Below are 72089 nucleotides of genomic sequence, written 5' to 3'. Positions count from 1 at the left end.
CCCAGAGAATGGGTCAAAAGTATAATGTAGGTTGTGCGCTTACCACAAGTACACACAATATGAGCATTGTATGTAATTAACAGCAACCGGGCATCATGGTCTGGTCAACAGCCTGGGCACCATCTGGTCATATATGGACATCTGGGTCACAGGTACACCGCTGTCCAGGCCCCCTCTGGCTTTCAAATCCAAAACGCCACCTTGCATAAGCTCATTACAAAACGAGCCGGGAAGCAAGAAAGCGCTAATAGTGAAGTACGTTTATTTAAGAACACAAGACATAAACAAAGCAACCAGAACTCACATCGACATAATATAAATACAGGCCCACATAAATAGGCTCCCTGGTGGTCAGTGGTTCACTCAACATGCAACGCATACAAATCAAAGTCCAATGTACAGAACCCTGGTGGCTAGTGGTATCACAAGTACAAAGCCATAGAGTATAGTGAGTAGTAATGCAAATATACTCATCCAGGTCTGGTGAGGTAGTTCCCTGGTGGCTAGTGGGTCCCTAGTAGCAAAAGGCGTCAATAGGGTGGATCCCCTAACATGTTTCGAGCTAAAGCTCGTTTTCAAAAAAAAAAGGTCCTGCTGTCTATCCTCTGTAAAGGGGTATACCTTCTTCCCCCTTTTACAGTCGAGACTGGGCACGCCGATGGGACAGCAGTGCAGAGTTCCAACTCTTCATTTCCAAACTCTAAGAAGCGATCTACCTCTTTGCAGATCCCTCTCCTAGATCGATCACAGTGTTAGGAGGGATCAGCCTCTAAAAGACGTACTTGTGAACAGTATAGAAGCTCCATAAGCCCTTCAAATCAAAGAATCAGAATATGTTGAGAAGAGGTCAGAAGTGTAATGTGGAACAGCTTTTTAATGTACAATAAAGACTATACAGAAAAAAGGTCAGGAGTGCAACGTACAACATACACTACACAGAGAATGGGTCAAAAGTATAATGTACAGTGTAACACAGACTATAGAAAGATAAGAGAGGAGTTGAATGCACAGCATAGACAATGCAGAGAAGGGGCCAGGAGTAACGTATACTGTTTAGAGTAAACAGTTAGTGTTTGTCGGTCTTAAGTTTTTTACTTTGATTGTGAATAAGCAATGAAAAATATGTCAGCCAGAAACATGTTGAGCGTGGGGCGTCTAATGTTCTTGTCAGTTTTGTGTCCTTTTTACATGTGTTGTGCTCTGGCCAGAGTGGATTACTGGGAGAGGGAAGGGGGGGAGGGGGAGTTTTGGGAGGGGGGATGGTAAGAAAAGGAAGTTTATATATATGGTCAAATAAATCATATAAATTACTGTTTTGATAATTATAATAATACAAATGTTGAAATGACATGTATAAGACTTGAAAATAAATAAATATTTATAAAAAAAAAAAAAAAGAAGCTCCATAAGCCCTTCATATCAAAGAATCAAAATATGCTGAGAAGAGGTCAGAAGTGTAATGTGAAACATAGCTTTTTAATGTACAATAAAGACTATACAGAAAAAAGGTCAGGAGTACAACATACAACATACACTACCCAGAGAATGGGTCAAAAGTATAATGTACAGTGTAACACAGACTATAGAAAGATAAGAGAGGAGTTTATTGCAAAGACAATAGACAGTGCAGAGAAGGGGCCAGGAGTAACATATACTGTTTAGAGTAAACAGTTAGTGTTTGTCGGTCTTAAGTTTTTTACTTTGATTGTGAATAAGCAATGAAAAATATGTCAGCCAGAAACATGTTGAGCGTGGGGCGTCTAATGTTCTTGTCAGTTTTGTGTCCTTTTTACATGTGTTGTGCTCTGGCCAGAGTGGATTACTTTTCTGGAACATTATATTTGGTCTCAGTTTACTCTGTGGTAAAAGCGGATGCCCGGTTGGTGTCTATCTATCTATCTATCTATCTATCTATCTATCTATCTATCTATCTATCTATCTATTTGTCTGTCTACTTTTCTATGCATCAAAGATAAAAGGGCTGATTGGATGTAAAGCTGATATTCAGGGCAAAAAGGTCCTGCTGTCTATCCTCCGTAAAAGGGTATACCTTCTTCCCACTTTTACAGTCGAGACTGGGCACGCCGACGGGACAGCAGTGCAGAGTTCCAACTCTTCGTTTCCGAACTCTAAGATGCGATTTACCTCTTTACACAGTGATCGACCTAGGAGAGGGATCTGCAAAGAGGGATCAGCCTCTAAGAGACGTACTTGCGAACAGTATAGAAGCTCCATAAAGAAGGGGGTGGAGGGGAGAGATGTTTTTTTTTTTTTTTTTTTTTTCTCTCTGCCCCTCCGTTTCCCTAATTTGCCTCCTGTTTCATCCTTCAGTCCTCTAGCTTTGCTCTAATTCTTCCCCTTTTTGTTAAGAAGTACAAGTAGAAAGGGGTCAATAGGGAGATCTGGATGGAGGGGAGGCTAGCCATGGGAGGAGTGTAGCACTAAGGACCAAATCAAAGGTGGATGTTAGTTCCACAAATGATGAATAGGCAAAGTGAAGGCCTAAAAAGAGGGGGGAGGGGGGGGAGGGATGGTGGTGAGGTTGGGGGGAGGGGATGGAGGGGAGGGAGAGGGGAGGGATTGTGGGAAGAGGGGGGGGGAGGGATAAGGGGAGAGAAAAGGTTAGCGGGATAAATACGCTCTACAGGTATAAGAAAGAGGAAAGTAAGGAGGAAAAGGAGTCAGGAGGAAAAGAGTAAGATGGAAGAAATCCAATATATAACCTATAATGTAAAAGGGCTAAATTGTCCAGGAAAGAGATTTAGGTTATTTAAAGAACTACAACATAGAAAATCCTCAGTGATATTCTTGCAAGAAACACACTTAGAGATAGAGTCGAAGGTTAGACTGAGAACCAGATACTTTCCGACATGGTTTTATGCGGATTCACCAATTAAAAGAGCAAAAGGAGTTGCTATAGGCTTTGCTAAAAATATAAGGTTTGTGGTTGAGGAGAGATTGACGGACGCGGAGGGAAGGTTCCTATTTTTGAGAGGTAAATTACAGGGAATTTTGAGTGCACAATAGCAAATATATATAGTCCAAATAAGAAGCCAGTGACAATTGTGAGAGAAGTGTTGAAGAGATTGATGGACTTTAAAAAAGGGTGTATGTTAGTGGCGGGTGATTTTAACCTCTGTATAGACCTGAAGATGGATACCACTTCCTGTGTGAGGAGAGAGGAAAGCAAGTCCTTGAGAAGGTTAAAAAAAAGGATGCATGAGTGTCAACTGGTGGACATCTGGAGAATTAGGAATATGAAAGAGAGAGATTATACTTTCTTTTCGCAAGTACATGAGACTTATTCTAGACTAGATTACATATTAGTAGAACACCAAATGATAGAATGGGTGGGAGAAGTAAAAATAGGAGAAAGCACCCTATCGGATTATGCCCCAGTAGAAATGAGGTTAAGATGGGGTAGAGAAGAGAGAGAAGGATATGTGTGGCGGATGAATGAGGCACTCCTCATGGATGAAGAGATTAATCGAAGAATTGAGAGGGAAATTGAGTGGTTTTTTGAAGAGAACGAGACAGAGGATGTATCGGTAGCAACGGTGTGGGAAGCTCATAAAGCTTACATCAGAGGTCTGCTCATTGCAATGGGGGCAAAAAAGAATAAAGAAAGGAAAGAAAAGATAAATAGATTATTAAATGAAATAAATGATCTTGAACAGGTGCATAAAAGGGAAAGATCTAAGGAGATAATGCAGGGGTTAATAAAGAAGAAAGAAGAATTAGAGAATGTAATGGAGGAAGAAAAAAGAAGAGTCTTTAATAAAATAACATGTGAAAGGTATAGATGGGGAGATAGGCCGGGAAAGTATTTAATGAGAACTTTAAGAAAGAAGAAAAATAGAAATTATATTGAGAAAATAAGAAACCCCAAGGGTGAATTTCTACACTCAACTAAGGATATTGCCAGAATATTTAAAGAGTATTACAATGAGTTGTATAATATTATACCCCAGGATAAGTTTAAGAAAATGGAAATAGTAAATAGGGGGAAAAGAAAGATATACCTAGAGGAAGCAGGTCTACCGCAATTAAGAGAAATACAACTGAACTCTTTAGAGGAAGAAATAACTTCAGAGGAAATAAAAATAGCGTTAAAAAGCATGGCGGGAGGGAAAAGTCCGGGTCCAGACGGATACACAGTTAAATACTATAAAAAATATATAGAGCTTTTAATACCCAAGATGAAGAGTTATATGAACGCCTTGGGGAATGGGATGGAGATGAGGGGAGAATCGTTACAGGCTAATATAGTACTGATTCAGAAGGAAGATAAAGATCCCTCGCAATGTGCGAGTTATCGACCAATAGCGCTATTGAATGTAGACACTAAAATATTTGCAAAGGTGTTGGCAAATAGATTAAAAGAACTGATGCCGGAGTGGATACATAGAGATCAAGTGGGGTTTGTTCCAGGAAGAGAGGGTAGAGACAACGCTCTGAGATCACTGCTGCTTACACAAGAGGGCAAAAAAGGGAAAACCCCAACGATATTGATGTCGATAGATGCCGAGAAGGCATTCGACAGAGTAAGTTGGGGTTTTATGATGGACACCCTGGAAGCATTAGGAATGGGAGATAGAATAAGAGGGTGGATTGGAGAGTTAGATAGAGGGCCTACCGCCACCATAATGGTAAATGGAGGAAGATCAGAGTATTTTAAGATGTCAAATGGTACAAGACAGGGATGTCCATTGTCCCCACTGTTATATGTATTATCACTGGAGCCCTTGCTGTCTAGGATTAGGAAAATATAGATATAAAAGGAATACAGATAGGAGATAGAGAAAATAAGGTAGCGGCGTATGCGGACGATTTGATGTTCTATGTAGGAAATCCCAGAACATCACTTCCAAATTTAATGAAAGCACTGAGTGAGTATGGAGAACTGTCGAATCTGAAAATAAACCCGACAAAGACTGAAATTTTAAATATCAACCTTAAAAATGAAGAAAAGGAAAAACTAAAAGAGGAATTCCCTTTCCTTTGGAGAGATAAAGATTTAAAATATCTAGGAATAAAATTATCAGCCTCAACTACGAACTTATATAAAGCCAATTATATAGCACTATTAAATGAGATAAAGGCGGAGCTGAGAAGGGTGGGAAATGGAAACCCATCGTGGATGGCACGCATAAACCTGATAAAGATGATAATTGTCCCTAAAGTATTATACAAATTTCAAATGATCCTAATTAAGCTCCCAGAGACATATTTTAAAGAACTTAGGAAAATGATGATAAAATATATATGGAGAAATAAAAAACCTAGAATAGGCTATGAGATATTGACTAGAAGTAAAGAGAAAGGAGGATTGGGAGTACCAGATTTCAGGAGATATTATAGAGCGGGGATTATTGCGAGAATTTTTGACTGGATCCATAATCCGGAGAAAAGTTGGGTTAAAATTGAGAAAGCACTGAGTGGAATAAGTTTAAGTAAAAGTATTTGGGTACCAGCACAATATAGGGAATTAGAGGAGAGCACTAGTAAGTATACTTTGAATGTTCTAAAAGAATGGGATTTATTACACAGACAAAAAGGGTGGGTTTTTAATTCACAATTAATACCACTTAGGAACACAAAATATTTGACCCAGGTATGGATAGTATAGCAGGGAAATGGATTATAAAACAAGAGGCGCAATTGAGAGATATATTGGTAGGGGAGGAAATTGGGTCATATAAGGATATGGAAGACAGAAAGGGAGAAGTTTTTAATAAGATGGATAGATTAAAATATTACCAACTGAAGTATTTTTTTGAGAGTCTCCCTAAGCCCATAAGAACTAGAAAGGATTGGAACCCATTTGAGAGATTATTTGAGACACGGGGAAATGGTAGACACGGAATGGCAAAAATACACAAGATATTATTGGAGATTGACACTGACACAAAATTAATGCACATAGAGAAATGGGAAAGAGATATAGGAAGGAAAATAGAGGAGGAGGAGAAGAGGAAAATGTTCACATTAATTCATGAAAATATTAGTATGAGGGAAGTAGAAGTAAATTATAAGTGTTTGAATAGATGGCACATTACCCCTAATGTAGAGCACAAGATGAATACGGAGATGTCATGGATGTGTTGGAGAGGATGTGGTGAGGTTGGCACGTGGTATCACATGTGGTGGGAGTGTTCAGAAATACAGGTGTTTTGGCGGAAGATAGTTTATGTAATAGGGAAAATGACTAAAATCAATATAGGATTGGATCCAGAACTATGTCTCCTCCATATCTCGAAGCTCTCTACGAAAGTATACAAGAGTCTCGGGATATGGCAATACTTGACCGCAGCAAAGAGTCTGATCCCCAGGTTCTGGAAGAAAAGAGAGGTGCCAACTGAGGAGGATTGGATAAGTAGAGTAAATCAGCTATCCGGGACAGAAAGATTGTATTATACATATGAGGACAAGTTGGAGTTGTATAATAAAAAATGGAAAGTCTGGGAAGAATATAAAGTAAAGATGAAATATATGAGGAGATAATATTCCTGGAAGTGGAATTAGAATAGGGTTTAGGAAGAATAGAAAGATATGGAGTTAATGAGAGAAAAAGGAAAGTGGAGCGTGGGTGGGAGAGGGAAGGGGGGGAGGGGAGGGGGAGTTTTGGGAGGGGGGATGGTAAGCAAAGGAAGTTTATATATATGGTCAAATAAATCATATAAATTACTGTTTTGATAATTAGAATAATACAAATGTTGAAATGACATGTATAAGACTTGAAAATAAATAAATATTTATAAAAAAAAAAAAAAGAAGCTCCATAAGCCCTTCATATCAAAGAATCAGAATATGCTGAGAAGAGGTCAGAAGTGTAATGTGAAACATAGCTTTTTAATGTACAATAAAGACTATACAGAAAAAAGGTCAGGAGTACAACATACACTACCCAGAGAATGGGTCAAAAGTATAATGTAGGTTGTGCGCTTACCACAAGTACACACAATATGAGCATTGTATGTAATTAACAGCAACCGGGCATCATGGTCTGGTCAACAGCCTGGGCACCATCTGGTCATATATGGACATCTGGGTCACAGGTACACCGCTGTCCAGGCCCCCTCTGGCTTTCAAATCCAAAACGCCACCTTGCATAAGCTCATTACAAAACGAGCCGGAAAGCAAGAAAGCGCTAATAGTGAAGTACGTTTATTTAAGAACACAAGACATAAACAAAGCAACCAGAACTCACATCGACATAATATAAATACAGGCCCACATAAATAGGCTCCCTGGTGGTCAGTGGTTCACTCAACATGCAACGCATACAAATCAAAGTCCAATGTACAGAACCCTGGTGGCTAGTGGTATCACAAGTACAAAGCCATAGAGTATAGTGAGTAGTAATGCAAATATACTCATCCAGGTCTGGTGAGGTAGTTCCCTGGTGGCTAGTGGGTCCCTAGTAGCAAAAGGCGTCAATAGGGTGGATCCCCTAACATGTTTCGAGCTAAAGCTCGTTTTCAAAAAAAAAAGGTCCTGCTGTCTATCCTCTGTAAAGGGGTATACCTTCTTCCCCCTTTTACAGTCGAGACTGGGCACGCCGACGGGACAGCAGTGCAGAGTTCCAACTCTTCATTTCCAAACTCTAAGAAGCGATCTACCTCTTTGCAGATCCCTCTCCTAGGTCGATCACAGTGTTAGGAGGGATCAGCCTCTAAAAGACGTACTTGTGAACAGTATAGAAGCTCCATAAGCCCTTCAAATCAAAGAATCAGAATATGTTGAGAAGAGGTCAGAAGTGTAATGTGAAACAGCTTTTTAATGTACAATAAAGACTATACAGAAAAAAGGTCAGGAGTGCAACGTACAACATACACTACACAGAGAATGGGTCAAAAGTATAATGTACAGTGTAACACAGACTATAGAAAGATAAGAGAGGAGTTGAATGCACAGCATAGACAATGCAGAGAAGGGGCCAGGAGTAACGTATACTGTTTAGAATACACAGTTAGTGTTTGTCGGTCTTACGTTTTTTAGTTTGATTGTGAATAAGCAATGAAAAATATGTCAGCCAGAAACATGTTGAGCGTGTGGCGTCTAATGTTCTTCTCAGTATTGTGTGTTTTTTACATGTGTTGTGCTCTGGCCAGAGTGAATTACTTTTCTGGCACATTATTTGGTCTGAGTTTACTCTGTGGTAAAAGCGGATGCCCGGTGGGGGTCTATTTATCTATCTATTTGTCTGTCTATTTTTCTATGGATCAAAGATAAAAGGGCTGATTGGCTGTAAAACTGATACTCCAGGCAAAAAGGTCCTGCTGTCTATCCTCTGTAAAAGGGTATACCTTCTTCCCACTTTTACAGTCGAGACTGGGCACGCCGACAGGACAGCAGTGCAGAGTTCCAACTCTTCGTTTCCGAACTCTAAGATGCGATTTACCTCTTTACACAGTGATCGACCTAGGAGAGAGATCTGCAAAGAGGGATCAGCCTCTAAGAGACGTACTTGCGAACAGTATAGAAGCTCTATAAGCCCTTCATATCAAAGAATCAGAATATGCTGAGAAGAGGTCAGAAGTCTAATGTGAAAGATAGCTTTTTAATGTACAATAAAGACTATACAGAAAAAGGGTCAGGAGTACAACGTACAACATACACTACCCAGAGAATGGGTCAAAAGTATAATGTACAGTGTAACACAGACTATAGAAAGATAAGAGAGGAGTTTAATGCACAGCATAGACAATGCAGAGAAGGGGCCAGGAGTAATATATACTGTTTAGAGTACACAGTGATTGTCGGTCTTACGTTTATTACTTTGATTGTGAATAAGCAATGAAAAATATGTAAGCCAAAAACATGTTGAGCGTGTGGCGTCTAATGTTCTTGTCAGTATTGTGTCCTTTTTACATGTGTTATGCTCTGGCCAGAGTGGATTACTTTTCCTGCACATTATTTGGTCTGAGTTTACTCTGTGGTAAAAGCGGATGCCCAGTGGGGGTTTATCTATCTATATATTTGTCTGTCTATTATACTATGGATCAAAGATAAAATGACTGCTTGGCTATAAAGCTGATACTCCGAACAAAATGGTCCTGCTGTCTATCCTCCGTAAAGGGGTATACCTTCTTCCCCCTTTTACAGTCGAGACTGGACACACCGACGAGACAGCAGTGCAGAGTTCGAACTCTTTGTTTCCGAACCCTAAGAAGCGATCTACCTCTTTGCAGATCCCTCTCCTAGGTCGATCACAGTGTAAAGAGGGATCAGCCTCAAAAAGACGTACTTGCGAACAGTATAGAAGCTCCATAAGCCCTTCATATCAAAGAATCAGAATATGTTGAGAAGAGGTCAGAAGTGTAATGTGAAACAGCTTTTTAATGTACAATAAAGACTATACAGAAAAAAGGTCAGGAGTGCAACGTACAACATACACTACACAGAGAATGGGTCAAAAGCATAATGTACAGTGTAACACAGACTATAGAAAGATAAGAGAGGAGTTTAATGCACAGCATAAACAGTGCAGAGAAGGGGCCAGGAGTAACATATACTGTTTAGAGTACACAGTGAGGTAAACCAGATTCACTCATGGCAACCGATACAGAAATCTATGTATTACTCCCAAGTGCAAATGGGAAGCCTGCAGTCCAAATGTGTTCATATATCCAAAGGCTCTGTTCTCACTTGTCCATTGTGGGTACACATGCACAATTGCACACTGTGCAGCCCTTTATCAGGTGCACAGCATTACTAATAATTTTTAATGGCACCTCCATACGCCATGCTAATGTGTGTACATTCATGTGTGCCAAAACATATGGTACTTTATTACATTTTAATGTGGTGCGATTTTTAATAGAGGCCAGGGAATTATTTTGTACATTTCTTGTGCATAGCGCAGTCCATTGAAATTAATGGGCTGCCCAAACATGACACGCAGACTGCGGCCGGCCAGTTCTGGGAGGGCGTCATATGACGTCCTCTCAGAACGTGCCCTCCCGCACGCCCCCAGGGGCGCGCACCCGGCGATCTACAATCTCAAACTAGATTCACTCGTGGCAACCGATACAGAATGGGCTGCCCAAATATGACGCACAGAAACACACAGAAAGTTTTTGTTTAACCACTCGCCGACTGCAGATAGCCAATTGATGGCTTCACTGCGGCCGGCCAGTTCTGGGAGGGCGTCCTATGGACACAGCTGATCACGTGATGTGGTAAAAGGTCAATCATAGTGGCCTTTTACCAGATTAGCCCTGTTCAATGACAGAGCAGATCACTGGTAAATGCAGTTGTGTGAGGAAAATACTGCCGATAACTGGCAATTGTCAGAGGATGAATCAGCACTGATAATCAGTGCCCTGATGATCAGTGTCCATCAGTGCCACCCACCCGTGCCTAGCAGTGCCACCCACCTGTGCCTAGCAGTGCCACCCACCTGTGCCCATCAGTGCTGCCAGTCAGTGCTGCTCATTAGTGCCGCCTATCTGTGCCCATCATTGTTGCATAACAGTGCCGCCTCATCAGTGCCGCATATCAGTGCTGCTTATCAGTGCCCATCAGTGCTGCCTATCAGTGCCACCTATCAGTGCTGCCTATCAGTGCAGCCTCATCAACGCACATTAGTGAAGGAGAACAATTACCTGTTTGCAAAATTGTATAATAGAAACAAAGAAACATTTTTTTTCCCAAAATTTTTACTCTTTTTTTGTTTATAGCACAAAAAATAAAACACCCAGTGGTGATTAAATACCACCAAAAGAAAGCTCTATTTGTGTGAAAAAAATGATACAAATTTCATATGGGTACAATGTTGCATGACTGCGCAGTTGTCATTCAAAGTGCGACAGCGCTGAAAGCTGAAAATTGGCCTGGGCAGGAAGGGGGTATAATTGCCCGGTAGGCAAGGGGTTAAAATCTATGTATTATACTTATGATGGAGTGGAATCACCACTCTCTTCCAGGGTTACAGAGCCATTAGGATCTTCAGTATCCAGCATATTCAGTAGGCCCCATTCACACCTAAGCGTTTTGAAAAAGCACAGAAAATCCCAAGTATGTACATGCATTTACAAAATGCGCATAACATGCATGTGACGCTTGTGGTGCCATTCACTGGTAATGGCACCTCAAACGCAGTAAGCAGACATGTTTCTGCATGTGGAAAAGTGCACAAAAATCGTGTCAAAACGCACAAAGTTCAATGCTGAAAAAGCTACATGCACTACTTTGGCGCGTGTGTTGTGCGTAGGGAAGCCCATTGAAATGAATGGGCTGCCCTATGCGTGTAGTACACAAATACACACAAAAAAGTGCTCTTTTTACCTGCGTCCACAAAATGCAGTTTATAGATACAGGATAAAAAAAATTACAAAGGAAAAAAATCTTTTACAATTATGGTGGTGGCCTTTGGGGTGTAGTATGTGTCATTATTTGTCTGTACTACAGTCCCAGCTGCCCACACCATACATGGCAGGAAGGGGGCACTTTACCAGGATAAAGAGATGTGGACTGCTCAGCTCCGCCCACTCACATGCTGGCTTAGCTGCTAATGACAGTTTTGAAACTGCACCCAAAATCGCCATTCATACATGTATTATCAGCCCAGAAGCCATTGGCTGCCCCTCTGGGCTGTTCTGTGGCTACTACTGCTCTGAATTACATCCCCAGCTGCCCACACTGCACCTAGAAGGGAATAGGTCCCTTCACCGTAACAAACATTGCCGCCGGAGTCCTCAGCTCCGCCCCATTTAGCTACTTAGCAAGTAATGACAGCTTTAAAACAGGAAACAAAATCAGCATTGGTACATAAATAATCAGCCCAAAAGCCATGAGATGTCCCTCTGGGGTGTGCCCACACTGTACATAGAAAGGAATGAGTTCTTTTACCATAACAAAGATGGCCGCCGAAGTCCTCAGTTCAAATCACACAGATGCTGGGTTAGCAACTAATGACAGCTTTGAAACTTGAATAAAAATCGGCATTCAAACATGTACAAACATTACAAAATGCATGAACTGCCCCTCCAGAGTGTACTGTGGCGATTACTACTCTGAATGACATTCACGGCTGCCCACACTGTATATAGAGGAGAATAGGTCACTGTACCTTAACAAAGATGGTCATCGTAGTACTCGTCTCCGCCTCTCCTTGGCTCCTCCTCTCATATGGCCCAGTCTGTGGTGTCTTCATAACTGACGGAGGTGGAGCTTCAGCCCAGCAGTCCACTCCTCTCGATGAGAAGGCAGCAAATGAATAGTTGCTAGGGACTCCAGAGTACTTAGCAACCGAGGTTTGCTCCGCCCCCTGCTGTGCCTGACTCCTCCCACTTCCCCTCTCCCTGATTGGCTGACTTCTGGAACTTGTCAGGTGTAATGGGGGTTGTGATAGGAGCTGTATTGAGCTATGGGGAGGGGGACTGTGATCTATGGGGGACCTCAGAGGGGATCTAGCTCTGTATACACAAGCATTGCTATAGAAATGTCTGTCATCTCATGTACAGGTGATCATGACATCACACTCTGCGTTCTATGGACACTTTACTACTTTGTTGTCAGAGGTTTTATATAAAGTGACCCTTCCCCCTCCCCCCACACTTTGTATCATTGCACTCCTCCCCCTCCGCTGTCACAGATGGACATTTTATTTCATTATTCTATTTATTATTCTACTTTTTTTGGCATTTTTTCTTAAATTTGTTTATTGCTGTAATATCTTTTTTTCTTGTCCCCTCACATTTACAGGTGATCATGACATCACACTCTGCTTTCTATGGACACTTTGCTACTTTTGTTTGTCAGTTTTCTTTTAAAGTGACCCTCTCCCCCCCCCCCGCGCACTTTGTATCATTGCACTCCTCCCCCTCACTGTCACAGATGGACATTTCTTTGTATTTCTTTTATGGATTATTCGCCTTTTTTGTATTTCTTTATTAATTTTTGTAATACCATTTTCCTTGTCCCCTCCCACCACTGGCAGGACTCTCCGACATCCTCCTGGAATACTGATGTCATGCATCCCAGGAAGCCTCGGGGTCCTGTACAACGCATGCGCTGCTGTGCATCATCAGGGCTCTGGCAGTCTCTTCCTGATTCTTGCAGCTGTAGCCATGATGCTGCACTTTGTCCAATGCGTGCCATCAGGGGGACGGCTACAAGAACCCGGGAGAGACAGCGGCCCCTTGATGATGTACCAAAACACCTGACTGTTTCGTGAGCGCAGCAAAATTGTAACTTTTTATGTGTATTTATGAAACGTTGTGGTGCCATTCATTGTTAATGACATCACAAACACAGCAAGCACACGCGTGTTGTTCCACTTGGCAGACGTGTCAAAACGCACAAAGCTTCATGCTACTTTGGCACGTGTGTCATGTGTAGGGCCGCCTACTGAAATGAATGCGATTTTGCATGCGTTCATGGAATGTACTTTATAGCTTACAAAAAATGATAAAGGAAGTCATTCTTTTACCAGAACAAAGAGCTCTGAGCGCTCGGCTCCACCCCGCAACATTGTGCTGGGCTGGCAGATTATCACAGCTTTGTACCAAAACTGCTATTCATGGATGTATGGATGTGTATGGATGATGGCAACAGCCATCAGGGGTCCCTCTGGGGTGTATTGCAGCTATTACTGATCTGCACCACATTCCCTGCTGCCAACACCAGACATTGGAGTGAAAGGGTCACTTTACCATAAAAGAGATGGCCGCTGGAGTGCTCAGCTCCACCTCCCATCCTTGGCTCCACCTCCCATCCTTGGCTCCACCTCCCATCCTTGGCTTCACCTCTCATCCTTGGCTTCACCTCTCATCCTTGGCTCCACCTCTCATCCTTGGCTCCACCTCTCACTCAGTCTCTGTAATCCTTCAAACTTACTGAAAGCTCTTCAGAAAATGGCAGACCTGGACTGTCAGCCCACCAATCTGCAGCGCTGGATCCCCACTGAGCAGCGGTCAATGATTGCTAGGAACGCCAGCGTACTTAGCAACTTCTTAACAACCAATGGTGTCTTGTATATGCCTTGTCCCCTGCAGCACACTTCCTCCCAGTTCCCGTCTCCTGTCTGCCCTTCTTCAGGGACATATTGGTCAGGCACTGGGCACTGTGATGGGCTCTACTGATCTATGGGGCTACTTTGATCCATGAGGGAACTCTGATCTATGGGGGGTATTCTGATGATGCAAATGATCTGTGGGGGTACTCTGATGTATGTGGGCACTCTGATCTATGGGGATACTCTGACTGGGGTACCTGATTTGTGGGGGTACTCTGATCTGTAGATGCACTCTATGCGGTTCTCTGATTGGAGCACCTGATCTATGGGGGTACTCTGATGAGGGCAACTGATCTTTGTGGGTACTCTGATTTGTGGGGGTACTCTGATCTGTAGAGGCACTCTATGGCGGTACTCTGATTGGGGCACCTGATCTGTGGGGGTACTCTGATTGGGGCACCTGATCTGTGGGGGTACTCTGATTGGGGCACCTGATCTGTGGGGGTACTCTGATTGGGGCACCTGATCTGTGGGGGTTCTCTGATTGGGGCACCTGATCTGTGGGGGTACTCTGATTGGGGCACCTGATCTATGGGGGTACTCTGATCTATGGGGGTGCTCTGATCTATGGGGGTGCTCTGAATGGGGCACCTGCAATTCTGCAGCATAGAGGGGGTATGTTTTTTTTTAGTACCCCCATACATCTCAGACTGATGCTGTAGTGTGGCGGGGGTATAAATGTTTGTTTTTTGAGAACCCCAAAGTTCTCCTTTAATTGACCTCCTACTTGATGGTGCCTAGTTAGTTCCATGTGTGACACCAGACTACAGCATGACATTAGGTAAGGGGTGCATTCTTCCTACTGACCACCAATGTGAGGGACACTTTTGCAATTGACCCTGATTAAACTCGTAAGTTGTCCTTGGCTCCACCTGTCACTCAGGCTCCGTTGACCAATACATTTCCTGAAGATTCTTCAATAAAGGGCAGACCTAGACTGTCAGCCTGCCAATCAGCAGCACCGGATTCCCGCTAAGCAGCAGTGAATGGTTGCTAGGGGTTTCTTTAGCAATTGATGAAGCCCCATTTGCTCCACCCCCTGCGGCATGCTTCTCTCCTCTAGTTCCTGCCCCTGCCTGGCTGGCTACAAGGACTTGTCAGGTATAATGGGTGCCGTGATAGGAGCTGTGCTGATCTATGGGGAGGGGGACTCTGATCTATGGGGGAACTCAGAGGGAATCTAGCTCTGTATGCACAAGCATTCCTATAGAAATGTACATTTACAAGTGATAATGATAATAAAATCTGCTTTCTATGGACAGTTTGTAACGTTTTTTTAAAAAAGTTCTGTTTAAAGGGAACCTTCACCCTCCCCACCCACTTTGTATAATTGCACTCCTACCCCCTCCACTGTCACAATTGAATATTTTTTAATTTCTTATTCTACTTTTTTGCATTTTGTATGAAACTTTTTTGTGGTAATACCTTTTTTCTTGTCCTTTCCCGCCACTGCCAGGAGCATTCCAGGAAGCCTTGGGGTCCTGTACAACGCATGCGCTGCTGTGCATCATCGGCTCTGGCTGTCTCTTCCTGGTTCTTGCAGCTGTATCCCTGATGTTACACTGTGGCACGTGCATGCCATCAGGGGGACAGCTACAAGAATCCGGAAGACACATCGGCCCCTCGATGTAAGTAAACAAGATGGAGGCATGGTGAACAGCTTGCAGCGAATTTCAGCTGGAGAGGCGGTATAATTAGAAAACCCCTCTGCAGTGTAAAGAGCAGGCTCTATGGCAATCTGCATCAAGTGTCTTGGAGCTGCAGCGGCTGGGCAGTAGCCATCGCATGCATCAATGATTGCAGCGAATCTGGTTGGGTCTCTGTTAGTTATGGTTCAACAAGTAATATCAGTTCTCTGTATAGGTAAACCAGATTCACTCATGGCAACCGATACAGAAATCTATGTATTACTCCCAAGTGCAAATGGGAAGCCTGCAGTCCAAATGTGTTCATATATCCAAAGGCTCTGTTCTCACTTGTCCATTGTGGGAACACATGCACAATTGCGCACTTTGCAGCCCTTTATCAGGTGCACAGCATTACTAATAATTTTTAATGGCACCTCCATGCGCCACGCTAATGTGTGTACATTCAAAATTTTTACTCTTTCTTTGTTTATAGCACAAAAAATAAAACACCCAGTGGTGATTAAATACCACCAAAAGAAAGCTCTATTTGTGTGAAAAAAACGATACAAATTTCATATGGGTACAATGTTGCATGACTGCGCAGTTGTCATTCAAAGTGCGACAGCGCTGAAAGCTGAAAATTGGCCTGGGCAGGAAGGGGGTATAAGTGCCCGGTAGGCAAGGGGTTAAAATCTATGTATTGTACTTATGATGGAGTGGAATCACCACTCTCTTCCAGGGTTACAGAGCCATTAGGATCTTCAGTATCCATCATATTCAGTAGGCCCCATTCACACCTGAGCGTTTTGTAAACGCACAGAAAATCCCAAGTATGTACATGCATTTACAAAATGCGCATAACATGCATGTGACGCTTGTGGTGCCATTCACTGGTAATGGCACCTCAAACGCAGTAAGCAGACATGTTTCTGCATGTGGAAAAGTGCACAAAAATCGTGTCAAAACGCACAAAGTTCAATGCTGAAAAAGCTACATGCACTACTTTGGCGCGTGTGTTGTGCGTAGGGAAGCCCATTGAAATGAATGGGCTGCCCTATGCGTGTAGTACACAAATACACACAAAAAAAGTGCTCTTTTTACATGCGTCCACAAAATGCAGTTTATAGATACAGGATAAAAAAAATTACAAAGGAAAAAAATCTTTTACAATTATGGTGGTGGCCTTTGGGGTGTAGTATGTGTCATTATTGTCTGTACTACAGTCCCAGCTGCCCACACCATACATGGCAGGAAGGGGGCACTTTACCAGGATAAAGAGATGTGGACTGCTCAGCTCCGCCCACTCACATGCTGGCTTAGCTGCTAATGACAGTTTTGAAACTGCACCCAAAATCGCCATTCATACATGTATTATCAGCCCAGAAGCCATTGGCTGCCCCTCTGGGCTGTTCTGTGGCTACTACTGCTCTGAATTACATCCCCAGCTGCCCACACTGCACCTAGAAGGGAATAGGTCCCTTCCCCATAACAAACATGGCCGCCGGAGTCCTCAGCTCCGCCCCATTTAGCTACTTAGCAAGTAATGACAGCTTTAAAACAGGAAACAAAATCAGCATTGGTACATAAATAATCAGCCCAAAAGCCATGAGATGTCACTCTGGGGTGTGCCCACACTGTACATAGAAAGGAATGAGTTCTTTTACCATAACAAAGATGGCCGCCGAAATCCTCAGTTCAAACCACACAGATGCTGGGTTAGCAACTAATGACAGCTTTGAAACTTGAATAAAAATCGGCATTCAAACATGTACAAACATTACAAAATGCATGAACTGCCCCTCCAGAGTGTACTGTGGCGATTACTACTCTGAATGACATTCACGGCTGCCCACACTGTATATAGAGGAGAATAGGTCACTGTACCTTAAAAAAGATGGTCATCGTAGTACTCGTCTCCGCCTTTCCTTGGCTCCTCCTCTCATATGGCCCAGTCTGTGGTGTCTTCATAACTGACGGAGGTGGAGCTTCAGCCCAGCAGTCCACTCCTCTCGATGAGAAGGCAGCAAATGAATAGTTGCTAGGGACTCCAGAGTACTTAGCAACCGAGGTTTGCTCCGCCCCCTGCTGTGCCTGACTCCTCCCACTTCCCTCTCCCTGATTGGCTGACTTCTGGAACTTGTCAGGTGTAATGGGGGTTGTGATAGGAGCTGTATTGAGCTATGGGGAGGGGGACTGTGATCTATGGGGGACCTCAGAGGGGATCTAGCTCTGTATACACAAGCATTGCTATAGAAATATCTGTCATCTCATGTACAGGTGATCATGACATCACACTCTGCTTTCTATGGACACTTTACTACTTTGTTGTCAGAGGTTTTATATAAAGTGACCCTTCCCCCTCCCCCCACACTTTGTATCATTGCACTCCTCCCCCCCCCGCTGTCACAGATGGACATTTTATTTCATTATTCTATTTATTATTCTACTTTTTTTGGCATTTTTTCTTAAATTTGTTTATTGCTGTAATATCTTTTTTTCTTGTCCCCTCACATTTACAGGTGACCATGACATCACACTCTGCTTTCTATGGACACTTTGCTACTTTTGTTTGTCAGTTTTCTTTTAAAGTGACCCTCCCCCCCCCCCCCCCGCGCACTTTGTATCATTGCACTCCTCCCCCTCACTGTCACAGATGGACATTTCTTTGTATTTCTTTTATGGATTATTCGCCTTTTTTGTATTTCTTTATTAATTTTTGTAATACCATTTTCCTTGTCCCCTCCCACCACTGGCAGGACTCTCCGACATCCTCCTGGAATACTGATGTCATGCATCCCAGGAAGCCTCGGGGTCCTGTACAACGCATGCGCTGCTGTGCATCATCAGGGCTCTGGCAGTCTCTTCCTGATTCTTGCAGCTGTAGCCATGATGCTGCACTTTGTCCAATGCGTGCCATCAGGGGGACGGCTACAAGAACCCGGGAGAGACAGCGGCCCCTTAATGATGTACCAAAACACCTGACTGTTTCGTGAGCGCAGCAAAATTGTAACTTTTTATGTGTATTTATGAAACGTTGTGGTGCCATTCATTGTTAATGACATCACAAACACAGCAAGCACACACGTGTTGTTCCACTTGGCAGACGTGTCAAAACGCACAAAGCTTCATGCTACTTTGGCACGTGTGTCATGTGTAGGGCCGCCTACTGAAATGAATGCGATTTTGCATGCGTTCATGGAATGTACTTTATAGCTTACAAAAAATGATAAAGGAAGTCATTCTTTTACCAGAACAAAGAGCTCTGAGCGCTCGGCTCCACCCCGCAACATTGTGCTGGGCTGGCAGATTATCACAGCTTTGTACCAAAACTGCTATTCATGGATGTATGGATGTGTATGGATGATGGCAACAGCCATCAGGGGTCCCTCTGGGGTGTATTGCAGCTATTACTGATCTGCACCACATTCCCTGCTGCCAACACCAGACATTGGAGTGAAAGGGTCACTTTACCATAAAAGAGATGGCCGCTGGAGTGCTCAGCTCCACCTCCCAACCTTGGCTCCACCTCCCATCCTTGGCTCCACCTCTCATCCTTGGCTTCACCTCTCATCCTTGGCTTCACCTCTCATCCTTGGCTCCACCTCTCACTCAGGCTCTGTAATCCTTCAAACTTACTGAAAGTTCTTCAGAAAATGGCAGACCTGGACTGTCAGCCCGCCAATCTGCAGCGCTGGATCCCCACTGAGCAGCGGTCAATGATTGCTAGGAACGCCAGCGTACTTAGCAACTTCTTAACAACCAATGGTGTCTTGTATATGCCTTGTCCCCTGCAGCACACTTCCTCCCAGTTCCCGTCTCCTGTCTGCCCTTCTTCAGGGACATATTGGTCAGGCACTGGGCACTGTGATGGGCTCTACTGATCTATGGGGCTACTTTGATCCATGAGGGAACTCTGATCTATGGGGGGTATTCTGATGATGCAAATGATCTGTGGGGGTACTCTGATGTATGTGGGCACTCTAATCTATGGGGATACTCTGACTGGGGTACCTGATTTGTGGGGGTACTCTGATCTGTAGATGCACTCTATGGGGTTCTCTGATTGGAGCACCTGATCTATGGGGGTACTCTGATGAGGGCAACTGATCTTTGTGGGTACTCTGATTTGTGGGGGTACTCTGATCTGTAGAGGCACTCTATGGCGGTACTCTGATTGGGGCACCTGATCTGTGGGGGTACTCTGATTGGGGCACCTGATCTATGGGGGTACTCTGATCTATGGGGGTGCTCTGAATGGGGCACCTGCAATTCTGCAGCATAGAGGGGGTATGTTTTTTTTTAGTACCCCCATACATCTCAGACTGATGCTGCAGTGTGGCGGGGGGTATAAATGTTTGTTTTTTGAGAACCCCAAAGTTCTCCTTTAATTGACCTCCTACTTGATGGTGCCTAGTTAGTTCCATGTGTGACACCAGACTACAGCATGACATTAGGTAAGGGGTGCATTCTTCCTACTGACCACCAATGTGAGGGACACTTTTGCAATTGACCCTGATTAAACTCGTAAGTTGTCCTTGGCTCCACCTGTCACTCAGGCTCCGTTGACCAATACATTTCCTGAAGATTCTTCAATAAAGGGCAGACCTAGACTGTCAGCCTGCCAATCAGCAGCACCGGATTCCCGCTAAGCAGCAGTGAATGGTTGCTAGGGGTTTCTTTAGCAATTGATGAAGCCCCATTTGCTCCACCCCCTGCGGCATGCTTCTCTCCTCTAGTTCCTGCCCCTGCCTGGCTGGCTACAAGGACTTGTCAGGTATAATGGGCGCCGTGATAGGAGCTGTGCTGATCTATGGGGAGGGGGACTCTGATCTATGGGGGAACTCAGAGGGAATCTAGCTCTGTATGCACAAGCATTCCTATAGAAATGTACATTTACAAGTGATAATGATAATAAAATCTGCTTTCTATGGACAGTTTGTAACTTTTTTTTAAAAAAGTTCTGTTTAAAGGGAACCTTCACCCTCCCCACCCACTCTGTATAATTGCACTCCTACCCCCTCCACTGTCACAATTGAATATTTTTTAATTTCTTAGTCTACTTTTTTTGCATTTTGTATGAAAATTTTTTGTGGTAGTACCTTTTTTCTTGTCCTTTCCCGCCACTGCCAGGAGCATTCCAGGAAGCCTTGGGGTCCTGTACAACGCATGCGCTGCTGTGCATCATCGGGGCTCTGGCTGTCTCTTCCTGGTTCTTGCAGCTGTATCCCTGATGTTACACTGTGGCACGTGCATGCCATCAGGGGGACAGCTACAAGAATCCGGAAGACACAGCGGCCCCTCGATGTAAGTAAACAAGATGGAGGCATGGTGAACAGCTTGCAGCGAATTGCAGCTGGAGAGGCGGTATAATTAGAAAACCCCTCTGCAGTGTAAAGAGCAGGCTCTATGGCAATCTGCATCAAGTGTCTTGGAGCTGCAGCGGCTGGGCAGTAGCCATCGCATGCATCAATAATTGCAGCGAATCTGGTTGGGTCTCTGTTAGTTATGGTTCAACAAGTAATATCAGTTCTCTGTATAGGTAAACCAGATTCACTCATGGCAACCGATACAGAAATCTATGTATTACTCCCAAGTGCAAATGGGAAGCCTGCAGTCCAAATGTGTTCATATATCCAAAGGCTCTGTTCTCACTTGTCCATTGTGGGAACACATGCACAATTGCGCACTTTGCAGCCCTTTATCAGGTGCACAGCATTACTAATAATTTTTAATGGCACCTCCATGCGCCACGCTAATGTGTGTACATTCATGTGTGCCAAAATATATGGTACTTTATTACATTTTAATGTGGTGCAATTTTTAATAGAGGCCAGGGAATTATTTTGTACATTTCTTGTGCATAGCGCAGTCCATTGAAATTAATGGGCTGCCCAAACATGACACTCAGACTGCGGCCGGCCAGTTCTGGGAGGGTGTCATATGACGTCCTCTCAGAACGTGCCCTCTCGCACGCCCCCAGGGGCGCGCACCCGGCGATCTACAATCTCAAACTAGATTCACTCATGGCAACCGATACAGAATGGGCTGCCTTAATATGACGCACAGAAACACACAGAAAGTGTTCTGTTTAACCACTCTCCGACCGCAGATAGCCAAATGATGGCTTCACTGCGGCCGGCCAGTTCTGGGAGGGAGGCCTATGGACACAGCTGATCACGTGATGTGGTAAAAGGTCAATCACAGTGGCCTTTTACCAGATTAGCCGTGTCCAATGACACAGCAGATCACCGGTAAATGCAGTTGTGTGAGGAAAGTACTGCCGATAACTGGCAATTGTCAGAGGATGGATCAGCACTGATCATCAGTGCCCGGATGATCAGTGTCCATCAGTGCCACCCACCTGTGCCTAGCAGTGCCACCCACCTGTGCCTAGCAGTTCCACCCACCTGTGCCCATCAGTGCTGCCAGTCAGTGCTGCTCATTAGTGCCGCCTATCTGTGCCCATCATTGTTGCATAACAGTGCCGCCTCATCAGTGCCGCATATCAGTGCTGCTTATCAGTGCCCATCAGTGCTGCCTATCAGTGCCACCTATCAGTGCTGCCTATCAGTGCAGCCTCATCAACGCACATTAGTGAAGGAGAACAATTACCTGTTTGCAAAATTGCATAATAGAAACAAAGAAAAACTTTTTTTTCCAAAATTTTTACTCTTTCTTTGCTTATAGCACAAAAAATAAAACACCCAGTGGTGATTAAATACCACCAAAAGAAAGCTCTTTTTGTGTGAAAAAAATGATACAAATTTCATATGGGTACAATGTTGCATGACTGCGCAGTTGTCATTCAAAGTGCGACAGCGCTGAAAGCTGAAAATTGGCCTGGGCAGGAAGGGGGTATAAGTGCCCGGTAGGCAAGGGGTTAAAATCTATATATTATACTTATGATGGAGTGGAATCACCACTCTCTTCCAGGGTTACAGAGCCATTAGGATCTTCAGTATCCAGCATATTCAGTAGGCCCCATTCACACCTGAGCGTTTTGTAAACGCACAGAAAATCCCAAGTATTTACATGCATTTACAAAATGCGCATAACATGCATGTGACGCTTGTGGTGCCATTCACTGGTAATGGCACTTCAAACGCAGTAAGCAGACATGTTTCTGCATGTGGAAAAGTGCACAAAAATCGTGTCAAAACGCACAAAGTTCAATGCTGAAAAAGCTACATGCACTACTTTGGCGCGTGTATTGTGCGTAGGGAAGCCCATTGAAATGAATGGGCTGCCCTATGCGTGTAGTACACAAATACGCACAAAAAAAGTGCTCTTTTTACCTGCGTCCACAAAATGCAGTTTATAGATACAGGATAAAAAAAATTACAAAGGAAAAAAATCTTTTACAATTATGAGGGTGGCCTTTGGGGTGTAGTATGTGTCATTATTTGTCTGTACTACAGTCCCAGCTGCCCACACCATACATGGCAGGAAGGGGGCACTTTACCAGGATAAAGAGATGTGGACTGCTCAGCTCCGCCCACTCACATGCTGGCTTAGCTGCAAATGACAGTTTTAAAACTGCACCCAAAATCGCCATTCATACATGTATTATTAGCCCAGAAGCCATTGGCTGCCCCTCTGGGCTGTTCTGTGGCTACTACTGCTCTGAATTACATCCCCAGCTGCCCACACTGCACCTAGAAGGGAATAGGTCCCTTCCCCATAACAAACATGGCCGCCGGAGTCCTCAGCTCCGCCCCATTTAGCTACTTAGCAAGTAATGACAGCTTTAAAACTGGAAACAAAATCAGCATTGGTACATAAATAATCAGCCGAAAAGCCATGAGATGTCACTCTGGGGTGTGCGGGTACTATTTCTGCTCTGAATTACATTCCCGGCTGCCCACACTGTACATAGAAAGGAATGAGTTCTTTTACCATAACAAAGATGGCCGTTGAAGTCCTCACTTCCACCCACACAGATGTTGGGTTAGCAACTAATGACGGCTTTGAAACTTGAATCAAAATCAGCATTCAAACATGTACAAACATTACAAAATGGATGATCTGCCCCTCCAGAGTGCACTCTGGCGATTACTACTCTGAATCACATTCACGGCTGCCCACACTGTATATAGAGGAGAATAGGTCACTGTACCTTAACAAAGATGGCCATCATAGTATTCGTTTCCGCCTCTCCTTGGCTCCTCCTCTCATATGGCCCAGTCTGTAGTGTCCTCATAACTGACGGAGGTGGAGCTTCAGCCCAGCAGTCCACTCCTCTCGATGAGAAGGCAGCAAATGAATAGTTGCTAGGGACTCCAGAGTACTTAGCAACCGAGGTTTGCTCCGCCCCCTGCTGTGCCTGACTCCTCCCACTTCCCTCTCCCTGATTGGTTGACTTCTGGAACTTGTCAGGTATAATGGGGGTTGTGATAGGAGCTGTATTGAGCTATGGGGAGGGGGACTGTGATCTATGGGGGACCTCAGAGGGGATCTAGCTCTGTATACACAAGCATTGCTATAGAAATGTCTGTCATCTCATGTACAGGTGATCATGACATCACATTCTGCGTTCTATGGACACTTTACTACTTTGTTGTCAGAGGTTTTATATAAAGTGACCCTTCCCCCTCCCCCCACACTTTGTATCATTGCACTCCTCCCCCTCCGCTGTCACAGATGGACATTTTATTTCATTATTCTATTTATTATTCTACTTTTTTTGGCATTTTTTCTTAAATTTGTTTATTGTTGTAATATCTTTTTTTATTGTCTCCTCACATTTACAGGTGATCATGACATCACACTCTGCTTTCTATGGACACTTTGCTGCTTTTGTTTGTCAGTTTTCTTTTAAAGTGACCCTCTCCCCCCCCCCCCCCCCCGCACACTTTGTATCATTGCACTCCTCCCCCTCACTGTCACAGATGGACATTTCTTTGTATTTCTTTTATGAATTATTCGCCTTTTTTGTATTTCTTTATTAATTTTTGTAATACCATTTTCCTTGTCCCCTCCCACCACTGGCAGGACTCTCCGACATCCTCCTGGAATACTGATGTCATGCATCCCAGGAAGCCTCGGGGTCCTGTACAACGCATGCGCTGCTGTGCATCATCAGGGCTCTGGCAGTCTCTTCCTGATTCTTGCAGCTGTAGCCATGATGCTGCACTTTGGCCAATGCGTGCCATCAGGGGGACGGCTACAAGAACCCGGGAGAGACAGCGGCCCCTTGATGATGTACCAAAACACCTGACTGTTTCGTGAGCGCAGCAAAATCGTAAGTTTTTATGTGCATTTATGAAACGTTGTGGTGCCATTCATTGTTAATGACATCACAAACACCTCAAGCACACATGTGTTGTATCACGTGGCAGACATGTCAAAACGCACAAAGCTTCATGCTACTTTGGCACGTGTGTCATGTGTAGGGCCGCCTACTGAAATGAATGCGATTTTGCATGCGTTCATGGAATGTACTTTATAGCTTACAAAAAATGATAAAGGAAGTCATTCTTTTACCAGAACAAAGAGCTCTGAGCGCTCGGCTCCACCCCGCAACATTGTGCTGGGCTGGCAGATTATCACAGCTTTGTACTAAAACTGCTATTCATGGATGTATGGATGTGTATGGATGATGGCAACAGCCATCAGGGGTCCCTCTGGGGTGTATTGCAGCTATTACTGATCTGCACCACATTCCCTGCTGCCAACACCAGACATTGGAATGAAAGGGTCACTTTACCATAAAAGAGATGGCCGCTGGAGTGCTCAGCTCCACCTCCCATCCTTGGCTCCACCTCCCATCCTTGGCTCCACCTCTCATCCTTGGCTCCACCTCTCATCCTTGGCTCCACCTCTTACTCAGGCTCTGTAATCCTTCAAACTTACTGAAAGCTCTTCAGGAAATGGCAGACCTGGATCGTCAGCCCGCCAGTGTGCAGTGCTGGATCCCCACTGAGCAGCAGTCAATGATTGCTAGGAACGCCAGCGTACTTAGCAACTTCTTAGCAACCAATGATGTCATGTGTATGCCTTGTCCCCTGTAGCACACCTCCTCCCCGTTTCCGTCTCCTGTCTGCCATTCTTCACGAACATATCGGATAGGCACTGGGCACTGTGATGGGCTCTACTGATCTATGGGGCTACTCTGATCTATGAGGGAACTCTGATCTATGAGGGGTATTCTGATGACTGCAACTGATCTGTGGGGGTACTGTGATGTATGTAGGCACTCTTATCTATGTGGGTACTCTGATTGGGGCACCTGATCTGTGGGTCTACTCTGATCTATGAGGGAACTCTGATCTATGGGTATACTCTGATGACAGCAACTGATCTGTGGGGGTACTTGAATCTATGGGGGGCACTCTTATCTATGGGGGTACTCTCAGGCACCTGATCTGTGGGAGTACTCTGATCTATGGGGGCACTCTGATCTATGAGGGTACTCTGATGAAGGCAACTGATCTGTGGGGGTTCTCTAATCTATGGGGACACTCTAATCTATGGGGTTACTCTGAGGTACCTGATCTGTGGGGGTACTCTGATCTATGGGAGTACTCTGATTTGGGCACCTCATCTATGGGGGTTCTCTGGTGGGGGCAACTGATCTGTGGGGGTACTCTGATCTATGGGATACTCTAATGAGAGCATCTGATCTATTGGGGTACTCAGATGGGAGCACCTGATCTATTGGGGTACTCAGATGGGAGCACCTGATCTATGGGGGTACTCAGATGGGAGCACCTGATCTATGGGGGTACTCAGATGGGAGCACCTGATCTATGGGGGTACTCAGATGGGGCAGCTGTTCTGTGAAGGTTTAGAGGTGAATCCCAGGATAAGCAAATATTGTCTAAATACAAGAGTCCTGTGTATTCTTCTTGAATCTCAATGTGTTTGGTTTATTTCTTCCAGATCTGCGTAGTAATCCAGTGTGAACTTTTCCCTCTGTGCAGGAGCTTCCTGTAATAAAGACCGCTCACTGCTGCTCTCTCTCTTTGCACAGGGTGACTGGTCTTGTCTCTGCCCCTCTGGTGGTTTTCTGAAGGCAGCTTGCGATGGATGGGTCCTGCCTGGTCCCGCCCACAGCTCTGCTCTCTGCACAGGCTATGTACAGAACAGTGAAGATGTCACTGCTACGTGTACAAGATAATATCTGGGTTTGCAAAGGCATATGGTGCTCCCAAAGTGGACATCCTTTGTGGCTATTAGGAATTATATATTTTAAAGTGTTTGTGCTCGGAGTTCAGCTGTAAACCTAAAAATGAAGATGCCTTTTTTAACCAATATATTGTGTTTGAAAAATGTTACTAAAAGTATTTTTTAAACAGGTATCCCAGTGAAGCTCCCAGCAGAGCACATAGTAAGGGGCCAGATCGATAAATCGCCTTTACAGAATAATACTTCATCTGTAATCAACATTCTAGTGTACTGCACAGAGGTAAGAATTGATGGGCTACTCATAGATTTACTTCAGTTATTTAAAAGTGACCTACGGGAACACAGCTAAATCCACAAATGAGATCCATACAAGGGAGCCGTCTTACCTGCCAAAGGATTTGTGCTTCTGTCCGTACACTGGTGATAGTTACACAGCTCCCACACACAGCACAACACGGTCTAGATGGGCTTTTCTCTGATACAATTAAAGTGATTATAAAGGTTTGATTATTTTTTTCATATAATAAACATGTTATACTTACCTGTTCTGGCACAGCAGCCCAGGATCCTCCTCTTCTGGGGTCCCCCGCCAGCACTCCTGGCTCCTCCTCCCTTCCAAGTGCCACCACAACAAGCTGCTTGCTATGGGGGCACTCGCACGGGTTTGATCCCGAGCTGAGCTGTGTGCGTCTATTAATACACACACTGCAGTTCAGCCTCGCCCCTGGTCCCTTGAGTGACAGCAACAGGAGCCAAAGGAGTTGGTTGCGGACAGCTGCAGCATCACAGTGATGCTGCAGCATAGAAGTGGGTAAGTATGTTTGTTTTTTTTTAGTACCCCAATACATCTCAGACTGATGCTGCATTGTGGCGGGGAGTATGGATGTTTGTTTTTTGAGAACCCCCAGATTTTCCTCTAATTGACCTCCTATTTGATGGTGCCTGGTTAGTTTCATGTGTGACACCAGACTACAGCATGACATTAGGTAAGGGGTGCATTCTTCCTACTGACCACCAATGTGAAGGACACTTTTGCAATTGACCCTGATTAAACTTGTAAGTAAAGGTTCCCGAAAACCTGAAAATTATTTTTTTTTTTATACTGTTAGAGGATTTACGATAGAAAAAGCCTGGTTTAGACCTTCCTGTAATCTCCTCACCACCCCTACTAGATGCATTGTTCTCCCAGCTTTAGAGGGAACACTACATTTAGCAATTTGCCTGGGTGCTCACAGGATTGGGCCTTCCTTTTCTAAGATTTCCCATCACATTCTCTCTCAGTGATAACCCAGCTCCCTATCTGATCTATCTACATGTCTGAATCTTATATCTAAATTAAGATTTTTTGCAGTTTGAATCAAGATTGCAATAAAGATTGAGACATGAGTTGTACTTAACATTTCCTCTATTTTTCCAGAAATTTTTGTCTAGAATGGGGTCACCATAACCGGCCTACTGCAAGATTTTTTCCAGCCAACGACTAGTGGCAGTGACTTATCCTTAATGTGCACAGACCTGGGTTTCAGCCCAACAGAGGCTGCCTATGGTCTCTGCTTTGACTTGATGTAAGAGGGGACTCTGATGGGAACCCAGATGAAAGGATTACCCTGATATAAGTGGATACTCTAATGTAAGGGGGACTGTGATATAAGGGGGGATTCTGATGTAAAAGTGGACTCATTTCTTTATTAAATTTTTTTGGTTTTGGCCCACAAATATTTGTAAAATAACCAATATAGCCATCATACTGAAAGGTTCGGAGACCCCTGCTTTAGTCGAAATCTGTGGACACTGATGTAAAGGGGAGCTCTACAGACTCTGAGGTAAGGAGGAACTCTGCAAACTCTTATGTAAGGGGGGGTCTCTAGTGACCAGGGAACCTCTTACACCAGAGTTCCCCTTTACACCAAGTCAGTAACATTCCCCTTTACATCAGGGTCCAAAGAGTTCCCCTTTACATAAGGGTCCGGAGAGTTCCCCTTTACATCAGGGTCCGGAGAGTTCCCCTTTACATCAGGGTCTGCAGAGTTCCCCTTTACATCAGGGTCCAGAGAGTTCCCCTTTACATCATGGTCCAGAGAGTTCCCCTTTACATCAGGGTCCAGAGAGTTCCCCTTTACATCAGGGTCTGCAGAGTTCCCCTTTACATCAGGGTCCAGAGAGTTCCCCTTTACATCAGGGTCCAGAGAGTTCCCCTTTACATCAGGGTCCAGAGAGTTCCCCTTTACATCAGGGTCCGGAGAGTTCCCCTTTACATCAGGGTCTGCAGAGTTCCCCTTTACATCAGGGTCCGGAGAGTTCCCCTTTACATCAGGGTCTGCAGAGTTCCCCTTTACATCAGGGTCCAGAGAGTTCCCCTTTACATCAGGGTCCAGAGAGTTCCCCTTTACATCAGGGTCCAGAGAGTTCCCCTTTACATCAGGGTCCAGAGAGTTCCCCTTTACATCAGAGTCCGGAGAGTTCCCCTTTACATCAGGGTCTGCAGAGTTCCCCTTTACATCAGAGTCCAGAGAGTTCCCCTTTACATCCGGGTCCAGAGAGTTCCCCTTTACATCAGGGTCCAGAGAGTTCCCTTTACATCAGGGTCTGGAGAGTTCCTCTTTACATCAGGGTCCAGAGAGTTCCCCTTTACATCAGGGTCCGGAGAGCTCCCCTTTACATCAGGGTCCAGAGAGTTCCCCTTTACATCAGGGTCTGCAGAGTTCCCTTTACATCGGGCTCCGTAGAGTTTCTCCTTGCACTATAAGGCAAATCCTGTAGACTCTGATGTACTGTAAAGGGGAACTCTGATGTAAAGGGGTCTCTGGGAAGGCTGGGAACTCTGATGTATGAGGGGATTCTAATGTAATGACAGGAAGGGGGCACGCTGCAGAACATGTGAGAGGGCCCCTCTGCAGTACCATAATAAAGGGCCCCAGGCTCGGATCAGGGGGATCCTTCATGGTTTTTTGCACCAGGGCCCTGAAGGTTGTAGTTACGCCTTTGGCTTGCAGGAATTTACTAGACGTCAGCTGCTCTGACCCAGAATCTTGGGTGTTTTGTTTGACACAGTGTAGGTACAACCATACACTCAAGTTGATGGGTATGCTGACAGGTCCATAATCTGGGTCTCCTAGCTGTCCGTTTTCCTCTTTCTCCTCATAAAGCCCCTTGCTTTCTCGTTCCGTGCACGTTTCTCGCACCGCATCCAAAACCCACTGATCTGCTGTGGGTGCCAATAATTTGTTAATGGCACCCCAAACAGATTGCAAACACAGTGCATTTGCCCACCCCCAGATCGCAGTACCATGTGATTTGGTGCTGTGTGTTTTTGAAAATTAGTGCGTGCTTTACTTTATGTGCAATCTAGTGCAAGTGCAGCCTATTCAAATGAATGGGCTGAAACTCGCACCGTTCTGAATGGCGTAGGAATGTGTGCGATTCAGGTGTGAACCGGCCCTAAAATTCCCAGTCGTTTTTCTTTTTTACTTTGGTATCGGTTACAAGTCCATACACAAGGGGTTTTTTTTTTAGTTTTAAAATTTATATAATTATAGACTGAGACACTGTCATGACCTCTGAACAGTTTATAGGCCGCATTTAAGCCAGCCATAGACAAATCTAAACCTGGCTGATTCAGCAGGAACCGGACGAATTTCAATCCTTCTATGATCAGACTGGTAGAACTGAAGTCGAGCTATCTATTGATTGACTTCAGTGCAACCAGACTGTGTTTTTTCTTTTTTTTTTTTTTCTTTTGTTCGATCACTATAGGCACCAGCATTGATCAATGTATTCTGACAGCGGTGAAACCTTCCGCCATCAGAATACAATAGCACAGTGGGAGGGATTCCCCAAACACAGACTGTGTTGATAGAGAAATCAAGCAATTTCCTTTCCTTCAACCCATGGTAAATGTATGGCCTGCCTTAGACCATGTATATTTAGTGTGCAACATGCAGCATGGTCCCTATTCATCAGTGGCCAATGGCACTTTAAACCCCCAAAACAATCCCAAAATCGTTGCCGATTAGTAGCACTTTAACCCCAGCTCTGACCCTGGAGAAACAAATTCCACCATCATTGGTGGTCAGTAGCACTTTAACACTTTAAGACCCCCTACCTTCACCTTCCATCTGCTGATCCTTCTTCCTACTGTGTTTACAAATATTTAGTGCTCCCTTTACTCTCCTTCAGCAACTGTGAATTGGCTGAATGTTTGTAAACACTAGCAGTATTTACACCTGTGATGACTTTGATTAGTTCACAGTGATCACAAGGTACTGAGCCACTCTGATTGGCTCTGTACATTGTGCATGTGATCTGAGCTGTTCAATGGCAGCCATTTATGGAAGCGCTGGCCACCCATGTGTGTTTTTTGAAGAGCCATTTATTCCAGCCCATTAGAAAATAGCGTCCATCTCCCCACCATTTTTTTTTTTACAATACGGCAGGGTATTGAGCCGATTAAAGTGATCTGTCACCACAGGTTAGCTTGCAAAAAATAAACAGCACTGTAATAGGACAGGCACTATACTTACCTTTGCAGTGTCCTGTATATTGAAACGCACTTCTGGGTGTTTGCCAAAATACAGACCACAGTGTTTTTGTAAACATTTACACAGGAAACGTGACCTCCACTTCCTTGAGTTGTGTCTATTGGTTGTTTGTTATATTAAGCACTTTTCCGCCGCCCTATAGTAGAAATACAGCTACAGGGCGGCAAGGCTGTGCAAAATCACGTATATATACATGATTTTGCACTTCCGGGTAGGGGGCACACGTGCATTGACAGCTGTTGATCATTGGGTCCCAGCCAGTGATTCCCTGCCGGGACCCAGCGATCGCTGAGGAACACTGACTGGGGAGAGACCTGTATCTAAACGCTAGAACCTTCACATAAACCAATTAATTTACACGTAATGGGATTTTTTCTCCAGCAAAAATATGGAGCAGTATACATTTTGGCCTAAATTTATGCCGAAATTTGATTTTTAAATTTGTTTTACTAGATATGTTTAACCGCCTCCCGCCTGCCATATAGTACAATGATGGGCGCAAGGCGGTTCTCTCGTTCAGGGAGGACGTCATATGACGTCCTCCCATTCTAACTGTGCATGCGCGGCTCCGGGAGCGCGCAGCGCGGCGATCGGTGGTGCGCTGTGTCCCTTCGGATACAGCAGATCACCGATCAATGGAAAGAGCCGTATATGTCGGCTTGGTCATGTGATCAGCTGTGTCCAATCACAGCTGATCACATGTAAATAGGGAAATGCCGGTTATCGGCATTCCTCACGAGCTTTCACGCTGACAGCTCCAGAGGAGAGCAGAGCCGGTAATCGGCATTCCTCGGAGGGGACATGTGCACTGATCATCAAGGCACTGATGATCAGTGTGCCCTGATGATCTGTGTAGCCCCAGCAGTGCCACCTGTCAGTGTCCATCACTGTGAGCTGTCAGTGCTCATCCATGCCACCTGCCAGTGCCCGTCAGTGCCACATCAATGCCACATATCAGTGCCATTCTGAGCTGCCTTTCAGTGTCACCCATCAGTGCATCAGTGCCACCTATAAGTGCTGCCAATCAGTGCCATCTATCAGTGCCAGTTAGTGCCGCTTATCAGTGTGCATCAGTGCCACCTAACAGTGCCTGTCAGTGCCACCTAACAGTGCCAGTCAGTGCCGCCTATCAGTGCCGCCTATCAGTGCCTTATATGAGTGCTGCCTTTCAGTGCCCATCAGTGATGCCTGTCAATGCCCATCAGTGCCACCTACCAGTGCCTCCCCATCAGTGCCACCTATCAGTGCCCATCACTGCAGCCTCATTAGCACACATCAGTAAAGGAGAAAAATCACTTATTTACAACATTTTATAACAAAAACTAAGAAAAACTTTTTTTTTTAATTTTCAGTGGTTTTTGGTTTGTTTAAGAAAAAATAAAAAAACCCAGAGGTGATTAAATGCCACCAAAATAAAGCTCTGTCACAAAAAAATTATAAAAATTTCATATGGGTACAGTGTTGCATGACCGCGCAATTGACATTCAAAGTGTGACACCGCTGAAAGCTGAAAATTGGCCTGGGCAGGAAGGGGGTATAAGTGCCCTGTAGGCTAGCGGTTAATAACCAAAAGTAAAAAATATTGCTTTTTTCTCAAAATTCACGGTCTTTCTTTGTTTATAGCGCAAAAAAATAAAAAACACAGAGGAGATCAAATACCACCGAAAGAGAGCTCTATTTGTGGGAAAAAAAGGCTGTAAATTTAATTTGGGTGCAGCGTTGCATGACTGCACAATTGTCAGTTAAAGTAATGCAGCGCCGTATCGCAATAAATGGCCTGGTCAGGAAAGGGGGCAAATCATCTGCAGGGCAAGTGGGTAAAGTTCATTAAATAAAGAATAAAGGTGGAGTCCACTAAAACAAAGTTGGAGTGGAGGTCACATGTTTCCTGTCCAGAGTGGAGCTCCAGTCTGCGGCTAGGCCCCTTTAAAAAATATACACAGGAAAGATGTGACAGGAAACACGTGACCTCCACTTCCTTGCCTTGTGTCTATGAGTTGTTTGTTACATTAAAGTTCAATAAATTCAAAAAAAGTTGAAGTGGAGGACACGTGTTCTGTCGAGTGGAGCTCCACGCTGTAGACTTTGCCAGTGTTTACATTAAAGTTCATAAAAAAAAAAAAAAAAAAGTGGAGGTCACGTGTTTCCTGTAGAAAACAGAGTTCCGTTCTGCAGCTACCCCCCTCAGCATGTGCAGGGCTGTGCTGACATCTGATGGGTAGAGGGAGGTGATGGCTCTGCCCTGGAAGAGGACCTGTCTGCTTGTGTGTGGGCTCATCTGTCACATTACTGGCCTCCACATCCCCTCTGCAGGGAGGAGGCACTCAGTGCCCTGGTGAGTCCTTTATGTAGATAATTATGGGGACATGAAGGTGACATGAGAGGACAGGGAGTGCACCGCCTGTAAATCCTGCATGGATAGCAGGTGAAGCATGTGTTCTTCCACCCTAAACTGAGAGTTCAGAGTTTGGTAGACATTAGTGAGATCTCTACGTTGAGTTCTCGGGTCTGTACACCTGCTGTGCTCATTATGAGGGGTTCCCACCATCCCTGTGCTGAGTTCCTGGGTCTGTACACCCGCTGTGCCCATTATGAGGGGTTCACACCATCCACGTGCTGAGTTCCTGGGTCTGTACACCCGCTGTGCCCATTATGAGGGGTTCCCACCATCCCTGTGCTGAGGTCCTGGGTCTGGGCACCCGCTGTGCCCATTATGAGGGGTTCCCACCATCCCTGTGCTGAGTTCCCTGGTCTGTACACCCGCTGTGCCCATTATGAGGGGTTCCCACCATCCCTGTGCTGAGTTCCCGGGTCTGTACACCTGCTGTGCCCATTATAAGGGGTTCACACCACTCCTGTGCTGAGTTCCCAGGTCTGTACACCTGCTGTGCCCATTATGAGGGGTTCCCACCATCTCTGTGCTGAGTTCCCGGGTCTGTACACCTTCTGTGCCCATTATGAGGGGTTCTCACCATCCCTGTGCTGAGTTCTCGGGTCTGTATGCCTGCTCTGCCCATTATGAGGGGTTCCCACCATCCCTGTGCTGAGTTCCCGGATCTGTACACCCGCTGTGCCCATTATGAGGGGTTCCCACCATCCCTGTGCTGAGTTCTCGGGTCTGTATGACTGCTCTGCCCATTATGAGGGGTTCCCACCATCCCTGTGCTGAGTTCCCGGGTCTGTACACCCGCTGTGCCCATTATGAGGTGTTCCCACCATCCCTGTGCTGAGTTCCCGGGTCTGTACACCTGCTGTGCCCATTATGAGGGGTTCCCACCGTCTCTGTGCTGAGTCCCGGGTCTGTACACCCTCTGTGCCCATTATGAGGGGTTCCCACCATCCCTGTGCTGAGTTCCCGGGTCTGTACACCCGCTGTGCCCATTATGAGGGGTTCCCACCATCCCTGTGCTGAGTACCCGGGTCTGTACGCCTGCTCTGCCCATTATGAGGGGTTCCCACCGTCTCTGTGCTGAGTTCCCGGGTCTGTACACCCACTGTGCCCATTAATCACATTAACGTCAACTGACCCTATTGGGAACTGGAAGTGTATAAGAAATTATAAATGGATGATTGTTCTGGAATCCCTGTTATGCCCCGGGGGTCTCATCGGGCCCTCCGACTCCATCACTGCATAGGACGTCTATAGGTCAGGTAGGTTCTATTGACGCACTGATACCCTTTTTTTTTTATTGGTAGATACCGATACTTTGCACTGCGATTTGCATCCATACAATATAAATGGGCGCAAATCGCACTGCAAAGAACCGCATGTGACTTGATCAGGAATGTGGTGCGATTCCTTGTCCAAACTGCATGCGGTTTCCCACACAGCCAGGCTTGTCATAGTTACTTTGAGCCTGAGTTCACATAGGAGGGGTGGGGGAAACCTCCCTGCACCGATCCCCGCTATCAATCAACGAAAAGCTGCTTCACAGGTCTGGGGATTTGCAATCCTTGGGGGCTACTCTTCTCCCTTTGCAGGGATAACAGTACAGGCTAGACAGCTACTGATTGGTCAGCACTGTCCATGTGACAGTGCTGACCAATCTGAAGCCACCTAGCCCATACAGTCATCCCTGCAAGGAGAGGCGAGAAAGCTGCAGGGATTGCAAATCCCCAGACCTGTGAAGCAGCTTTTCGTTGCTTGACAACGGGGATCGGTGCAGGGAGGTTTCCCGCACTGCTCCTGACAGCAGGGATCGGCAATCTGGTACAGCGGGACTGGGGGGGGGGGGTGAGGAGGAGGTCCAGTGGATGGCTGGAACTGTTGGAGGCTGGGGAGAGAGCCATGGGAGAGGCAGGAGAAGCCAAAGCCGCAGCCACTGATGTCAACAGTCAGATCAGGAGCTGGTGGAACCCGCCATGCAGGGAGGTTTCCCCCACCCCTCCTATGTGAACTCAAGCTCAAAGTTACTATGACAAGCTTGGCTTCATGCAGGAGCAGTGGGGAAACCGCATGTGATTTGGACAGGAATCGCATTGCATTGCATTCCTGTTCAAATTGCATACGGTTCTTTGCATTGGGATTTGCACTCAGTAATTTTGTGCCACAAAGTATTGGTGTCCGGTATTGGGAGCATTTTCACCAGTACGAGTTCTCTGTATCGGCACTGACACCTGTATCGGCACTGGTGCATCCCTATTAGGTTCTAGGGTTACATTGGGAAATATGTATCACGGTGTTGTTTCCCTTGCGGTAGATACCAGGAGATTCTGCAAACACAGGATAAAACAAAGAAGGTTAAGAAGGAAGACCGAGACCGGCAAAGCATCCTGAGGAACCCGGGGGTCGTCACCGTCAGTAGACACAGCAAGGAGGAGCTGTGCCAGCATCTGGCTCAGAATGTTGTCTACAAGGAAGGTAAACCAAACCACAAAGGATGGCGCTCTACCGGACCTGGGAGCACTCACTGACATCCATGTGCAGGCTGCTGGATTCCTTCGAAGTCTTCAGTGAAGGGCTGCCCTGTCCTCTTCCTGCTGCTGAACTTCCAGCGCTGTGGGAGGATAACCGCTTTAAAGCGGAGCTCCACCCAAAAGGGGAAGTTCCGCTTTAAGGATTAAATTTAATTTTAATTTTTCCAGAGCAGCCTGTTTTTCTTTTGAGGTTTCCTGTGGGTTTTTCTTTATATCCCGAAGAATTCTTCTGGCAGTTATTGCTGCAATCTTTCTTGGTCTACCTGACCTTAGCTTGGTATCAAGAGATCCCCGAACTTTCCCCTTCTTACTAGGTGATTTATCAGTACTGATTGGCATAGGCAAGACTTTGGACATCTTTATATGTCCTTTTCCATCTTTATAAAGTTCCATTACCTTGTTACGCAGGACTTTTGACAGTTCTTTTCTGATCCCCATGGCTCAGTATTTAGCCTAGTCAGTTCTTCCACGTAAGAGCTAACAAACTCATTGACTATTTATACACTGACACTAACTGCAATTTAAAAAGCCACAGATGTTGGACATTACCTCTAATTGGCATTTTAGCCCGTGTGTGTGTCACCTTGTGTGTTTGTACCAAGGCCAACATTCCAGGGGAGGGAAACTTTTGATCCGGGCCGTTTGTGTGATTTCTGTTATCATTATGATTTAAAAAGGAGCCAAACAACTCTGTGATAATAAATAGCTTCATATGATCATCATCCTTCAGTAAAAGGGCATTTTTTGGCATGATCAGTCATATTTTCAATATCAATGCAAAAATTTCACAATTTCTGCCAGGGTATGCAAACTTTTGAGCACAGCTGTGTGTGTGTATATATATATATTTTTTTCTTCTTCTTCTTAAATGTCTGTCTTTTTTTGTTTATATAATCAAAAACCCCAGTGGTGATCAAATGCCACCAAAAGAAAGCCCAATTTGTGTGAACAAAAATTATATAAATTTTATCTGGGTACAGTGTTGCATGATGACACAATTGCCAGTTTAAATTAGCACAGTGCTGAATAGCAAAAAAAAAAAAATGGCCCGGTCATGAAAGGGGTAAAATCTTCCGGTGCTCAAATGATTAACTAAACTTCGACTTTAGGACCGGTTCCCATGGTTCTGCACGTTTCCATGCAAAAAAAAAAAAAGGTATGGCAGGTGCGACTTTTAACCCCTTCACTCCGGCCGCACACAAATGTGAGCCCTGCACGCTCTCAGCACACGTCTGGTACTCACGGAAAGGTCCTGGTCTGCTCTTTCGATCGGAACCTTTCCTAATCATGTGACCGCCGTGACGACGCGTCACGCCAGTCACATGATCCCTAAAACACGCCCCGCCTCCCGTCTTCTGAAACTCTTAAAGGGCCGGGAGGTGCCGGCGGGAAGGGGTTAAGATCGCTTCGCACCAAATCACTGTGGTACCATGTGTTTTGGTGGCTGTGAATACACCCACGTTTCCAAGATGCACGGGGGCAAATCTGTAGCCAGCAGCACGTCCCTGTGCAGTGTGGGAAAACACGCACTTCCACGTATGTTCCCACACCGTGATTGGTGTGATCCAGCAGCCCTTAATGTTCTTCTATTTAGATCTAGAATAAAGATGTAGAATGATTAGGAGAGTATTAATAAAGAGTAATTGGGGAGGTAACCCCCCCCCCCCCCCCCCTGCTATTTTTACAATTGGCATCTTGTGTGTTACTCTTTGAGGCACCTTTTTGAAAGTCCAGGTGTTGAGTTTTTCTCTTTTGAATATTTTAGATCTAGAATACCCTTTTTATTTTACTGACTACAGCATTATTCTGTTTTTTTAGGTCCGATCCTTGCCATTAACAAACCACAAGGACTGTCGATCACAGGTACACACCCATTGTATACAACATTAATGACAGCCTGTCCCCACTCCACATTGATGTAAACCAGAGATCGGATCATGAACCTTTAAAGCTGAACTCCGGGATTAGCAAATATGGTCTAAATACGTTCGCCCTGTGTATTCTTCCTGGAATCTTGCTGTGCTTTTGTGTATTTTTTTCACATCTGTGCAGTATTCCAGAGTGAAACTTTGGCTTCCTGTAATAAAGACCAGTCACTGCTGCTCTCTCTCCTTGTGCAGGGTGACTGGTCTCGACTCCGCCCCCTCCTGTTTTCTGCAAGCAGCCTGTAGTGGGTGGGGCTTGCTGGGTCCCTCCCACAGCTCTGCTCTCTACACGGGCTATCTACAACACACTGATGATGTCACCACTACATTTCCACAGTAATATCCCGGTTTTTAAAGGCGTTTGGTGCACACAAATGGATTTTTATTCAATGTGGCTATTGAGGAATATATTAAAATGTATTTTTTTTTTCTGCCAACTTTAAGGCTTCGTTCACGTCTGGGAGTTTTTGCAATTTCAAAGCGCCCTGCTAAAATGACAAATCGCACAACACGAATTTCAGATGCCATTCATTTTAAAGGCACCTAAAAACGCAGTGGGGTTCTGCGATGATTGTCATGCAATAAATCGTGCTGCAATTGCATCACGTAAAGCTCGTTGCCTGTCTTGGAAATTCGCTTTAACGAATTTCTCCTTACCGTGAGTACTCGCAGTTGGATGCGCAGAAATCCCCCATAAAGCTGTGCGAATCTCGCTTACCACGACTGCAGCTAAACTACACAATTCCTGCCCATCCAACTGGGTTAGCTTCTGTTGATATGTGAGTGATTGGAGCTCCGTTACCCAGGAATGATCACACGACACTCTAAGGCTGCTGTTGGAATTCACATAGAGGAAGTTTTCATTCTCCCCTTTGGTTTTATTACAAATACACACACGCCCCCCCACATGAATAAGGTCAAACCCCTCCCACCGAACAATGCAATGGGGAGTGCCTATACACAGGATGTACATTCCGATTGGAGCATAGCCTTTCTTATTATCTATCACTGGTCCTCCCCCATGAGCCTTCTGAGGTCAGCAGACTTCCTCCCCTTCCCCCCATGAGCCCTCTATGGAGAGCATATCTCCTCCCCTTCCCCCCATGAGCCCTCTATGGAGAGCATATTTCCCAGCTCCTAGCAGTATGTCCATTCCCTGTACAAGCATCCCCTAGGAACATCAGTCTGTACCTGGATGGGCCCGATACGATCTTTATTAAAACACATCCATCCGGATACAGTTCAGGTCGGTAATGGGTTGTAAGATATACATAAGCCTACACGTGGAGTTCGTACCGCTTGGCGCCTTGCGTTACGAAGTCCATGTGGTACTATGCTGCTGATATGTGGATACAGGCCCGCGGTCTACTGCCAGCGGCATTCGCATCGAATGCCGTGGTGGTATACACGCCGGTCTATAAGCGCAGATCCGTCATCTCATCCATTACCGAGCTGAGTACTGTAATACATACATTGTACATGCGCATGGCCCAATTGCAGCCTTCAGAGCTTTGATTAAGCCACATGAGAGACATATGAATAACACTCATATATGACACATTTAAAGTTCAACCAACAATACAAAATTTCCATGACATTGCCCAAAAAGGAGCTTCTTTTGGGCGACAAGCTTCGCTGTGATTGTAGCGCGAATTTCTGCTCTACATTTATGGCAGAACCGCACCACGCTTTTGGGTGCCAGTAAAATGAATGGCATCTAAAAGATCGCATCACAAAGAAAGATCACGTCACAAAGTGAAGTGCAACGTTTCGGAGCCTAGCAGGACCCCTTCATCAGGCATTTGAAGGGGTGACGAAGGGGTCCTGAACGACTCCGAAACGTTGCACTTTTCTTTGCGATGTGATCTTTTTGGAATGAAAACCTTTTTGGACCATATCGAGATCCGTGCTGTGCTGGCGAATATGTACGTTTAACACAGCAAACACTTTACTCCTGCGCTAGGAAAGGACTCAGTAGACCCAATAGGAATGTTCTGGAATTTTCTGGAATATGCACTGCTTGCTGCCCTCAACAGACCGGGGTCCGAATACACTGGATACAAATGGAGAAACAAAAAAAGGGCGCACCGACCTAGTGCATTATCGTTTAAAATAATTTATTAAAGAAACAAAAATAGGTATCATACTCACAATGGACATAATAACACAGGCATGTCAAACTGAACAAGATGTATGATCCAAACAACACGATGGAACCCTGGATGACCAACTGGCTAATGTGTTTCGAGGACACAACCTCTTCCTCAGAGCCAACCTTTGTGAGTATGATACCTATTTTTGTTTCTTTAATAAATTATTTTAAACAATAATGCACTGAATATGTACGTTTTCCTATGGTGTTTCCAGTCCCAGCTGGCAGTCAGTACAGCGCCCTCTATTGATGAGCCGTACTGCCAGGAATGTGTGCGAAGGGAATATAGTTATTGTCAGTTAAGCAGAGAGCTGTGAAAATCATGAGCGGAATCACGCTGATTCTGCCTGCGACTCAAAACTCCCAGTGTGAACGGAGCCTAAAGTGTAAGTTCAACCTTTTAAGAGACAATGAAAAGGTGAACTTACACCGTACAGCCTCCCCACCTTCCCCCTGGTCCCCTCTGTACTTACCTCTTTGTGTGATGAGCCATCAGTGCCCAGGCAGCCAGTATAGCAGTCTGGTGATTTGAAATCTCTGCTCTTCTCTGTGCATCACTTCCAGGATGGATCAGAATGGTTCTGATTGGTCAGCACCAGCACAAAGCATCCATCCTGGAAGCCCTGCAGAGAGAAGAGGGAGAATCTCTGGAACACTACACCGGCTGTGTGTGTACTGACAGCTCATCAGTACAACGGGGAACGGGAGGTAGGGTGTTTGGTCACCCTTTATTTTTTTTTTTCTGAGAAGTTGAACTAAACCTTCAAAGGATCTAAAGCCAATTGTTTGTTTTTTTTGTTTTATTTTTCTTTTTTTAGATGGAGTGCAGAATACTGGGGAAATTCACCCTCTCTATTTGTCCTGATGACCATCTACACTTGGACAGAAAGTAATGGGAAATTTTTACAGCTGTCACCGAAACAGGAATAGTGAAGACCTCTTCCAATGGAGACACCAGGTGATTTCCTCTTACTTCCTTTGTCTCCTTGGGACAGGAAGTGAAGAGAAATCTCCCCAAAGGGACGTGTGTGATGTCAGCTGTCATCCAGCATGTAGCAATGTATTAGACTGGAGTTAGAGCAGTGTCTGTATTGGCCAATCAGATCCTTCCCTGTATGGCGGTGGTGTCATCTAGTCTCATTTCCTGTTAACAATGTTTCCTTTATCTGCAGGAACTTCAGAGGAGATCTCTCTGGTGTCTCTACTACCGGATCTACAGCAGTTGTTGGAGGTCAAACCTGAACTGCATGTTGTGAAAGCAGCACCTAAGTACATATGCGATATTATTATTTTCTGTGTATGGTAGTCACATTCTTACAGCCTCCAGCCAGAACTCCGGCTTTCCATGCAGTCTTGCACAGTTGTATACAGGGCCGGGACAAGGGGTGGGCAGGAGGGGCAGCTGCCCTGGGCACTGTGGTCATGCATAGCTAGTAAGCATGCAGATTAGTGCTCAGTTTTTTTTTTTTTAACTTTTTTTTGGGGGGGGGGGGGGGATTCTTGCTGACACATAATGGTTATACATCTTGGAGGGGGGGTGCAGTTTGGCATGTTTCACCTAGGCCACGGGTGTCAAACTGGTGGCCCTCCAGCTGTTGCCAAACTACAAGTCCCAGGAGGCATTGCAATATTGACAATTACAAGAATAACTCCCAAAGGCAGAGGCATGATGGGACTTGTAGTTTCTCAACAGCTGGAGGGCCGCCAGTTTGACACCCCTGCCCTAGGCTCCAGATTACCTCCTCGTCTGGACTGAAATCACTTCTTCTGATTTCACTGCACACTGTGAGCTTCTCACAACGTGCATTAGAAGCTGCAGCAATTCAAATAGAGCCTGCCTCATTTTCTGAGTGGAGGACATCCAGCATCATCTAGCACTTTTCTCCCCAGCCTGACTGTCCCTGGCCCACCCCTTCAATCTCTGGAATTCAGTTTTTATAATCATGGAGCCTCAGCATTACATGTAGGCATTACCTAGGGTGATCTGCATGCAAACACAGCCCACCTAGCAACACCCATCAAGGTATTTTGATATTTGCATAACTCCTCCCAAGAGCCTCCTTCAAAGTTTCTCATCAGTAATGTCACAAACGAACATCGACTTGACTCCACTAACCATTAGAAAATGAAACAAATGTGCCAAAGAAATAACCTTTTCAAAAGGCATTCTAGTGATGTATGGCCATCTTTATGTCCCACCCCACCAGACGTAACCCATATGAGTGCACTTCTGTAGGATGGCTGTCATCTGTTCTCCTCAGGGTGGATAAAAATCAATGATTTTTTTTTAAAAATCAAAAAAAATCGGATTTTTTTTTTTATTTAAATCGGATTTTTTTGATTTGAATCGGATTTTTTTGAATAAAATGCTTTTTGAGGAAAATATATTACCATCCAAAGGTTATTCCATCATGAAATAAAGATTAGTTTTTAATCTATGTAGAATAAGGCTGTATATGTTTAATTTTTTTGGTAAATAAATTCCATGAATCCATTCACAATGTCATGCTCTTCCAGAGGTTTTTGTAAGATTATTGGGCAGTTTCTCTGCCTACAAGATATTATCACAGATGCTTGGTTTACTTTTGCAGTTCTCAAAACTGAATTTGACTCAGCGGAGATCACATGCCTCTTCTTCACAGCAAAAATGTTATAACATGAACAGAGTTAAGAAAAAGACCTCAATCCTAACTTCTACAAACCTATGAATACAGAATCAACCCCTTCAGTGCTAAGTTTCAAGAAGTTCAGTGAATAGAATAGAAACAATATTTTTCTGATTGTTTGGAGTGGAATAGATCTGCACAAGAAGAAAGTGAAACTAAGTGTGAGGAGGAAGGGCTGACAGTCTAAGTTTCTTAAAATATATATATTTTGTTTAGCCAAATTAGTTGACAAACATGGATGTTTGTTTAACTAGCTGCCGACCGCAGATAGTCGAATGACGGCTGCACTGCGGCCGGCCAGTTCTGGGTGGACGTCATATAACGGCCTCCCAGAACGCGCTCTCCTGCGCGCCCCAGGGGGCGCGCACCCGGCGATCTCCGTGATCGCTGTGTCCTACGGACACAGCTGATCACGTGATGTGGTAAAAGGCCAATCACAGCGGCCTTTTACCACGTGATCAGCGGTGTCCAATGACACGCTGATCAGAGGGAAATGCAAGTGTCGGTTCTCGGCTGCACTTTCCTCACGCTGTCAGATCGTGAGGAAAGTACTGCCGAGAACCGGCAGTTGTCAGAGCGGGGATCGGCACCGATCATCAGGGCACTGATGATCGGTGCCCAGCAGTGCCACCCGCAAGTTTCGCCCACCTGTGCCCAGCAGTGCGCCCACTAGCTCCGCCCACCTGTGCCCAGCAGATCACCCACCTGTGCCCAGCAGTGCACCCACCTGTGCCACTCTGCAGTGCCACCTACCTGTGCCCACCAGTGCCACCCACCTGTGCCCACCAGTGCCACCCACCTGTGCCCACCCAGCAGTGCAGCCCAGCAGTGCTGCCAGTCAGTGCCACCAGTCAGTGCCCAGGGGTTGTGCCAGTCAGTACCGCCAGTCAGTGCCCAGCAGTGATGCCAGTCAGTGCCGCCAGTCAGTACCCATCATCAGTGTCACATATCAGTGCTGCATATTAGTGCCGCCTATCCGTGACACCTCATTAGTGCTGTCTATCAGTGCCGCCTATCCGTGACACCTCATTAGTACTGCCTATCAGTGCCCTTTAGTGCTGCCTATCAGTGCCGCCTATCAGTGCTGCCTCATCAACGTACATCAGTGAAGGAGAAAAAATACCTGTTTGAAAAATTTTATAATAGAAACAAAGAAACTTTTTTGTTTTCAAATTTTTTGCACTTTTTTTATTTATAGCGCAAAAAGTAAAGTGCCCAGCGGCGATTAAATACCACCAAAGGAAAGCTCTATTTGTGAGAAAAAAATGATCAAAATTTCATATGGGTAATATGTTGCATGACCGCGCAATTGTCAATCAAAGTGCGGCAGCGCTGAAAGCTGAAAATTGGCCTGGTAAATAAGGGGGTATAAGTGCCCGGTAGGCAAGTGGTTAAGCAAATAACATATGCTGGAATGTTATTGTTTCAGTTGAATAAATCTATTTAAATTGTTATTATTAAGGTAATGATTATTTTTCTCCTTCCTAAGTACAACAGAAAAGTTGTCCAAATATGAAAGATTAACCTATTAAACTGGGGATAAAAAAACTAATATGAAAAGTTGTTATTCTAAAAATCTTCATCTACTTGCATATTAAAGTTATACCAGCAAGAATTAGTCTTTATGTAGAAAACTAGGATTTAAATCAAGCCTTACTGACTAGTGATTTAAATCGTGATTTAAATCAGTTTGATTTAAATCAAATCCACCCTGGTTCTCCTTGTCTGTCCTGTAGGGAGAGCTCCGGGCTCGTCCTCCTCTCCACCTGCCATGTGACAACCAAGCACTTTGAAGATTTTTATTCTCGGTGTCGGAAAGCAAAGAAACCATTTACAGCGTTCTGGTGAGTTTGTGTCTTCAAGTCCTGTAAGTTATACCCAAGATGTGTGAGCATTATGTACGATGCCAAAAGAATCCAAGTGAGCCCGTATAGGGCAAAGCAACAACTGAACTCGGGCATAAGTAAATATTGCCTAAATACATTCGTCATGTTTATTTTTCCTTGTATTTTGGCGCGCTTTGTGCATTTCTTCAAGATCTCTGCAGTATTCCAGTGTGAAACGTTGGCTTCCTGTAATAAAGACCTGTCACTGCTGCTCTCTCCTTGTGCAGGGTGGCTGGTCTTGTCTCCGCCTCCTCCTGTAGTTTATTGCAGGCAGCCTGTAATGGGTGGAGCCTGCTGGACCCTTCCCACAGCTCTGCTCTATGCATAGGAATTGCACAGCACAGTGATGATGTCACTGCTACTTTTACAAAGTAATATCTGACATTTAGTACACATAGTGGTTTTATATAGTCCATTGCTACTGAGGAATATATTTGAATGAAGGTTTTTGTGCCAGTCTACTCAGCGTCTTGTACTGCCGTTCTGCGAAGAAGCATAAATAACACCTACCTCTTAGATTGTAAGCTCCCAGGCAGGGGTAGAGTGACAACTCATGGGGCCCCTGGGCAATAGGGGATCATAGGGCCTTGGGCAAACTGAAAAAAGCCTATGAAAAAGGTACCAGGGGCATCTCATGGGGCCCCCTACTGACCCCGGGCCCTCGGGCAGTGCCCGAGGTTCCAAATGGTCAGTCCGCCCCTGCTCCCAGGACCCTCTTGTATTGAACTGTATTGTTGCTGTATTGTCTCCCTTTATATTGTAAAGCGCCGAGCAAACTGTTGGCACCATAAATCCTGTATTATAATAATACTTCCAGATACAGGGAGCATGTGACCTGCAGCAATGGTGATTGGTCGCACAGCCACCAATGATGTGACATGGAGGCAGACAGTGAGTCTAGAGCTTATACAGGGCTTAGACTCTAACACAGGGCTTCATTTCTTTGTTTCTGGCAGCCAAATAGAACAGTTGAGGGGGCAGCTAGATGAAGCTGTTGCTTTGCTTTGCATGGGATCTCTTTAAGGTTTTAGATTTTTTTTTTGGTTCCTCAGTTAGCAGAAGCATTGTCAGCATGCTGTGTACTCTTGTTAGCCCAGATTCTGTTGAAGACAGCAATACACATGCTGAAAGTTGACCAGTTCCTGCTGAACTGGCCAACTTTTGGTACATGTGTACTGGGCTTTAGTTGGCCATTAGGCTGCTTATCTGATAGAACTGTTAGACAACCCAATGACCATCTGAAGGAGTGAACACAGCAGGCTGACAACGCTGCTGTTAATGGCAAGGATGAGCCTTAAGGTGGGAATACACGATTAGAAAATCGACCGATCGGTCATCCGACGACCAAGAGGCGTTTGTTCGTTGGTCGAAATCGTGGCCCACATTAATTATCTAAAAAAAATCGTTCATCGGGCAATGCGTACTGTTGACGTCTTCTGTACAAGTGCAAGTGATGCGGTGTGCGTGTGACCTTGTAGCCACGCCCTTCAGGCCAGAACGAGCGATATACACAACAATTACCAGCAATGAGTATAATATCGTTTATTACATGACCTACATACATAAATAGTGATACATAATATATAATCTGCAGAATTCTGGTTTCATTATCTCATTAGCACAATCTACTTTTAACATTTGGATTTTTCCTTGGTGTTTACGAAGATTCCTTGGACATAAACATCCGGGTCATCTTCTGTTTCCGCTCATGCGTGATAGCGCTTGATTGATTTGTTTCGTACGACCGTCATACCACCGCATAGAAAATCGGCCATTCGTATGCAAAACGACAACATTTTTTGTTCACAATATCGTTATCGTTTAACACATCCTGCTCGTACTTATATAGCGCCATCAATTTATGCAGCACTTTACATATACAGTCAGGTCCATAAATATTGGGACATCGACACAATTGTAACATTTTTGGCTCTATACACCACCACAATGGATTTGAAATGAAACAAACAAGATGTGCTTTAACTGCAGACTGTCAGCTTTAATTTGAGGGTATTTACATCCAAATCTGGTGAACGGTGTAGGAATTACAACAGTTTACATATGTGCCTCCCACTTGTTAAGGGACCAAAAGTAATGGGACAATTGGCTTCTCAGCTGTTCCACGGCCAGGTGTGTGTTATTCCCTCATTATCCCAATTACAATGAGCAGATAAAAGGTCCAGAGTTCATTTCAAGTGTGCTATTTGCATTTGGAATCTGTTGCTGTCAACTCTCAAGATGAGATCCAAAGAGCTGTCACTATCAGTGAAACAAGCCATCATTAGGCTGAAAAAACAAAAAAAACCCATCAGAGAGATAGCAAAAACATTAGGCATGGCCAAAACAACTGTTTGGAACAACACAAAAAGACCAGGAAGACCATGGAAAACAACTGTGGTGGATGACCGAATTCTTTCCCTGGTGAAGAAAAGACCCTTCACAACAGTTGGCCAAATCAAGAACACTCTCCAGGAGGTAGGTGTATGTGTGTCAAAGTCAACAATCAAGAGAAAACTTCACCAGATTGAATACAGAGGGTTCACCACAAGATGTAAACCATTGGTGAGCCTCAAAAACAGGAAGGCCAGATTAGAGTTTGCCAAACGACATCTAAAAAAGCCTTCACAGTTCTGGAACAACATCCTATGGACAGATGAGACCGAGATCAACTTGTACCAGAGTGATGGGAAGAGAAGAGTATGGAGAAGGAAAGGAACTGCTCATGATCCTAAGCATACCACCTCATCAGTGAAGCATGGTGGTGGTAGTGTCATGGCGTGGGCATGTATGGCTGCCAATGGAACTGGTTCTCTTGTATTTATTGATGATGTGACTGCTGACAAAAGCAGCAGGATGAATTCTGAAGTGTTTCGGGCAATATTATCTGCTCATATTCAGCCAAATGCTTCACAACTCATTGGACGCCGCTTCACAGTGCAGATGGACAATGACCCAAAGCATACTGTAAAAGCAACCAAAGAGTTTTTTAAGGGAAAGAAGTGGAATGTTATGCAATGGCCAAGTCAATCACCTGACCTGAATCCGATTGAGCATGCATTTCACTTGCTGAAGACAAAACTGAAGGGAAAATGCCCCAAGAACAAGCAGGAACTGAAGACGGTTGCAGTAGAGGCCTGGCAGAGCATCACCAGGGATGAAACCCAGCGTCTGGTGATGTCTATGCGTTCCAGACTTCAGGCTGTAATTGATTGCAAAGGATTTGCAACCAAGTATTAAAAAGTGAAAGTTTGATTTATGATTTTTATTCTGTCCCATTACTTTTGGTCCCATAATAAGTGGGAGGCACATATGCAAACTGTTGTAATTCCTACACCGTTCACCTGATTTGGATGTAAATACCCTCAAATTAAAGCTGGCAGTCTGCAAATAAAGCACATCTTGTTAGTTTAATTTCAAATCCATTGTGCTGGTGTATAGTGCCCCATCATTGGTATCAGTGGGAGGAGGAATAGTGCCCCATCATTGGTATCAGTGGGAGGAGGAATAGTGCCCCATCATTGGTATCAGTGGGAGGAGGAATAATGCCCCATCATTGGTATCAGTGGGAGGAATAGTGCCCCATCCTTGGTGTCAGTGGGGGGAGGAATAGTGCCCCATCCTTGGTGTCAGTGGGGGGAGGAATAGTGCCCCATCCTTGGTGTCAGTGGGGGGAGGAATAGTGCCCCAATAGGGAACATGCATACTCCATGTAGTTAGTGTCGTGGCTGGGATTTGAATAAAGACTTCTTATGAATAATGGCCCCTTATTTTTCAGTGTGATCACTTTGGGAGTGCCAGACCCAGCGGAAGGGGATGTAAAAGTATCTCTAAAGGAGGAAAGTATTAAAGATCTAAGGCTGGTAAGTTGATTTGATGTCTCATTGGATTTGAGCAGCTTGTGGCCCTTTGGGGATTGAAGCTGAACTCCAGCCTTCCCTTCAGTCTTGTTGTACAGCTCCTCTCCTGTACTGTAATTGCTTACTCTGATTTCACTGCACACTGTGAGCTTCTCCTAGTGGCGTCCCGAGGCAGGTGCGGGGGGTGCGGTCCGCACCGGGTGACACCGACTGCAAGGGGTGACACCGGACCCACTCCACAAAAAGGTAAGTTGTAAAACAAGCCGACAATTGTCTGCTTTCTTTACAACTTTTTCTTGGAGCGGATCCGGTGTCACCCCGTATAGGTTGCATGCGGACGATCCTGCGGTGTGACACCGGTGTATTGGCAAGATGTGTCTCCCATGTAGATATGTCCCCCTAAAGCAACTGTGCATGTCCTGGTTTCAGGCACGATCAATCGATGATAGGGCTACTGCTATCATCTATTGATCGTGCCTGAAACCGGGACATGCGCAGTTGTACCGGACCCGCTCCAAGAAAAGGTAAGTTGTAAAGAAAGCTGACGATCCCCGCAGGATGGATCATATCTGCGGATTGAGCATAATAGATTGTAGTCCGATCCATTATGCTCAATCTGCAGATCCGATCTATTCTGTGGGGATCGTCGGAGGGGGTCTCACCAAGTGTTACCGCACCGGGTGACACCAACCCTAGGGACGCCCCTGGCTTCTCCCATTGTTCATTAGAAGCAGATCACATGGGGCCTGTCTCGTTTTCTGGCTGGAGGACATTCAGCACCCTCTAGGCCAGCGGTTCTCAACCTGGGGGTCGCGACCCCTTTGGGGGACGAACGACGCTTCCACAGGTGTCGCCTAAGACCATCAGAAAACACATATTTCCGATGGTCTTAGGAACCGAGACACCGCTCCTCTAGCCGTCTCCAGGTGTGGGCGGGATGACATGCCGCCCCTGTCATCTGGACACACCCCGGGATCAATCCTCGTCTGTGATTGGCCGCTGGAACTATAGCTCAGGAGAGGCACACAGGCGGCCAATCACCGGCGAGGAGGTGGAGCTTGGAGAGGAGGAGCCAAGCGGCACCGCGAAGATCGAGCGAGTGAAGAGGAGGAGAGCGGCCGGAGAAGGAAGACAGCTGACAGGTAAGTGTCGATACCATGGGAGAGGGAGGGAGCGAGCGAGCCCAGGCTGGAGCAGGGATCAGCAAGGTAAGTATCATTGGTGTCAGTGGGAATAGTGCCCCATCATTGGTGTTACTAATACCAATGATGGGGCACTATTCCTCCCACTGACACCAACGATGGGACACTATTCCTCCCACTGACACCAATGATGGGGCACTATTCCTCCCCCACTGACACCAAGGATGGGGCACAATTCCTCCCCCCACTGACACCAAGGATGGGGCACAATTCCTCCCCCCACTGACACCAAGGATGGGGCACAATTCCTCCCCCCACTGACACCAAGGATGGGGCACTATTCCTCCCCCCACTGACACCAAGGATGGGGCACTATTCCTCCCCCCACTGACACCAAGGATGGGGCACTATTCCTCCCCCCACTGACACCAAGGATGGGGCACTATTCCTCCCCCCACTGACACCAAGGATGGGGCACTATTCCTCCCCCCACTGACACCAAGGATGGGGCACTATTCCTCCCCCCACTGACACCAAGGATGGGGCACTATTCCTCCCCCCACTGACACCAAGGATGGGGCACTATTCCTCCCCCCACTGACACCAAGGATGGGGCACTATTCCTCCCCCCACTGACACCAAGGATGGGGCACTATTCCTCCCCCCACTGACACCAAGGATGGGGCACAATTCCTTCCCCCCACTGACACCAAGGATGGGGCACTATTCCTCCCCCCACTGACACCAAGGATGGGGCACTATTCCTCCCCCCACTGACACCAAGGATGGGGCACTATTCCTCCCCCCACTGACACCAAGGATGGGGCACTATTCCTCCCCCCACTGACACCAAGGATGGGGCACTATTCCTCCCCTCTTGGACACCAAGGATGGGGCACTATTCCTCCCCTCTTGGACACCAAGGATGGGGCACTATTCCTCTCCTCTTGGACACCAAGGATGGGGCACTATTCCTCCCCTCTTGGACACCAAGGATGGGGCACTATTCCTCCCCCCACTGACACCAAGGTTGGGGCACTATTCCTCCCCCCACTGACACCAAGGATGGGGCACTATTCCTCCCCCCACTGACACCAAGGATGGGGCACTATTCCTCCCCCCACTGACACCAAGGATGGGGCACTATTCCTCCCCCCACTGACACCAAGGATGGGGCACTATTCCTCCCCCCACTGACACCAAGGATGGGGCACTATTCCTCCCCCCACTGACACCAAGGATGGGGCGCTATTCCTCCCCCCACTGACACCAAGGATGGGGCACTATTCCTCCCCTCTTGGACACCAAGGATGGGGCGCTATTCCTCCCACGGACACCAATGACGGGGCGCTATTCCTCCCACGGACACCAATGACGGGGCGCTATTCCTCCCACGGACACCAATGACGGGGCGCTATTCCTCCCACGGACACCAATGACGGGGCGCTATTCCTCCCACGGACACCAATGACGGGGCGCTATTCCTCCCACGGACACCAATGACGGGGCGCTATTCCTCCCACGGACACCAATGACGGGGCGCTATTCCTCCCACGGACACCAATGACGGGGCGCTATTCCTCCCACGGACACCAATGACGGGGCGCTATTCCTCCCACGGACACCAATGACGGGGCGCTATTCCTCCCACGGACACCAATGACGGGGCGCTATTCCTCCCACGGACACCAATGACGGGGCGCTATTCCTCCCCCCACTGACACCAAGGACGGGGCGCTATTCCTCCCCCCACTGACACCAAGGACGGGGCGCTATTCCTCCCCTCTTGGACACCAAGGACGGGGCGCTATTCCTCTCCTCTTGGACACCAAGGACGGGGCGCTATTCCTCCCCTCTTGGACACCAAGGATGGGGCGCTATTCCTCCCCCCACTGACACCAAGGATGGGGCGCTATTCCTCCCCCCACTGACACCAAGGATGGGGCGCTATTCCTCCCCCCACTGACACCAAGGATGGGGCGCTATTCCTCCCCCCACTGACACCAAGGATGGGGCGCTATTCCTCCCCCCACTGACACCAAGGATGGGGCGCTATTCCTCCCCCCACTGACACCAAGGATGGGGCGCTATTCCTCCCCCCACTGACACCAAGGATGGGGCGCTATTCCTCCCCCCACTGACACCAAGGATGGGGCGCTATTCCTCCCCCCACTGACACCAAGGATGGGGCGCTATTCCTCCCCCCACTGACACCAAGGATGGGGCGCTATTCCTCCCCCCACTGACACCAAGGATGGGGCGCTGTTCCTCCCCCCACTGACACCACGGATGGGGCGCTGTTCCTCCCCCCACTGACACCACGGATGGGGCGCTGTTCCTCCCCCCACTGACACCAAGGATGGGGCGCTGTTCCTCCCCCCACTGACACCAAGGATGGGGCGCTGTTCCTCCCCCCACTGACACCAAGGATGGGGCGCTGTTCCTCCCCCCACTGACACCAAGGATGGGGCGCTGTTCCTCCCCCCACTGACACCAAGGATGGGGCGCTGTTCCTCCCCCCACTGACACCAAGGATGGGGCGCTGTTCCTCCCCCCACTGACACCAAGGATGGGGCGCTGTTCCTCCCCCCACTGACACCAAGGATGGGGCGCTGTTCCTCCCCCCACTGACACCAAGGATGGGGCGCTGTTCCTCCCCCCACTGACACCAAGGATGGGGCGCTGTTCCTCCCCCCACTGACACCAAGGATGGGGCGCTGTTCCTCCCCCCACTGACACCAAGGATGGGGCGCTGTTCCTCCCCCCACTGACACCAAGGATGGGGCGCTGTTCCTCCCCCCACTGACACCAAGGATGGGGCGCTGTTCCTCCCCCCACTGACACCAAGGATGGGGCGCTGTTCCTCCCCCCACTGACACCAAGGATGGGGCGCTATTCCTCCCCTCTTGGACACCAAGGATGGGGCGCTATTCCTCCCCTCTTGGACACCAAGGATGGGGCGCTATTCCTCCCCTCTTGGACACCAAGGATGGGGCGCTATTCCTCCCCTCTTGGACACCAAGGATGGGGCGCTATTCCTCCCCTCTTGGACACCAAGGATGGGGCGCTATTCCTCCCCTCTTGGACACCAAGGATGGGGCGCTATTCCTCCCCTCTTGGACACCAAGGATGGGGCGCTATTCCTCCCCCCACTGACACCAAGGATGGGGCGCTATTCCTCCCCCCACTGACACCAAGGATGGGGCGCTATTCCTCCCCCCACTGACACCAAGGATGGGGCGCTATTCCTCCCCCCACTGACACCAAGGATGGGGCGCTATTCCTCCCCCCACTGACACCAAGGATGGGGCGCTATTCCTCCCCCCACTGACACCAAGGATGGGGCGCTATTCCTCCCCCCACTGACACCAAGGATGGGGCGCTATTCCTCCCCCCACTGACACCAAGGATGGGGCGCTATTCCTCCCCCCACTGACACCAAGGATGGGGCGCTATTCCTCCCCCCACTGACACCAAGGATGGGGCGCTATTCCTCCCCCCACTGACACCAAGGATGGGGCGCTATTCCTCCCCCCACTGACACCAAGGATGGGGCGCTATTCCTCCCCCCACTGACACCAAGGATGGGGCGCTATTCCTCCCCCCACTGACACCAAGGATGGGGCGCTATTCCTCCCCCCACTGACACCAAGGATGGGGCGCTATTCCTCCCCCCACTGACACCAAGGATGGGGCGCTATTCCTCCCCCCACTGACACCAAGGATGGGGCGCTATTCCTCCCCCCACTGACACCAAGGATGGGGCGCTATTCCTCCCCCCACTGACACCAAGGATGGGGCGCTATTCCTCGCCCCACTGACACCAAGGATGGGGCGCTATTCCTCGCCCCACTGACACCAAGGATGGGGCGCTATTCCTCGCCCCACTGACACCAAGGATGGGGCGCTATTCCTCCCCCCACTGACACCAAGGATGGGGCGCTATTCCTCCCCCCACTGACACCAAGGATGGGGCGCTATTCCTCCCCCCACTGACACCAAGGATGGGGCGCTATTCCTCCCCCCACTGACACCAAGGATGGGGCGCTATTCCTCCCCCCACTGACACCAAGGATGGGGCGCTATTCCTCCCCCCACTGACACCAAGGATGGGGCGCTATTCCTCCCCCCACTGACACCAAGGATGGGGCGCTATTCCTCCCCCCACTGACACCAAGGATGGGGCGCTATTCCTCCCCCCACTGACACCAAGGATGGGGCGCTATTCCTCCCCCCACTGACACCAAGGATGGGGCGCTATTCCTCCCCCCACTGACACCAAGGATGGGGCGCTATTCCTCCCCCCACTGACACCAAGGATGGGGCGCTATTCCTCCCCCCACTGACACCAAGGATGGGGCGCTATTCCTCCCCCCACTGACACCAAGGATGGGGCGCTATTCCTCCCCCCACTGACACCAAGGATGGGGCGCTATTCCTCCCCCCACTGACACCAAGGATGGGGCGCTATTCCTCCCCCCACTGACACCAAGGATGGGGCGCTATTCCTCCCCCCACTGACACCAAGGATGGGGCGCTATTCCTCCCCCCACTGACACCAAGGATGGGGCGCTATTCCTCCCCCCACTGACACCAAGGATGGGGCGCTATTCCTCCCCCCACTGACACCAAGGATGGGGCGCTATTCCTCCCCCCACTGACACCAAGGATGGGGCGCTATTCCTCCCCCCACTGACACCAAGGATGGGGCGCTATTCCTCCCCCCACTGACACCAAGGATGGGGCGCTATTCCTCCCCCCACTGACACCAAGGATGGGGCGCTATTCCTCCCCCCACTGACACCAAGGATGGGGCGCTATTCCTCCCCCCACTGACACCAAGGATGGGGCGCTATTCCTCCCCCCACTGACACCAAGGATGGGGCGCTATTCCTCCCCCCACTGACACCAAGGATGGGGCGCTATTCCTCCCCCCACTGACACCAAGGATGGGGCGCTATTCCTCCCCCCACTGACACCAAGGATGGGGCGCTATTCCTCCCCCCACTGACACCAAGGATGGGGCGCTATTCCTCCCCCCACTGACACCAAGGATGGGGCGCTATTCCTCCCCCCACTGACACCAAGGATGGGGCGCTATTCCTCCCCCCACTGACACCAAGGATGGGGCGCTATTCCTCCCCCCACTGACACCAAGGATGGGGCGCTATTCCTCCCCCCACTGACACCAAGGATGGGGCGCTATTCCTCCCCCCACTGACACCAAGGATGGGGCGCTATTCCTCCCCCCACTGACACCAAGGATGGGGCGCTATTCCTCCCCCCACTGACACCAAGGATGGGGCGCTATTCCTCCCCCCACTGACACCAAGGATGGGGCGCTATTCCTCCTCCCACGGACACCAATGACGGGGCGCTATTCCTCCCACGGACACCAATGACGGGGCGCTGTTCCTCCCACGGACACCAATGACGGGGCGCTGTTCCTCCCACGGACACCAATGACGGGGCGCTGTTCCTCCCCCCACTGACACCAAGGACGGGGCGCTGTTCCTCCCCCCACTGACACCAAGGACGGGGCGCTGTTCCTCCCCCCACTGACACCAAGGACGGGGCGCTGTTCCTCCCCCCACTGACACCAAGGACGGGGCGCTGTTCCTCCCCCCACTGACACCAAGGACGGGGCGCTGTTCCTCCCCCCACTGACACCAAGGACGGGGCGCTGTTCCTCCCCCCACTGACACCAAGGACGGGGCGCTGTTCCTCCCCCCACTGACACCAAGGACGGGGCGCTGTTCCTCCCCCCACTGACACCAAGGACGGGGCGCTGTTCCTCCCCCCACTGACACCAAGGACGGGGCGCTGTTCCTCCCCCCACTGACACCAAGGACGGGGCGCTGTTCCTCCCCCCACTGACACCAAGGACGGGGCGCTGTTCCTCCCCCCACTGACACCAAGGACGGGGCGCTGTTCCTCCCCCCACTGACACCAAGGACGGGGCGCTGTTCCTCCCCCCACTGACACCAAGGACGGGGCGCTGTTCCTCCCCCCACTGACACCAAGGACGGGGCGCTGTTCCTCCCCCCACTGACACCAAGGACGGGGCGCTGTTCCTCCCCCCACTGACACCAAGGACGGGGCGCTGTTCCTCCCCCCACTGACACCAAGGACGGGGCGCTGTTCCTCCCCCCACTGACACCAAGGACGGGGCGCTGTTCCTCCCCCCACTGACACCAAGGACGGGGCGCTGTTCCTCCCCCCACTGACACCAAGGACGGGGCGCTGTTCCTCCCCCCACTGACACCAAGGACGGGGCGCTGTTCCTCCCCCCACTGACACCAAGGACGGGGCGCTGTTCCTCCCCCCACTGACACCAAGGACGGGGCGCTGTTCCTCCCCCCACTGACACCAAGGACGGGGCGCTGTTCCTCCCCCCACTGACACCAAGGACGGGGCGCTGTTCCTCCCCCCACTGACACCAAGGACGGGGCGCTGTTCCTCCCCCCACTGACACCAAGGACGGGGCGCTGTTCCTCCCCCCACTGACACCAAGGACGGGGCGCTGTTCCTCCCCCCACTGACACCAAGGACGGGGCGCTGTTCCTCCCCCCACTGACACCAAGGACGGGGCGCTGTTCCTCCCCCCACTGACACCAAGGACGGGGCGCTGTTCCTCCCCCCACTGACACCAAGGACGGGGCGCTGTTCCTCCCCCCACTGACACCAAGGACGGGGCGCTGTTCCTCCCCCCACTGACACCAAGGACGGGGCGCTGTTCCTCCCCCCACTGACACCAAGGACGGGGCGCTGATCCTCCCCCCACTGACACCAAGGACGGGGCGCTGATCCTCCCCCCACTGACACCAATGACGGGGCACTATTCCTCCTGCAAAATTACAGTTATGAAGTAGCAACGAAAATAATTTTATGGTTGGGGGTCACCACAACATGAGGAACTGTATTAAAGGGTCGCGGCGTTAGAAAGGTTGAGAACCACTGCTCTAGGCCTTTCCTCCCCAGCCTGACTGTCCCTGGCCCAACCCTTTCATTCATTGGATTTCAGTTTTTTCCAATCATGCAGGCTCAGGATCACTTGGGGGTGTTACCTAGGGGGGTCTGCATACAAATAAAGCCTGACTCGGAATGCCCACTGCTCCCACTAATCAAGACACTTTAATATTTGCATAACTCCTCCCAAGAACCAGCTCATTGTTTTCTTAGGCACTGAGGGCTCTTGAAAGGAGTACTAAAGCAGGGGGCTGTGGTGTATTTAGGAAACTACTGTATGTACAGCACCTTGTTGGCCCCTCACAATAGCCATGATCTGCCTGCACTGCATAGAGAAGCACAGACACCCAGTGATAGTGTCACTGGGTCTAAAATAAGGTATGCAATGAAAAGATTTTATTTAAAAATGTCATTAGCATGTTGCTGGGGGAAGGAGGTATGAAATAAGCAGATGTGTTGAGTTATTTTTCTGTGTAGATGCAGTTTATGATTTTTGTACAGGTCATTCTAGTGACTGACCCATCCAAAGGGAGCCTGGAGAGAAGAGAATTGAAGGAGACGTACATTCTATAAGGTTCTGGACTCTGTGGATGGTTGTTCTTTGTTACAGCTGCAGCCCATGAAAGGTACATCATAAATGCTCTGTAGGCTCAATGATAGTCAGTGGTGAGACGTTTGCATGTCCTGGAACCCCTGTACTGCTCTATGTAACAAGGACAGAGGGCAAAGGCAGCGCACCTGTGGTGGAAGGCCATGTACAGTATATTTTCAATGAGTGCGTAGTGCTCTAACCTCTTGGTGCTGGCGCCTCCCGGCCCTTTTAAGGGTTTCAGAAAACTGGGAGGCGGGGTTTAGGATCATGTGACCGCCGTGACACGTTGTCACGGCGGTCACATGATCGGGAAAGGTCTCGATCGAAAGTGGAGATCGGGATATTTCCGTGAGTACCAGACATGTGTCCTGGGAGCGTGCAGGGCGGGCACTCTCAGCACATATGTTCTTTTTTAATAGAACGCAAATGTGTGGCCGCTCGGCGTCTAGGCCCAAACGCCGGCAGGCCGGACATTTGGGTTCGGCCGGCATGAAGAGGTTAAATGTAAATCCAATTGCTAAAATCACATACAAGCTTTTCAAATCTGCAACTTTTCATTCTAATAATTCCTGCTGATCCTGCCATGAATGTACTTGTGCAGGCACTTCCTGTTACAGGGCGACAACGCTCTGTCTTTGTCTACCAGTTGTGCTCCTATGTTGTCACACTGTAACACGACCTCTTACAGAGATTACAAGTGGCTGTTTGAACCCACATCACACAGGCATGGTCTACTGCTGTCATCAGGAAACCCACCCTGAGAAATGTTATGCAGCCATCACTGGAGTGCATGTAGACAGGAAGAAGCTGCAGGAGATCAGAAGTAACAAAGGATACATAAAGATTGTTTTATCCAGTTTACTAACGTTTACAAAAAAATAGTAAATGCACATTATTTAGCAGGTAAAAGATGTGCATTTCATTTTTTTTTTTTATTCCCCCCCCCAATGTGTTGAACATAATTTACAGCAGCGGTGTCCACAATTTCTAAATAAAGGGCAAGATTACTGTCCTTCAGACTTTAGGGGGGCTAGACTGTAGCCGGTAGGAGAAACAGGCGTCCTGGTGTCAGTGGAGTAAATGCTACACTGTTAGTATTGGGAGAGTAATAGTGGTCCTTCATTGGTGTCAGTTGAAGCAATAGTGCCTCATTATTGGTATTCGTAAGAGAAATAGTGCCCCATCGGAGGTATCAGTGAGAGGAATGGTGCCCCATCATTGGTGTCAATGGGAGGAATAGTGCCCCATCATTGGTATCAGTGAGAGGAATAGTGCCCCATCATTGGTATCAGTGGGGGGAACAGTGCTCCATCATTGGTATCAGTGAGAGGAATAGTGTCCCATCATTGGTGTCAGTGGGAGGAATAGTGCCCCATCATTGGTATCAGTGGGAGGAATAGTGCCCCATCATTGGTGTCAATGGGAGGAATAGTGTCCCATCTTTGGTGTCAATGGGAGGAATAGTGCCCCGTCATTGGTGTCAGCGAGAGGAAGGGTGCCCCGTCATTGGTGTCAGCGGGAGGCATAGTGCCCCGTTATTGGTGTCAGCGAGAGGAATAGTGCCCCGTTATTGGTGTCAGCGAGAGGAAGGGTGCCCCGTCATTGGTGTCAGCGGGAGGAGTAGTGCCCCGTCATTGGTGTCAGCGGGAGGAGTAGTGCCCCGTCATTGGTGTCAGCGGGAGGAGTAGTGCCCCGTCATTGGTGTCAGCGGGAGGAGTAGTGCCCCGTCATTGGTGTCAGCGGGAGGAGTAGTGCCCCGTCATTGGTGTCAGCGGGAGGAGTAGTGCCCCGTCATTGGTGTCAGCGGTAGGAGTAGTGCCCCGTCATTGGTGTTAGCGGGAGGAGTAGTGCCCCGTCATTGGTGTCAGCGGGAGGAGTAGTGCCCCGTCATTGGTGTCAGCGGGAGGAATAGTGCCCCGTCATTGGTGTCAGCGGGAGGAATAGTGCCCCGTCATTGGTGCCAGCGGGAGGAGTAGTGCCCCGTCTTTGGTGCCAGCGGGAGGAGTAGTGCCCCGTCTTTGGTGCCAGCGGGAGGAGTAGTGCCCCGTCTTTGGTGCCAGCGGGAGGAGTAGTGCCCCGTCATTGGTGTCAGCGGGAGGAATAGTACCCCGTCATTGGTGTCAGCGGGAGGAATAGTGCCCCGTCATTGGTGTCAGCGGGAGGAATAGTGCCCCGTCATTGGTGTCAGCGGGAGGAATAGTGCCCCGTCATTGGTGTCAGCGGGAGGAATAGTGCCCCGTCATTGGTGTCAGCGGGAGGAGTAGTGCCCCGTCATTGGTGTCAGCGGGAGGAGTAGTGCCCCGTCATTGGTGCCAGCGGGAGGAGTAGTGCCCCGTCTTTGGTGCCAGCGGGAGGAGTAGTGCCCCGTCTTTGGTGCCAGCGGGAGGAGTAGTGCCCCGTCTTTGGAGCCAGCGGGAGGAGTAGTGCCCCGTCTTTGGTGCCAGCGGGAGGAGTAGTGCCCCGTCTTTGGTGCCAGCGGGAGGAGTAGTGCCCCGTCTTTGGTGCCAGCGGGAGGAGTAGTGCCCCGTCTTTGGTGCCAGCGGGAGGAGTAGTGCCCCGTCTTTGGTGCCAGCGGGAGGAGTAGTGCCCCGTCTTTGGTGTCAGCGGGAAGGGTAGTGCCCCGTCATTGGTGTCAGCGGGAAGGGTAGTGCCCCGTCATTGGTGTCAGCGGGAGGAGTAGTGCCCCGTCATTGGTGTCAGCGGGAGGAGTAGTGCCCCGTCATTGGTGTCAGCGGGAGGAGTAGTGCCCCGTCATTGGTGTCAGCGGGAGGAGTAGTGCCCCGTCATTGGTGTCAGCGGGAGGAGTAGTGCCCCGTCATTGGTGTCAGCGGGAGGAGTAGTGCCCCGTCATTGGTGTCAGCGGGAGGAGTAGTGCCCCGTCATTGGTGTCAGCGGGAGGAGTAGTGCCCCGTCATTGGTGTCAGCGGGAGGAGTAGTGCCCCGTCATTGGTGTCAGCGGGAGGAGTAGTGCCCCGTCATTGGTGTCAGCGGGAGGAGTAGTGCCCCGTCATTGGTGTCAGCGGGAGGAGTAGTGCCCCGTCATTGGTGTCAGCGGGAGGAGTAGTGCCCCGTCATTGGTGTCAGCGGGAGGAGTAGTGCCCCGTCATTGGTGTCAGCGGGAGGAGTAGTGCCCCGTCTTTGGTGCCAGCGGGAGGAGTAGTGCCCCGTCTTTGGTGCCAGCGGGAGGAGTAGTGCCCCGTCTTTGGTGCCAGCGGGAGGAGTAGTGCCCCGTCTTTGGTGCCAGCGGGAGGAGTAGTGCCCCGTCTTTGGTGCCAGCGGGAGGAGTAGTGCCCCGTCTTTGGTGCCAGCGGGAGGAGTCGTGCCCCGTCTTTGGTGCCAGCGGGAGGAGTAGTGCCCCGTCTTTGGTGCCAGCGGGAGGAGTAGTGCCCCGTCATTGGTGTCAGCGGGAGGAGTAGTGCCCCGTCATTGGTGTCAGCGGGAGGAGTAGTGCCCTGTCATTGTTAATGAGAAGAATAGTGTCCCATCATTGGTGTCAGTGAGGAGAATGTGGGTGTCCCGTTGTCTGTCAGGAACTACAGTATCCCCCACTGTTCCTGACAGTGAAGGGAAATAGTGTCCCAAGGGCCGGATAAAGCCAAGAAAAAGGCCACATCTGGCCCCCGGGCCGCAGTTGGGAGACCACTGTCTTACAGTCACCTAAAAATGGAATTGCTCCTTTTGGGGAGGATTATTTGCATTTATCATTATTTTATATTTTTTACTACTTTTTATTTGCAGTCTTTAAAGACCAGCTGCTGGTTCAATGCACCCTGAAGTTTTGTCCAGTACTTGGCGATCACACGTACAGCATGCGGGTAGTAAAGATTTTGGGAAAGGACATCTATATCCCCTTTGATGTGGCTCTTCCACAAACTCAGGTAGATGCTTGGCTGATTTTCTTAAAGAGTACCTGTCACATTTCCAGTATAAATAATGTTCTAGAGCCAGTATACAAAATCTTACAACGTGAAGCGTTGCTGCTCTTTGCCGAAATGTGAACTCCAGGCAGATATAAGACACAATTGAATGCAGCTCTGTTATCATTCCGTGTATTTTGTAACCCCTTCCAGCCCAGCCCAGGGTCTCTGTATCAGGGTCTTTATGCCTGGTGGGTGGGAAAGACCAGCCGATCGTGTGATCATTGCAATTGCCTATCAGTGGTTATGTGATTGTGAGCCAGTCCTGCCAGCTTCCAATCATTAAGGGCTCATGTACACTGCAGCTGATAAACTGACGTTCAGGAGCCATTCAGCATTTTTTTCTGCAGCCCCTGAACTCTCCTTTATGTTTTCCTATGTGTCCATGTACACAGAGTCGTTTACAGTCATTTACAGGCAGTTGAGTTTACAGTTGTTTTTTTGAACGCACCAAACTGGAGTAGATTTTACCAGCGTTTCAAACGCTTGTAAACGTGGTTAACTGCGTTTATAAGCATTTGCGTTTAGAAGCATTTTTTTAACTGGTCCATATCCAGATGCTGTCCAGAGCCTTTTTTCATCATCAGAAATGCATGCAAAGTGTTTTCACTTTTTTACTGTTTTTCAGTGCATTCTGGGCGTTTGGGAAGGTCTCCTGAGGTTATCTTTTAAAAATGCTTCTAAACACAAACGTGCATAAACACGGTATGCAAACGCAGCTAAACTGATGTTTTTTTAACCTACGTTTTACAGCAGTCAGTTTCCATAGTTCAGAAGAGTTTTCCAAACACCCCGTGTACATGAGCCCTTATAGAGACCAAAGGCTGTCTTTGACAGCTTGGTCACTGTGCTGGGTATACGACGTGAGCACGCCTTCAATTCATAAAGCTCTGCCTTCCACGGACGCATATATGAGATGTGTGGGTTCTAAAGCCCACTCATTTTGCATTACGTGAACGGCAAGAGGTTAATGTAAGCAGTGTAAGTGCCTGAATGTGACTCAGTATCAGCATCTTGTAGTTCCTCAAACAGCAGAGCTCAGACTGGGAGTAAGAGAAACAGCATAAAGGAGGCAGTAATGTTTGCTGCATTTCCTTTTGCTGTGGCGTATCCCGATAGGAGGAGAGAGTGAAGTGCCAGAGTTCAGCCTATCAAACCTACTGCTTTTCTATTCACTTTTCAGTCACAGGGGGTGTAGGGGAATAAGGTCTGTAAGTATTAACTACTGCAATAAAAAAAACAAAGGGCAAACGTGAAATTCTGTTTGAAACTGGACAAATCTGCCACAGAGACATTTGACATGATTCAGAAAGTTTATGGCAATGCTGCAATGAGTTGGTTGAAGTGTTTTGAGTAGCACATGTGCTTCAAGAGCAGAAGAACATCACTGGAAGACGAGGAGAGATCAGGAAGACCTTCAACAAGCTCAACCCTCGAAAATGTCGAAACCAATCGGCAATTTGTGCATGATGATCATTGGAGAACAATCCACAACATTGCTGCCATTGTCGGTATATCATACGGCAGTGTTTCTCAACCTTTTTTACAGTTTAGGCACCCTTAAAAATGATGGACAATCCCGAGGCACCCTTAAAAATGATGGACAATCCCGAGGCACCCTTTTAAAATGGACAGTCTTGAGGCACCCCATTCTAAAAGTGAAATGTTTTATATAACGCAGCAACATCCACACATGTAGGACACCCAACATTAGAGGGGATTCATTCTTCCAAAGCAAATACACTTTTGCACACTGGTACTGACTAGTATTCCCATGTTTCTCCTCTCCCTCAGTTTTTCTCCATCACTGAGCTAATGTGACCCCAGCACTGATGGAGGGGGGCAGGGAAGGGTCAAACTAGGATGCTGTGCAGGCAGCTGACATCCTGCTTTTCAACTGATGATGTCATTGGTTGTCAGGATGCTGGCACCTAGAAGGTCATAATGTTGCACAATGAAAACCCTGTGGCTTTGTGTAACTAAAAGGCAGGCTTGTATACAAGTTTTGGGCATTTGGCCAAGGCACCCCTGAAGAAACATGAAGGCAGTCCAGGCTATCCTCATGTGTGATTTGAACATGTGACATGTGTTGGTTATGTGTTAGAGAAGACACTGGTAGCTTGTGATGAGGCAGAACTCTGCCTTTACTTGTGTGGCTTAAGTTACAAACATACAGAACACATTTCAGCAAACTGTGACAGCAGACATCTTGGTTTGCGATGAGAGAGAAGAATAGAGAACCAACAAGTTTTACAAATATGCACAACTAATAACCTTAGTGTACAGTGCCATCTACTGGTCAAGTGATATTAACATACAACACTATATATAGTACATTATAGTACATTGTGTTGCATTCCCAACAACATGTTGCTGCCAAGTTCGACCCCAGGCTGCAATTATCTCACTTCTGCACTCACCAAATCTGGCTCCTGCAGACTTTACCCTCTTTGTAAAGAAGAGATCCAAGAATAGCAGAAGGTGCTTGATGCGCTTTGAAAAGAAGACCTCCAGGACACATTCCAGAAGTGACCGGAACACTGGGAGCGCTGTATTGCTGTGCAAGGGGACTATGTTGAAGGTGGAAGTGTGTGAACGTAGATAAAGTACTTTCTTGTAAACAGTGGTAGTCGCCAAACCTTTTGATACCATCTCATCTGTATTGTAGCTGTAGGTATATGCCTAGAGTTCTGCTTTAATATTTGTTTAAAATTATGTTTATGACGAGACCTATAATAAAAAATAAACACAAGAAAATTTATTTTTATTTAATAACATACTACGGCATTGAAGAGCAAAAAGTGATGATAATCATTTAGACCCTGTTGGCATTCCAGACTCATTGGGAGACATAATTTCACTTCAGACAGCCAAAATGAAAGCTCAACTCTAGGCAAATGGTCACCCAGTCAGGGCAAAAGTAAACAAAACAACTCGGGCTGCAGGGGTGAGCCTGGGCTTTAAACTCCAACCAAAATGTATCTCTAGCTTTAGATGGCTTGAGGAAGAATTGCATTTCTGTCAGGCTTTTATTTCTGCCTGTGAACCTGTTTGATAGACTTCCCCCTTAATTCCTGTTCACCAAATAAAAGGGATTATCACCGTGACAGAAAGGCGCAGATAGTAAACCATTTCAGATGTTCTAACCCCTCTTCACGGCTTAAATTGTATTGTTGTTTGTGTCCCTATTGGAGACATTTCCCATCCTAATAAATCATCTCAATAGGAAAACCTATCCATTGTATTTATCCAACACCAGAGAAGTTTACTGAACATTGTGGTAACAAACCGATTCATGTTTGTCTTGGTTTTCTCCAGCGGGTAGAAGAGAGGATTCTTCGTAAGATGCATTTTTCAAGCCAGCTGATGCATCGGATGCCTCTTCACCTCCACCTTCACCAGCTGTTAATGCCAAAGGATCCTCGAGGGAGGTACCCTGCACATATCCAGGCTCCACCCCTGCCCTTCTTCCAGCGGACAATGGAACTCTTGGGACTTAGGATGCAAAATTAACCTGCTTGCATTAAGCATGGTTTCATCTGCAGATGGATTTCAGGATTGTCTAAGCCAGCAATGGGTAAACTACGGCCCGCGGGCCGTATACAGCCCGGCGGACCTTTTAATCCGGCCCGCGGAGCTAGGCTCCCGCTAGGCTCCTCTCACAGTCTGCCCTGAAGACCGGTGTAGCATGAAAATCTGTCTCCTATGAGGATCTGTCCCCCTCGACGTATCTGCGCATGTGCCGGAGATCGCCGATCGGCTGCTAATGCCTGAAACTGGCACATGCGCAGATACGTTGAGGGGGACAGATCCTCATAGGAGACAGATTTTCATGCTACACCGGAACGGCGCGAGAATACGGCGATAGGAACGCGCGAAGCAAAGGTAAGTGAATTGACACGGGGGACTTGGGGACTTAATATGGGGGATGAATTAATATGGGGAATGAATTACTATATGGGGGATGAATTACTATATGGGGGATGAATTACTATATGGGGGATGAATTACTATGCTTACTATGGGGGAATATTACTATACTTACTATGGATGACACATACACATCATTCATCTACTCTTGGTCTGGCCCCCAGGTCCAATATATGAACCCATTGCGGCCCTCAAGTCAAAAACTTTGCCCACCCCTGGTCTAAGCCATTTCCAACTGTATCATGATTTCACTGTGGACTTTTAACTGTAGCTCCCTGCAGAATATATTTTTTGGGGACAATTTGAGTGATCCCAAAACACATACAATAAGTAGCCTCGTTTCTGGATTTACAAAATAGTTTTTTTGTTTTGTTTTGTTTTTTTTAACTGTAATGCAACTTAAAATGACAGTGTCACTTCATGCTCTTAATTATGACTTCATTGTTTTTTTAACACATAAACACATGTAATGATAAAACATCACCTTTTCTAATGTTGGCCTCCAAGCATAGGTTGATGTGACTGTGGGCAAAATACAATAAAAAGATGTGCAATACCATATAGATAAAGTAATAGAAGTACCACTCCTCCACTAAAAGTTCAGAATGGGATTTTATTTAAAAATCTTCATAGGAAAGTCAACGTGTTTCAGGTGCTGTAAGAGTCCCCCTTTGTCAGGGCTGAGAAGGACCTAAAATCTGAACCGTGGACCATGCAATAACAGAGGTATGGACAATATCCATCTCCTGTCTACATGTGTGATTTCACTGCAGAATGAACAGTGTTGTCACCATTTTAACCACTTCCCGTCCAGCACATGTCCATAAACGGCCGGGCGGGAGCAGTGCAGGAGCGGGTTGCCGTTCATAAATGGCGCCCGCATTTTGAGCCTGTCTGTGCTCCATGGGAGCGTGCAGCACCGCAATCTGGTGTCTGCTTTGTCCTCCGGACACAGCGGAACACTGATCGCTGTACGGGACCTCAGTGATCACATGAATAGTAGTAAGCAAGATGTCACTTCCTGACATCATTGCTTACTACTAGTGAAATCTGTGAATGATCACAGAGATCACACGCTACAAGGCTATTCACAACAGCCTTGTACCATGTGACAAGCTGTGACCAATTGCAGCTCTCGCAGTAGGAGAAATGATTGCTTTTACAGCCTTTATGGTGTATTCAAAAAAAATCTTCATCAGGCAGTATATTTAAAAAAAAAACTAATAAAAATATTAAAAAATAATAAATTATACATAATTAAAATAAATGATCATTTTTGGTTATACAGTGAAGGAAATAGAAATTTGATCCCCTGCTGATTTTGAATGTTTGCCCACTCACAAAGAAATGATCAGTCTAAAAATCAAATGGTGTATTGTAACACTGAGAGAGAGAATAGTAACAAAAAATTCGAAAGAAATGCATGGCTAACAAATGATGCACTGATTTGCATGTTCACGAGGGAAATAAGTATTTGATCCCCTTCACAAAACATGACTTAGTGCTTGGTGGCAAATCCCTTGTTGGCAATCACAGAGGTCAGACGTTTCCTGTAGTTGGCCACCAGGTTTGCACACATCTCAGGAGGGATTTTGGCCCACTCCTCCTGGCAGATCCTCTCCAAGTCCTTAAGGTTTGGTGGCTGACGTTTGTCAACTCAAACTTTCAGCTCCCTCTACAGATTTTTAATGGGATTAAGGGGTGGAGACTGGCTAGACCACTCTTCTTGAGCCACTCCTTTGTTGCCTTGGCTGTGTGTTTTGGGTCATTGTCATGCTGGAACACCAATCCAAGACCCATTTTCAATGCCCTGGCTGAGGGAAGAAGGTTCTCACCCAAGATTTGATGGTACATTGCCCCGTCCATCATCCCTTTGATGCAGTGCAGTTATCCTGTCCCCTTAGCAAAAAAAACACCCCCAAAGCAGAATGTTTCCACCACCATGTTTGACAGTTGGGATGGTGTTCTTGGGGTTATAGGCAGCATTCCTCTTCCTCCAAATTTGTTGAGTTGATGCCAAAGAGCTCGATTTTGGTCTCATCTGACCACAACACTTTCAACCAGTCCTCCTCTGCATCATTCAGATGTTTAGTGGCAAACTTCAGACATGTGCTTTCTTGAGCAGAGGGACCTTGTGGGCACTGCAGGATTTCAATCCTTGTCAGCATAGTGTGTTACCAATTGTTTTCTTGGTGGCTGAAGATCATTGACAAGATCCTCACATGTAGTTCTGGGATGATTCCTCACTGTTCTCATGATCATTGACACTCCACGAGGTGAGATCTTGCATGGTGCAACAGACCTAGGGAGACTTACAGTTGTTTTGCGTTTCTTCCATTTCACAAATGATTACACCAACTGCTTGGTGTTACTTTGGTAGCCCAGTCCAGCCTTGTGTAGGTCTACAATCTTGTCCCTGACATCCTTGGACTGCTCTTTGGTCTTTGCCATGGTGGAGAGTTTGGAATCTAATTGTTTGATTGCTCCTGTGGACAGGTGTCTTTTATACAGGTAATTAAATGAGATTAGCAGAACTCCCTTTAAAAGACTGCTTCTAATCTCAACTTGCTACCTGCATAAAAGACATCTGGTAGCCAGAAATCCTGCTGAACGCATTTCCTTCACTGTATCCGGTTTAACCTACCGGGCACTTTTACCCCCTTCCTGTCCAGACCAATTTTCAGCTTTCAGCAGTCTTATACTTTGAATGACAATTGTGCGGTCATGCAACATTGTACCCAAACTAAATTTTTATCTTTTTTTTTTTTTTTTTTTTTTTTTTTTTTTAGATAAATAGAGCTTTCTTTTGGTGGTATTTAATCACCAGTGGGGTTTTTATTTTTTGCTAAACAAACCAAAAAAGACCAAACATTGTTTTAGTTTTTTAGCTTTTTTAGTTTTGTTATAAAGTTTTTAAAAAATTAATTTGTCTCCTTCACTGATTGGCACAGATAGGCTGCACTGATGAGGAGCCACTGATGAGGCTGCACTGTTAGGTGGCACTGATTCAACTGATGGGCAAAATGAACAGCCTCTTTACCTTTAGTAAATCAACCCCATGAAGTTTCCTGATCTGACTGTAACCAGCTGGATCAAGGATCCCGATCCTGGACTCTAAGGCCTGGTTCAAACAAGTGCAATGCGTTTTTGAGGAGATTGTGCCTAAATGGTTAGCACTTCCACCTGGCAGAACTAGGGTCATTGGTTCGTATGCCAACCTCGGCACCACCTGCCTGGAGTTTGCATGTTCTCCCTGTGCCTGCCTGGGTTTCCTCCGGGTACTCTGGTTTCTTCCCACACTCCAAAGACATGCTGGTAGGTTAATTGGCTCCTGTCTAAATTCGCCCTAGTATGTGTATGAATGAATGTGAGTTAGGGACCTTAGATTGTACACCCCTTGAGGGTTAGGGACCGATGTGAATGTACAATATATATGTAAAGCGCTGCGTAAATTGATAGCGCTATATAAGTACCTGAAATAAATAAATTTGAAGTGCAACTTGTGAGTGATTTTGACATGATTTTACTCCTGTGGATTTCATGCAGTTTCATCCCTAGTAGTCAAGGTGTTGCTGCTTTACCTGGATGGAGAGTTGAAGGTTAAAAAACATGAAATCACTTTCCAGATCGCATCAGAATCGAATATACGTGCAATTTCTATGTGATTCCTTTGAACTCTATGGGGCCAAAATTGTTCTGGAATCGCATCAAAGTTCCAAAATTGCTCCATGCTGAGTTGCATTCATGTAAATAGACATCATTGAGAACAATGTGATTTCCATCATCATGCAATTCTGTGCGACTCAAGTCTGAACCAGGACAGAGGCCTTACAGGGAATATGAATGAAATAGCCAGAAGAAAACACATGATAAGCAGTTATAAAACTTTATTTGCACAGAGCTGGGACAACCAGCACCATCACATTTCTCCAGGGAGATAAAGGTAGATAGTGAGAGAAGAGTGCATTTTTCTGCAGTGATTGTTCATTTTCCAAACAGTTTTACATCAATCAGTACAGAAAAAGTATATATCACAGTCTCATGTATGCAATAGTAAAGCACAGTGTATGCACCATGTTTAGCCTGTAGGGGGCCTCACAAACAGCACGGGTCATATAGTCTCTGAGGGCGTATGTCTGGTCAAAGTTATAAAAAAAAAAGTATTCAGTACATCTCTTCAATATGTGCACAGTTCCCTATATTTTCTTTCTCTTTAAAAAAGTACCAAAAAATACCTGTTGAACCTGTCCGAAATCCAGTGTGCTCATGACTTCTTTTAGTGAACTGACACCGCTGCCTCTGCTGCACTGAAATCCCAAGGAAAGAGAAAATAGGGGCGCCAATCTAAGTGCAGCATTAGAAGTAATTTATTGCAAGGTTAAAAATATTAGCAACTCACTAGACATAAGTTGTTAAAAGGCATGTCACCCTCGAACGGGGTCCTGAAGGATCCAGGAGCCGATATGCAGCACAGCGAGTCTGGGCGTCCGGATGGTAGCTGAGAGCAGGTTCTCTGAGGCTCAGGAAGCGGCCAGCCACGATGAAGGAACCAGCCTGGAGCACAAATGGCACTGAAGTGGACATGACGTAACGCGTTTCCAAGCACAGCTTATTCTTCAGGCCTTTAGGAGGTCTGAAGAAGAAGCTACGCTTCGAAACGCATTACTGCCCCGTTTCACGCCATCACGCTCTGACGTCATGTCTACTCCAGCGCCATCTCCGCTCCAGGCTCGTTCCTTCATCGTGGTCAGACGCTTCCTGTGCCTCAGAGAACCTGCTCTCAGCTACCAACGGGACGCCCAGACTCGCTGTGCCGCATACCGGCTTCTCGATCCTTCAGGACCTTGTACAAGGGTGCCTTTTATCAACTTATGTCTAGTGAGTTGCTAATATTTTTAACCTTGCAATAAATGACTTTTAATGCTGCACTTAGATTGACGCCCCCATTTTCTCTTTCCCTGTTTACAGAGTTCAGCTTTACTCTAAGGGTGCTGCCGCTGATGCTACCATTTATTGCCCACTACCCCCCCTGATTAACCACAGCCTGTCCAACAATCCCTCTCCCTTTAATTCCCCTGGCTATAAGTTTGACTTTATTTACGGACTTGTTATTGAACATTTCGCTGGATTTTTATTGGACTTTTAAGTTACTTTGGCTATACCCCTCCAACACCAAAATACCGATATATTTTGCTGAAATCCCAAGCAGTGTTGTCAGTCCTGTCTGAGTTTTCCTCTGCTTGACTACAGTACACTTTTCCCTAGGGTTATGGAGAGGGGAAGGTGTTTTGTAATCCAGCAGAGAAGAGCTTGGAAGAGCTGACAACACTGTTTGGGAGTTCAGTGCAGCAGAGGCAGCGTTGTCACCTCACTACAGAAAGTTGGGAGCTCATTGGATTTCTGGCAGATTTGATTGGTTTTTTTCTGTACTTTCAGCATTTTTAAAGAGATAAAACAGTGAAATTTGCATTTATGGCAGAAATATGTTGAATATGTTTTTAAAGAGGGAAGCTCGGAGAAGGTAGCACCAGTGAAGACACCAGTGAAGACTGTGGAATGGCCCAAACACCCAGGGTCCTGGGCTTCTTAGAGGCTGATTGTAAAGACAGCAACAGCAGCAGTATTAGAAGACATTGGATGACTCAGTTTAAAGTGCTAATTTTTTTTGGTGCAGAGAAGCTACTAGTTCAATACTTTGAGTCACCCCTTGGATCAAGAATGTAGAGAAAGTCACAGAAGAGTCAAATCCTGAGTGCTTTTTCCAGGTCACAAGTTATTGAAGCAAGAAACAGCCAGGCAGCCAACATTTTCAGATAGACCCATCAACAATGGCAGCCTCCATGTTTCTCTAAAACAAACCTGCCACTCCCCCAACTGATATGGCTATGTTTACCAATGAAGATAAGACAGCACCGGGTTCTGATTGGTTACATGAGTCTTCCACTGCAGGGCCCCCGAGGAGCCTCAACAACTCCGTGGCCTACAATATTCAACTTTCTGTCTTTGGAGATGTTGAGGCTGAAAATGTCCCCAAACATCCCACAATGCAATGTGTATATAGGGAGGTGCAGGAAGCGATTCCAACTGCTGACTTTTGAAAAAGTCAGTGTTTGCATATTGCATGTTTTACAGTATCATGCCGCAGCGACAGATTCTAATGCAAGAGATACCTTTCAATACTGTCTAGTCTGCATTGGTAAGGTCTGAGTTGGTGATAGGTTGACTTTAGAGAGACTCTGTCACCTTAAAAAAAAAAATATAGGCACTGTATACCTGCAGCTTTCATGTTTTTAAGGTGACAGAGTCTCTTTAAAACCAAAGGTCGATGCATGGACTGACAGGTGAGATCACAGCAGCAAGGATGTGATGATGGCGGTTCCTCGTGCCGAGAGCTGTTGTGCTCCTCCGTGGAACCTGCTGAGATGCGTCCCTTTGGATAGCTGGAAGCGGATTGGTTTAGGGGGGAGTTTGGTGCTCTTACAACAGCTACATGTGGCTTGCAGAGAGGAGATTCCCTTACAGAACAGGCAGGGCATCCGATGGGAGTCAAGTCCTGCATGATAAAGAAGGTTAGTTTAGTAACAAGGTCTATTTTACATATAGGGGATACCAGCATCATTTTCTATATGTTCTATTAGGGACACAGCTCTAAATTCCATGTTATGGCTATACTGCCACCTACAGGAGGATCTGGACACTAACATTCAAGATTATTATTATTATTATACAGTATTTATAAAGCGCCGATAGTTCGCTCAGTGCTGTACATTACAAAGGGGGACAGAACAATAACAATACAATGCAAAACATGAGAGGATCG

The 72089-nt window shown here is 47.0% G+C and overlaps 1 pseudogene; it reads left to right on the top strand.

Annotated features, from left to right (window-relative positions):
* Positions 1-33458: 33458 nt before the first annotated feature.
* Positions 33459-68768, top strand: LOC149461164 (mitochondrial mRNA pseudouridine synthase RPUSD3-like; annotated as a pseudogene).
* The last annotated feature ends 3321 nt before the right edge of the window (positions 68769-72089 follow it).

The sequence above is a fragment of the Staurois parvus genome, unplaced genomic scaffold (genome assembly GCF_062004578.1).
Source record: "Staurois parvus isolate SC_StPar_1 unplaced genomic scaffold, SC_StPar_1.0 ptg000209l, whole genome shotgun sequence".
Lineage (NCBI taxonomy): Eukaryota > Metazoa > Chordata > Amphibia > Anura > Ranidae > Staurois > Staurois parvus.
This window is presented reverse-complemented; position numbering and strand designations above follow the sequence as displayed.